Here is a 56,362-nt window from a genome sequence, read left to right as displayed (position 1 = left end):
GAAGCTTTAAATTGAGCTGCGTTTCCAAACTTCACTTATACAGCAGCTCTAAAACTCCAGAGTAATGTAGATGTCAGGCGTTTCCATAGCAGTGGGTTTTCAAACAGCAGTTCTACGGATCATACTAGCCTGTCAGTGGTCCATTCCGCTACATTATGCAGAGTGAGACATGTGTATAGAGTATTTGCTGCCAATGAATTTTCTGGTCTTTGTCCAAGTGCCATCTCAGGTCTGTGGAGCGTGGTGGCAATGAGACTGGTCAGTGACACCGAGGTCCCAGGGATCTGAACTAGCATCTGTTGAGAGGACGGGAGCAGCACAGCGGCCCGCCCTGTCCCTCGCTGTTGGCCCGACAGCCTCCTGCACTATCCACTGTCTGTCACACCCGGCACCCTGCAAAGTTAATTGTGAACTGGAGTGGCGCGTTGGGGCCCTCTCACTAAGCACCCCCTAATGACAGGCAGAGAGACAGCTACACATGTTCACCGGCTCTCCCTCTGGAGGAGGCTACAGATAGCGCTCCGGCACAGACACTGACCTGTCACAAAGCTGTCAGCAGCCAGCCTGTCAGCCGTGCAGCCCAGCACGCAGCCCAGCTATCCCAGGTGCTCGGCTGACAATCTGCGCACCCTGTTCTGTCGGCTGCTCTGCCAAGCCTGCTGCTGCTAAGATTCATTAAGGCTTTATTTAAAGCGGCCTCGGCCACTTCATTAACAGCACACCTAAGAGTGTGTGCGGGACACAAATAAACAACGCTTTCCATGCTTTGAATTGCTGTCTAGAGTCCTCCAGGATCGAGGTTGTTCAGTCGTTGTGTACTCAGATGTTAAATTTCCAAGAAATCTCTCGCCTACCCTGTTCCACTCGGTCTCTCTTGTTAAGATGACTCGTGAAGTGTGCGTTTTGAGTTTGTGAAGAATTCTCCTGCAGTGTAATGGAGCTCAGCACAGACGTATGGAACACATGTGCTAATATCTCCTCATAGGAGCCCAAATGAGCCATTACAGGAGCTAATCTGACAGGCACACTGCATTCAGTTCCCCATCTGCCAGCCGTGGTGCTGGGAGCCACAGTGTGTTGCCTCCCGAGTGCAGAGCTGGGACGGATGGACCAGATGGAAAACACCCTGCGTTAGAAGCGAGCCACTGACCCCTGGATGCAGAGAGACGTGGGGAGCAGGAGGATGACTGAGGGTATGCTCATATCACGGATGAATCACCTGGTTCGGGCATGAAGTTTGGGAGAATCAACGTCCGATTCATTGCTTTAGTTATTATGAGAAACCCTTGATCAGAAGGCCATGGTGCCATATCCACTTGGTCGCAATAGCCCCCCACCTCTCCTCCTCTTTCTCTCCAAGGCAGCCTCACCTTTTCTTCCACACTCTTAACCCACAGAGAGCAGGAGCAGAAAACGTAGGGGGAACAAAGGGGTAATATAGGCTGCCGTCTACCTCTTGGGGAAGAAGACATATAACATTAATGGTATCCGTTAACATCTCCTTAACCCCAATCCCCCTTGGTTGCCGAGCACCTCCCATCCCTTCTTTCCCCCCCCCCTGCAGCCAACCACAACCCCACCACGGTCCCTGCTACCTCCACCCCCCTTAGGCTCCGCTCCCTGGGGGCCTGTTTGTTTCCCTGCCAGGGGCACAGGCGGCGGAACACTGATGAGGTGCTCAGGCCACCGTGAAATGCGCCATAACCTGCCAGCGTGAGGGGCCTGGTGAGATTGCCGTATTTACTTTTTAATCTGGCCGCCTTAATACATGCGATAAAAACTTTGTCACATTAGATGGTGACAGATGGGCCCGGAGATGTTATTACTGGTCGGGGGGGAGGCAAGGGGCAGGGGGGGCTGCAGGGAGAGGGTGTCTGAGAGGAGCGGGTGTGGGCTGGGAGAGCACAGGGCGAAGAGGGGCGGGGGTTACGTGGGGGGGAGGAGAGAGAGAGAGAGAGAGAGAGAGAGAGAGAGAGAGGCAATGCCCCAATCACGATAATTTTTCATCACCCCAATTACATTGTTGAGTGCGTCTCGGTGTGGGCATGTGCACACCCAGTCCTGCTGCTGGAAAGAGAGCGAGCAGAGAGACATAAATAAAGATAAAATGAGGTGCCCTAGGTCTTCTATCCTGCCGACTATTCCTCTGCCATCTCTCCAAACTGATGGAGGCCCCTTTTAAATGAAGGCTAAATCTTATTTAGATAAGAGAACTGAACTGCTGCCTGGGACGAGAGCATCATTGTTTGTTACTGATGGCTGGAGAGGTGGAGGGGGGGAGGAGGATGAGGAGGAGGAGGAAGAGGAGGGTGTGCTCGGGGGGGGGGGGGGGGCGGAGTGGCTGGTCTTTCCATGTTCTTACGCTATAAGAGAGATTGAATGTTGTTTGTGGGAGTGCGGGGGGGACAGACCCCATGCAGAGAATATCTGTCAGTGCACAGCTGGACAGGTATGGTTTTTTTTTTCTAAGTGTGCATTTGTGAACTGGATCCCCCCCCCCCCCGGTATTAAAATGTCATTGTTGTATATCCATCCTAATGTCATTTCCTATCTGGGAGCTCTTTGGCTGTATATACTGGATAGAATACACTATCAAAATATAGCTGTTGTTTATGGCTTCTCTTTATAGTGGAACATCAAAATGTGTGTTGCCGAGTGTGTGCGCTCGCTGCACAAACATTTTGTTTCAGCCGCTGCACGCTGAGCACTGCAGCCGCCTCGAGCAGCACAAGTTTACCAACTGTTTTCCTTTTTAATTGTTGGGAAATTAAATAAGAGTGTTTGTGACATGAGTGTTGTAGTAATGAGAGCCCGAGAGCAGCTGGGAGGCTACGGGGCTGCGTGCGCCTCATTAGGAGCTCGGAGGCTCCCGGGCTCCACGCTAGCGTAAGCCGCTAATGAAAAGAATGTAGTCACAGATCTCATTTTTCAGGCAACTCTTGTGTAAACTGGAGATTTTCCAGTGTATGCACAGTGGAACGGGGGCCCGCCATAAATCACGCAGGCCGGCTGCCTCCAGTGGAGGAAGAGAGGGGCTGTCTCGAGCACATGCTAACTCCACAGACATATGCTGCAGGAAGACTGGAAATCTGCAGCCGCGCTGAGAGAGCCACTCACAGCACCTACACCTGTCCACCCCCCCCCCCCACCCCATCACCACCCCCCCACCCGCACCCACGTCTTCCCCCTCTCCTCTAGCTCTCTATCCATCTCCACCGTGCTGTCCGACGGCCCAACCCCCATCCTCCCCCCGCACACACCCCTTCCCCAACATCCCCTCCTCACCGCAGGGGAAGTAAGCGGCAACGCCTGCGTGCGAGCCACTGAAATGGGTCATTTTTTAATTAAATACAATATTAATTACTGCGAGCATCATTACCGATATGTGAGATTTGACTAATTAGTGTAATAGTTTTGGTGTCACGCTCATTAAATATGAAAATTACAGCAGTAGAAAGGATTGGTTCCGTGATCAATCTTGTATGGACAGAGAGGAAATGATTTAGAGAATAGCTTTTATTGTACAATTAACTCCATTACAACCTGCCAGACAAGAATAAAGAGAGCAGGGAATTTGGTCGGTGTCGCGAGTTTCGCACAAGTGCCGCCTTCGGCTGCCGCCGCGCTCCCTCACTTTCAAATGCAATCTTTCGCCTGTAACTAGACGAGACACTTGCCAAAGCATACTACACCCTCCAGAGGAGCCTCAGCCTCATCACCCACTCAATTTGGACAGCTGCTAAACGGAAGACTTGTTGATCTCTTCTATTTGACACCCTCCGAGTTCATTGTACTTTAAGTTAAGTAGCTTTGCACTCAAACAGAAATTAACGGGTTATTGTCAGTTGACGGTGGAGACTGCTCTTGTAAACTGTGGTTCTGATTTTGAGGTAAACCCGTCTTATTGTTGCAAAAAAACAAAACAAAAAAGAAAAGCAGAAAATGAAAATGTGCAAACAGAAGTTATTGTACACAATGAACAATCCTCGTGCTAGAAATAGAGTATGGATGGTCTCCAAGGCGGCTGGTGGGCACTGAGCTGCACTGTTGTTTGTGTGCATCCGGGCTCTCTCTCCACTGCTCTGGTAAACACATTACATAGGACCACAGCCAGTGCATAAGAGCTGAACAGAGCTCCTCTATGTCCTCACCATGTGTACCGCTAAGCACCGAGCAGCAGACATTGGCCCTTGTTGCCCGAGTGGGGGCTTTTTGTGTGTTTAGCATATCAAAGCTGTGAAAATAACCATGTTTGCGTTGCCTCTGCTCTTTCCAGGTGGTCTGTCATATCTGGGCCCTCAGACCGGATGGCACGAGCTGTGTGTGTTGATCTCTATAGCATCTGGGTGAAGGGGAACACCCCTGGCTGGCACTGCGGGTGTGTTCGTTTCAATACAAGTGAACACTAGCCATGGCAAAACAAACAAGACACGTCCGTCATTCAAATTAGGCTTCAAACGTGAAAACGTCCATACACAAATGTCATCAGGGGAAGTTAAGGCGAGTCCTTGTAATTATTAATTTATAAACTATTAATTTTGTAATGGACTCAATAATTAATATTTAAATATAGCCTCTGTACTCTATTGATCATGTTTCATCGGTTACATATCGATTGCAAGTATGGATTATCATTTATAATCACTCTTTAGAGGGATTTGATTATGATCACTGTTAATTGTTATTAATTTTTCACTTCAGTTTGAATTAAATTATTAAATTCTTCCTGTATAGAAAATCCATTGCTTTTGACCTTGTACCGTGGATGTCTTTGTGAACCTCTAGTTGTATATGTATGCACTATAAACATTTCCCCTCTTTGAATATATGCAATAATCCTATCTCCAGCCACATGAATACTGGAACCTCCATATTATTGTAATGCTAACCTCCAGACTGCATGCCTGATAGCCAATACTTTATCACAGCCTTACCTTTTTTATGGGTCTGGTGTCTCTTTAAAATGATTGCCCCTGTTTCGATCTGATTAATTTTGTGTGAGCACAAACAATTACTTTTCATCTTTATCTGCTCAAGGAATCACCCCCTTTTATGGGTATCATTTATTACAGGTGGACAGCTACTTGTTTATTAGAATTTCAAGCAGCCGATCGCAGCCGAGATCTCCCGCGGTCTATATTTACATTTCAACTTCAGCTAAACAGGCATGACAAACGCACATCGCACAGCCGCGGCCGCACTTCATTTTCATACACTGCCTCCTCACAGGCCAGACGGACTGGACTTAATGCAAAAGTTCCTGACATGGTGGCAGAAGGTGCTGAGCAGGGGAGAGAGGAGAGGGAGAGAAACTGAATGAGCTGGAAACCGAGGTAGAGAGAGAGAGAGAGACGAGGGGAGGGAGGGGTGTTGGGCTGGCGAGAGCAGGTTGACTGAGTATGTATTTGAGCTTTCAGGTGAGTGTCCATCATTCAGGGAAAGAGGATGGGTTCATGGCCTCTGAAATCCATCCATGGCAAGGGGGGTCTTCACAGTGAATATAAATATATGTGTGTGCCACGGCCAGGGCCACTCCTGACAAGCCAACAGCTGTTAATTATGAATTGGCCTGCAGAGAGGGAGACAGGCTGGTGAATATGCAGAGCTGGAGGAGCGCAGCGAGCCCATGCAACACAAGTGTCAGACCCCCACTGCACCCGGAGTGGCAGGGTTTGACCTGCGTGTCAATCACTGGCAACAGAAAGGGGATTGTTTGGACTGGACCCAAAACACTGCGGTTTGACTCATATGGAAATGAACTTTTTTTAAATTCAAGAAAAGTTTCAGTATCATCGAAGAAAGTTAAGTATCATCTCTTTTTAACAGACATTGACAAATAAAGGGTTTGATGGAATCATTCAACGTGTCCTTAATACTTCAGCAATAGTATTTGAATACATGACCAGTTGATGTTAACTTGCTATGATGTTAGGGCGACCTCGGTCTGAGGCCCTAACACAACTCATAACCACAGTTTGCATCAGGAATGAATTTGATTTGGAAGCAAAGAGTAAGAATAAAGTTCATAAAAATTACACCAGAGCAGATTTTTAGTGATTCTCAATAAGACATGAGCAAAAGACAAATCCACCACACGCACAATTTGTAATTACAAAACTGTGCTTTTAACGTTGTTGTTCAGACTAAATGATAAAGTCAGAATGCTCACAGGGGCAATACTAACATGCACTGTCATGTTCACTTGATTATTGTTATGATTTCTGGTCATAAGTGAATGGACAAGTTAGAGACAAATTAAAAGTTTACCTGATGATGGTGCTAGAGGAAAAGTTAAAGAAAAAAAACAGTCTCTTTAGGAATCAGACTTTGAGGAATACACATTTCATGGGGAATCAATCTAGTGATTTTATAAGTATTCAGTGTAAAGTAGTGCACTTGCAAGGTTATTTAAGTTTCTGAGGTAGAGGTATCACAGGTCGTTCCCTCCTGTAGCAGTAAGACCAGCTCTGCTCCCAGTGGAACTACACGCATCCATTATGGACTTCACTTTAACTCTTGTTTAACTCTCTTAACTGTGCTATATTCATTCTGCCTGTCCAAGTGTTCATGTGCAATCCATTAACATGTACACATTCTCACACTATAGATACTTGGTTCCATTACATTTTTAAAAAGATTTTCATTCACAACGTTTTTCATAATTTTGCAAGTAATCAATAATGACGGAGGAACTGGTCCACTGATCCAATCAGAGTGGGCAGGTAACGTTAGACCCCGCCTCATGCACCAATCAGCATCACTGGTGAAGAAGAAACACATGAAATAGATTCAGAAGAGGCTGAGACTCAGCCATTAATAAATATGACAATATAAGTGTTTTCAGTAGCATCATCTACACTCAGTATCCTTTAATAATATGACTGTCTTTGTCTTGTGTTAAACAGAATATGTAGTAGGCTCAGTTAATGAAGTAGTGGACCGATGCATCACAAGTATTTTTTATTTTTAAATGCCTAAATTATATTTAAAAGCCAGTACTCTAAAAAAGTTATTGTGGTACTTAGTACATTTTGATCTATTTATTTGCACTTCAAGTTGAGTAAAGTGTAGTAAAGAGTACTTCCTACAAGAATGGAAACAGCCATCACTGATCAGAAAACATTATAACATGTAGGAAATTGTAATGACTCAAAATCAGCCAGGCACCTGACCAGTCTAAGTTTTTTGATTTATCACAAAAATCTTGAACTGCAATCGGGATTTGATATGAATCTAGTGTAAAGACAAGACGTAAGAAGCCCCTTCTCCAACATTTCTAATGATCCCAGTTAAAGGAGCATTGTAAAGCTTTGAAAAAAACCACATAGTTCCCTGCAGTCAGCCTGGAGAGCCCCTGTGTACACACCAGCCTGTCACAGTAGGACCACTGTTAACAGGGCCTGTGCCTTTTAATGACAGGAATATCTCCAGGAATTTTAATTAATTTTCCACTCTTAGCAGCTGAATCTGCGTTAATTCCCTCCTCAAGGACTTTTATAAATTTCATCATTAATAAAATCAGACATTCAATTAGTCCCAAAATCCAGATTGCCAACTGTTTCATAACAGTCCTGGTCGGATTTTTCCTTCTTTATTAGGTTGGGGGGGAAAAAGTTAAAACTAATTTCATTAATCTAATTGTCATAACTTTCAACCATCTCTTAATTAGTTCAAATTAATATGATTAATCACAATAATGACAAAAACTCATTCAATTACAGGTTTTCAATGGCAAGTGGATGTGTTGGGGGTGATAGGGGCATAAAGGATGAGGGTGGGAAGCAGAGCTGGCTGCGAGAGACGGGATTGGTCGTGATTATTCCGATGACTGACAGGTTATCAATCATGCCGCGCGTTTAATAAAGGCTGCAGGAACTTCAGTGGAGGGCCCGGCTCAGTTGTCTTCTTTCTTGTTTTATTTCTTCAAAATCCTTTGGAACTCTCCTCATTCCTCCATGAAATATGATCCGTCTTTGAATGGCTGGAGCTGCACATTTTAATGAAGAGAGCGCTGTGCATAAAAACAAAAATGGACTCATCCATATGTAAATAAAATGACGGCGGTGCATATGCTCAACTCCGCTCCCCCATTATTGCCGAAGATTGCATACGTTTATGCACTGGAATGATATCACTTTATTTTCATTTGTCTGAGTGTTCGGTAGAGCTGCAGATGAGTCTGTCCGCTCTCTCGTTCCTTCTCTCTCTGTCTCTCTGCAGACATATGGATCTGAGAGATGCCTGCTGCTGCTTTGCTTTCAATCAGGGCCACCAATCTAACAAAGCAGGGGAGCAGAAGCATGTCACCATTTGTCACATGCCACTGGGGCACAAGCTGAGCAGCAGGTACACCCTCGGGTATGTTAGGCCAAGAGGGAGTGCTGCAGCTGCCAGTCTCAGGCAGGTTCTCTCTTGTCCCATGCTGTCCCCCTGGGACCAGCCACCCAAATGTCCCCAGTCAGTTGTCTGGGACGATTCGGCCTGTGATCCACCCATCTGGAGGGAAGGCAGCACTGACACGGCTGCTTAGCTTCCATCACCCTGAGGAAGCAGTCTGACGATCAGGAGGCCCATCTGGGGATAGAGATCCCCCCTGAAGAGTCCAAACCCTGGAGTCCTGAAGACACCCCTTCACTTCCCCTCTCTCTGTGACTCCTTCTCTGCTCCACTCCTGCTTTGAACCTCTCACTCCTGAGCTCTGGCACCGAGCAGAGGAATCCACCTGCCACCCCAGGTAAAGTCAACCGAAGCCTGCTGGAGCGTTAAGCAAAGCATAGCATAGATACATATGTCTCTGTGACAGTGCTTATCATGCAGCTCAAGGGGCTCCCATTCTTTACCCAATGGTTATATCTCACAGCACTGGATCCATGTCCGATGCATATCTCGGCTGACAGCGTAGTTGAAAGCCGGGAGCATGACAGACATGTAAAAGTATACATTGTATACCCAAGTGTGCTGAGCGTCGCATACTGGGGCTTTTAAGTTCCTTGGCTCTGCTGTGGCGTGTGTTTACCGGCGGCGTTGTTTGTCGACCCCGATGATTAGAGGCTACTGGGAGCGATGCAGAACCAGACAGCGAGCGGGTCCGCAGTTTGAGGACGCTGTGACCACATGGGGCAGCATATGGAGCCATTTCCTCTCCAGGACTTTTCAGACATGTCAGTTGGGCCCTAATCATGCATTTTTCTGCTTGAGTAGAGAACTGGAGTGTCTGTGGCTCGGGCTTCAGTGCCCTGTGGTTCTCCACCGGCACGGTCAATCGATAGCACGCGGCATCACTGTGTACATGACACACATGCACGCAAACACACACACGCACAAGTAGCGAAGCACACAAGGGCAGATACCCACGGATTTTTACCCTCTATGTAGAAACCTGTGCTTTTTTTTGTCCATTATTCAGGCCAACGTGCTTTCGACCATTTCCTTATTGTCATCATGCGTTTTAATTAGAGGAGAGTGGGAATCTGGTAGATGGGGGACCATACCTCAATAGTTCAGCCTTCCAGAGACTCAGGGACAAAAGGGGCATTTGTCAAGGTCTAAACCCACCCTCCCCTCACATACACAGCCATCTCTAAGTCCCCAGCCACCCTTGAGAGGAAAGCTCAGCCTTCCATGTGCATAAAGTTGAAATAAACTGCAGTCTGTATTTTCATTGGGGAAAGTGAACCCAATTTACACGCTGCTCCATTGGAGATGAGCACTCTAGCGTACCCTAGCTGGTAATCTTGCCCAGATTTCCCCCTTTGTGTCCTGCATTATTGTTGAAATAAATAACCTTTCACTGCAATCATTGCGGGGATCTTCACTTAAATTATCGCCCCACAGATAGCTCACTCATGATCTGCTTCTATATCCATTAACTATCAGGGAAAGTGATTTATCGGTGAAGGGTAAGAAAAAAGAAGGAATGAGGAGGGAAGCGGAGGGGTCGGTTTGGTTAGACAATAGTGCCCTCTACTGTTGGCAGAGGGGTTTGCTTTGAGAGTGGGGGCCACTGCAAACTGGCACTGATGATGACATTGACAAGATTAATGTGCTGATGAAGGACTCTGTATCTCTTGTAGCCTATAACCAGTTTATCTGGGTCTTTTAATATGGACGTCTTTAATTACAGTCTTGCATGTGAAGGAAATGAATGAGGAGCCAATTCAAACAATTCAGAACAATAACAACATCAGAGAAGCCTACGTGACCGTTTCTCTTCTTCTGCACAAGCTTAACAAAAACACAGAGCTGACATGGAGGATATATGGGCATGGACATGATGCCCTCTCTCAGCAGCAAGCCAAGCCAGGGCTCCAGCACCTAACCCCCTCCACTCCATCTCTCCATCCCCTCCTCTGCATTCCCTCCTTCCCCACACTCCTGTGATGTGTCGTTACACGCTCGGCTGGCTCCTCTTCCATGACAGACTGTTACTTCCTGGAGCGGAAACGCATTTGATTGTTAACATCTGGGCCATTACAATTGCAAACTAGGGCTCTGTACATCAATCAGGAAGTGATTTCAAAACAAAGAGACCGTCCTCCAATCAATCTATTGGGAAGCGGGGGCATTACATGCTCCTGTAATCCCGGCTAATTAGCGGGATAATGGGAATGAGATTTATGAATCTGCTGAGGAGAGTGGAGGTGCGAGGGCACACTCAAATTAGCAGGGATGCACGCCAGCCACGGCTGCAATAAGGAGGATGTGCTGTTAGTTTTTATCAACTTCTTGCTGCCTGGCCACCTTTGGCTCAGTGTCACAGGCTCATGTAAATGCACCATGTAACCGATACAGGGAAGCACATCTCTGAACTTTGTGTCCACCAGAAGAGCATCTTTAGTTTTCAAGTGATTCTGTAAATATCTAAGGATATATATTCACCATAATGATTAAAAATATGCAGCATAGGAAACCAATGGAGTCATATCGGCCTATGCATGCATCATGAAATGAAGGGAAGTCAGCAGGTTTTTATTGTGCATATTTAAATATTGAACTTATAAAAGGGTAAATTAAAGCAGTGGTGGATCTAGGATTTTCTAAATCAGGGGCCATAAGGGGGCCATGATTTACACAGAGGGGCCAATTATATGTCTAGCATCGATGCACTGTTCCTCATTCAGTAAGGTAAACATTCAAGTCATTCCTTGTTTACTCATAGTTCTATAACTTTCAGCAAAACCACACATCATTAAATATATTGTGAAAATTGTTTCATGTTCAAGCACAAAGTTTGGGAAGTACAAATCTGTATTGTTGTTAGTAAGGGACAAGTTAAAAAAAAGATGACTGACCGGACAGGAGCCCTTCAGGACTTTCAGCTGGGGTCAATGCCCAAACCTGGCCCCGCCCCCGTATTAAAATGAAGATACACAAGAGAAAGTAACCTCTGAAGGCCCTGTTGACTCATCCTCTCCAAGAGCAGCAGAGCCTACTTTGGAATTTACAGTTGTAGAAGTCAATCAGTAAAGAAGTGAAGATAATAAAAACTCAAACTAGGCGACTTCCTGTTGATATCCTGCTGCGCAATCTGATTGCATTAAACACTCTAGGAGTTTGACCCGAGGATTTACAACATCTTCCCCTCTTCCGTCCAATGTAGATGTGGAATGACTAAACAGCTATGCCTTAGAGCTCTTTTGGATCTGGCCTATATTTTGAGGACCAAGAAAAGAAGGTTGTTTAAACCTGTTTAACCAAATCATATCAATTTCAAAGATCAAATCCTTGTTAACATTGGAGTTCTTACACAGGGTTGTCCATGTCTTTAACTTTCCCCAGCTAGACATGCGTAGTGCCCTCTGTTTATTACTCAGACTCTATGCATTGGCATCCCGTTTGTTGTCACATTGATTTTAAGATTTTACTGAAGAATCTTAAAGCTCTACACAATATATATCAAGGATTTACTGACTCCCTGAGCCTGCAGGTCAGCAAAAAACTTGTATCTGTTAATTTTATCTCAATTTGTTCTTGTTTATCCTCTGTTAAGAAAGGGAAAAAAAATAAGATTCTTCTTCTTCTAATTGTTCTCCTTCTTCTAATAATAACAACAACAACAGTGGTGCTCAACTACCTCACTAACCCATTTTACCATCAAATCTTTGTGTTTTAATTTTTTAGTCCAATACACATCTTGACTGGAGTACAATATAATCTAACAAACAACCACAGCTCTCCATGTATCCCCCTTCATCAAAGGCCTGTATAACATTGAATGAGAGGGACTGTGTGGAACTGACTGTGTGGTGGTGTATGTGTGTGTCTGTGTGTGTGAGGCAGCATATCCCTGGAGGTGGCTGCTTCGGTGCCACCCTGAAGCCTCTTCCTCCCCGGCGGCCCCAGGCCTGACCTTGCCCGCTGGCGGGGGACATCTCCCATTAAAGCAGCGCATTGTGATAAGGCCATTTCTTTTCCTTCAGCATCCCTTTAATGTCATCCCTGAAATATGAAGTCATTAAGCGATATTAAAACAGTGCTGACAAACTAATTAACAGAAGACATTATACGGGATGGGCTCGATTAATCCGCTTTAATTGCTCTTTTAAATGGGGGCTCCAATTAAAATTAATAAAGATTTACTGGTGATCACACCAAACTACACTAAGAAGTGGTTGTCTGAAGGGCAGCCTAAAGTCAGCGGCCTCCATTCTCAAGTTGCACTCCCACTTGCTCCCAGCGCCCTCACAGAATAAGCCTGGAGAAGTGTCTGTATCTACGAGCATGAGATTAAACGGAGGCTGTCCCAGTGCCCCCAGTCCCACAGCTCCCTCTCCAGCTCAGGGGTTTCTGATCCTGCCTTTGTCTCTCCAGGACCCTGCTAAGGAGACAGCCCTTTTCAATTTTTTCATTAACCATATACCACACACACACACACACACACACACACACACACACACACACTGTTCTCTCCTTCCTCTCAAATGTAGAAAACACGATGAGGATGAGATTTCACAGCGTCCTCCTCCCTTGAGTCTTTGCTGTTAAGCAGTTTTGAATTACCCCCCCCCCCCCACAACAGTTCAGTACAGTGACAAGTGCACCCCTGTGTGGAGAGTTTTGATTTGATCACAGCAAATTCTAATGCTACATTATTATTGGCTTCAAATATTGATTTATAGTATAGATTTAATTCTAAATAAGAAATGTAAATCAATTAACACACCATAGACACCAAATCATCTCACATAGGTGCTGTTAAAGAGGAAACCGTTGCTCTGGGGGAAACTGAACTGTGTGCATTTCATCAGTGATTCACTAGATGATGCTGTTACTCTTCTTCTGAGATCAGCTTCATCCATCTCTTGAATGGACTTTGTTTGGTGCAAATTCTCTTTATTTATCTCTTTAGCTGCGAAACTGATAAAACAACAGCCTCGCAAACATCAGTATTTGTATAAAAGTATATTTTTAAGTGGTAGAGAATCTTATCAAACAGTGTGTTTGTATTTTATTTTATCACGTCCAGTTGCCTTTTTACTTTCTATTTCATATTAATTACAAAACATGCTTTGTTTTATCGGAGACTCTCTAATGCAGAACATAATTTCACGTGGCGCTGTTGAAGTTGAAGCCGTGTCAGCCAGAGGCGGTGAAACAACTGGAGGTATATTTTCTTTGTTTTCTTTCATTTTATCAGAGGTGACCAAGTCTTGTTCAGAAAATGTCACAACAAATTAATTTGAACGAAGCACTTTGGCTCAACCAGAGGCATTATTAATTTGAGCCGAGAATGTAAATCAATTTACTGAAGGAGACTGATCTAATTGGAAAGAAATGTCTATTAAAAGATTAGTGAGGTTTATTGTCTCCAGTCTTTGTCATCATCCAATCCAACTAATGTTTTAATTTCCTTAATGTTATCATTTCTGATGTAATTGGTGCTTGGGTGCCTAACAGGTTTTCCAATTAAATGTTTGGTTTTGGGCACTGACAATGTCATCTCGCACAGTGACAGGGAACAGAACGTTTATTATAAGTGGTACATGCTGTTGTGCACAGTACATTTATGGTATGAGTCTTTATTTTAAAGGAACATTGCAAGAATTGTTTTAAAGTTTCAGGAGTAAAATGATATGTAAACATAAAATAATAGTCCTGAAAATGTGATTATAGGCCGATGATTTACTGTTTTACCATTATGTTTATTCTAGGTGAAATACACAACTGACAGTTTGATTTGATTCATCAAATTCAATCCACTGCTTATATTGTCTGGTTTAAGGCATTAGAAGCTTCTCATCTGTGACTTTTCTGACATCACCAAACTTGCGAGTTCATTTGTGCGTGTGTGTGAGATAGCGATAGGCTTGCTCTGAGCGGGTGCCTGGAAGAAAGAGCCAGTGGGTTTGTGGAATTTTGCTTCGGTGGCACAACTGCGATATGAGGTCACCTCGGGCATTAGTCATTAGGAGGGAATGCATTGTGGCTGTTTTTAAGACATGGCAGTTGTCCGCATCCGCAACAGCCACACAATGAATGCAGGCCTTAGAAAGTTGACTTGAATTGGCTTCGGTGAACAATGAGGACGGCATAGTTTACCAGCTGGCTGCTGGACGTGGATTAGAGGCACCTTAGGGGCTCAGCACTGGGACGCACTGTTTCCACAGGAGAGTAAAACATTTACAACCAGAGATAAAGCATTTACCTGCGGTATATTGTTTCTTATGAACGTTTTAAAAATATCATCATGTAGTTGTTTTTGCCAAAGAATAACCATAACACACCAAATACATGTATTTTATATTATAATTTAGTGCATCTTTAATTTCAATAATCATCCAGTACAATGTTTATGACTGAAATATCTGAAAATGATTGTTGTTTACACAACTTTTTATACATGATGGTAAAACTCATGACAGTCACTTGCATTATTTTCACATGCACATTCCGTCAAGCTCATAGTTTACAACAAATTCATAGAATATTATGCAACATACAACAGCAGCGCTTGTACATTTACACAACACACAAACACCTAAGAAAGAAGGAAAACAAAGGATAACTTCCACAAAAAAAAAAAACTCTCTTCCAGCTCAATTAAATAAGGCCACACTACAAATGATTACACTTTTGTAAACAATTTTACACACCCACAAAATCAATAACTCTCTAAATGTGTTGAGGCAGATTATAAGAGGAAATACTAAACAATAGTGTAAACCACAGGATCATTAATTTTTATCAATACCTGTGTATTGATAAAAGTAAAACGACAACATTTCAGACTATTCATAATTTTTTTCTTTTTTTACAGATTAACAAAATAATCATTTCTTTAACATCTACATTTCACTTCACTAAAATGCACTACAACAAATAATACTGTCAAGGGACTAACTTCAAAACTCGCCGAATTCCTTCACCTGTACATTTCTGCTCTTTAAGCCTATAAATAGGAAGATGTCTTGAACTCATCGGGGACGTCACTGTCCAGTTTGCAGATCACCTTGTAAATAGCCTTCTTCCACGAGGGGTCCGAATCTTTGGCGGCGGAGATGGCGCTGTAAAACTCGTGCAGGGTGATCTCAGAAACCTCCAGGAATCTGTCTGGAACCTGGAGAACAGATTTTTTTTTTTTTTAATGGAAGTCAATCAAGCCAGAACATTATTCTATCAGAAAAAAAGATGACTTGTTACACACAGAGTGAAGCCATCTATCTTCGGCTTTCTCAAAGACAATAATATATGAAATGAAGACCTGTAGCGCAATTCTTCAAACACTCAAAGTGATGAAAGGGAGCTGATCTCTTTGTTCTCTGCACACATACAATAAATGCAATGCAGCAGTCATTAACTTTCAATTATAGGCCTCTTTGATTAGCCAGTCTTGTTTTCCTGAAGTCGGAGTAACTGCTGGTGAGCTCTTTCTTCCCTGGGGTTCACTGTGAGGGAAAAGTCAACAAAGCATGATCATGGATCCATTGGGAAAAATGGGAAGAAGCTGAGGATTGTGATTATGGTTAAAAACGTAAAGATAATTGTGGTTGAAAAGGTTTAAGGTAGGGGTTAGGGTTAAATTAAATTAAATTAAATTAAAAGATCTCCTTAAAGTCATGTTTACAACTTTAAGGTAAAGTATTATTATGATTTTTCTATGATGTCAAATAAGGTTTTGAATTAATGTGGTTGGTTAGAATTAGAATCTGGGTTTGGGTTAGGTGTGGTTTAAGTCAGGGTAAGAATCTGGGAGCTGTCCATATCAGAAAACAGGATTCATAATAACACACCAGCGAGTGAATAGATGCAAGGGATGCTGGGAGAAAAAAATGCCCTGCAGCCCTGGTTTCCCATCCACTGGCTGGTCCGTACTACAGTTGTTGGCATAAGTTATTTTTCTTTCCCCTCATCTCCTGACACAAAAGCATCCCTGGGAAAGGAATGTCTTGGTCCCAAGGTAAAGACAACGGTCTCGTCCCTTTCCCACCGATCGGCCTTCTCCCTCGGAATCCGCAGCGTCTTTCTCAGCATTCCGCATCAGTAGCAATCTCAGCCTCGCTCAGGCGTGCTGGTCCTCTAATCCTGAGTTGTTTTAGTGGGATTTTGCGGCTTCCTCTTCCCACAGTTTGATAAAGCATCACTCTGGAGTTTAGATAAAGGCTGTAAAGGCTGGCCAGCCCCAGGTGCAGCACTGACACACAGGTCAGCACACAGACATACGTGACCGCAGCACATGCTGACAAGAACTCTGACATACTTTAACAGCTTAGTAACGGATGGGACGAATGCGTCAACACTATTGCTTTAAAATGAATAGTTTGGCCTTTCGGGAAATGTGCTTGTTGGCTTTCTGGCGGAGGATAAATATGAGGCTACAATCAGCAGCCAATTAGCTGAGCTTAGCATAATGACTGGATAGAGGGGGAAACATCTAGCAAGACCATAGACAGGTGAGGTGTTGGACTATGTCTTAGACCCTGCTGGTTGTCCAGCAATTGGTCAGAGCCAAGAGGTAGTCTAGTGCATAAGACTGAAAATGTACTTTAAAGTTTATATGTGGACAAGATATAATTTCAATTAGAGATCTTAGCAGTATGTGTTTTGTTGCTAGACTTTTTTTCCAGACTTTGTGCTAAGCTAAGCTAAGCTTATTGGCTGCAGACTATTGGCTGACTCTTGTCATCATAGCCATATTTGACAAAATGTTGAATATTTCCTTTAAGATTTTAGTTCTGGTCTTAAGTAATAGAGAACTGAAGATATAATCTTCTACTTTGAGAAAACCTTGTTTATCTGTTAAGAGCAAAAACCTCTTCAACAAAATCTAATGCTCAACTTTGTATTGATCAAACACTACAAAGTGGACCATGAGAGACAAATGACTGATGAGACACTTACATGGAAGTCATTGGCTTTGTTGTAGTGCATGTTCAGTGCCCGGAACAGCTCCGAGTCCCTGCTAACTGTGATGTCTTTGACCTCGCTGATGCCGTCGACGATGCACTGGCGGGCGAACTTCTCCATCTGGATGTAGTAGAACTCCCGGAAGTTGCTGAACCACTTGATCAGCTGAGAGGTGATGCAGCGGTTGAACTAGAAATGGAGAGAAAATAATACTAGTTGTCACACCGCGGACACAACTGCAGCCGTGCCCCGACAACATCTGTGCAGCCAGCGTCTCCTTCGGCGTGGCTCGACCTTCGACCTCCCTGCAAAGAAGTCCCTAAAATTGAAGAACTCATTTCGAAATATGCAATGCCAGAATTCTTTAATTATAATTAAAATATTATTCTCCATCCTATTCATTTAAAGTGAAATTACCTTCTGATGCGCTGGCTTGAGAAACCTTTTCCATAATTGACTGTAAACCTGTACCTTCAAGGCAAAATGCCACCTAATGGTCTGTCACTCCACGCAACATTAATTGCTCTGATCCTTTCCCACCAATGTGCAGGATGAAAAAACATCTGTCGGGGCTGTGTGTTTCTAAACTCAGTCTTGACATTAGTCTTGTTATTCTATCTCATCATCCAGAAAGAAGGAAAAAAATGCCTTAGGGCTGGGCAAGCATCAAAGACGCTTCTTCTCTCTGGTGTGGTGGGTGAGAGAGCGGCGGCATAAGGACAGAAGGAAGCTTCCCTCTCATTGACTCGGGCTGATAGGATGGAATCAGACACTGGGATTAGGTGCTCTTTTGTCCAGTGCTACTTCCCACCACAGGATTTTAAGCAAGGTGGAGACGTTCGCAGGGCTGCAGCATCCTCCCCCCCCTGACCCCGGGGGTCAAAGCAGATTGCGGGGCAGGGGGCCCCATGAACTGGCTTGGAGATCCAGGAGACAAGAGAGGAGAGGAGAGGTAGAGAGAAAGTGGAAAGGTATTTGGAGAATATTGAGAGAAACATGGCAGGAGAGGTGAGAGGGAGCTTGTGCTACAAATAGGGAAAAAGGAAAAGCAATGAGGGATGAATAGGATGAATGAGAAGAGATAACAACAGGATGCAGATAAGGAGACAAGAGAGAAGGCAAAAAAAAAAGAGGAGACAGAAGAGGAGGCATGACACGAGACCAAGGCCAAAACACACAGGATGTTGTGTTTAGGGCCAACTCCCCGCCGCCTGGTTGCAGCCGCACAAGTCTCTAATACCAACTCTCTGTTGACACTCAATAGCAATGCCTTTCCTACAGAGTCCTTTGTCACTCCATTTGCTGACTGGAGTGGCTTTTTTTAAAGAGAGAATGCCCCTGTATCTCCCTCTGCCCCCAGGACATACTAGCAGCTCAGTGGCTTTGTTATTTAAACCCTCTGCGTTTTTGTTTCTCTCCTCCGACACACTGCTGATTTTTCTGTCCCAAACACACACTGACAAGTAGACACCGGGGAGTGAAACGCAGGACAAACACAAGGGCTGCTTTGTTTTACATGTTAAATAAAAAGTTCATTTTTTGTAATTTATTTTTATTAAATGTAGAAAAATGTAATTACCTTGACATCAGGGAAGAAAGTTTTCAGCACGTTGGAGCTGGGGTAGCGGGTGTAGAAGAACATGAGCTTTGCCTTCTTCAGATGGCTCGGGGTGAGACCCTCCTGGATGTTCACATTTACGTTAAGGCCAAAAAAAAACACCCCAGACAATTAAATATAACACACAGCATACAGTTCTGTGCAAAGTGATAGCAGAGCAGAGTATTGTGTTGCCTCAATCTTCAGCTAAATTGAATTTCGCTAAAGAACAGCTCGGCATTAACCAGGGAGTCAATAATGACCCTAACATGTGCTTATTGGCAAAACAGAATTACGAATTAGATTAGGGATTTTTAATTAGAGCGGGGCACTTCATGCCTGCCGGTTAAGACAGCTTGTTTGAAATGTTTTGAAAAAGGGAGCTGATTTGTTGATATAATAAAGTAGATTTTCAAGACAATAAATGATGCTACATATTTTTTTTCCTACAGAAATACGCAGCAAATCATTCTGTTAAAAGTTACTTTTATATAAAAATCCAATAGGTTATGTGGTATATTTTAAATAATTTTAAATGCCATAAAAAAACATCACATTTACTATTCGATCAACACCATATATTTCCTTTATTGTAAATATTAATACATGTGATTCTTTCTCAAGTTCTCCCCCCCGTGGCAATGAAGATGCTCAGGAGCATTTCCTCTGTAGTCCATCACAACGCCTTAGGTCATAATATTTCCTTATCGGGTCACCACGCCATACATTTATTAAGGAACGCTAGCTTTGAAATAAAGAAGTTGGAATGAAAGATTGATGTGGTATTGTTCAAAGAGAGGCAGAGCTCTTTGCACAGTAAAGACAAAGCAAATCCTGAGAGGTGCCACGTTGTATTCCTCTCTAATGCCTTTACGACGAGAGGATACACAAAACTGAAATCTGTTTTTAGGTTTTACGGTAAATAAAGAAATTATTCATTTCGATCACTTTGAACAGTAAAAAGTAGAAATTATTCTGATCATATTGATTGTGGACTCCAGCGGGATTTTTTTTTACTAATTTAACTTTCTAAACAATGATCAAATTTCTTCCCCACTCTGATCAACTTTGCCATGTGAGTGATTTTCTTTATGCTCCTGCGAGGTAAATACACCGTCATCTTGCACTCTATTTTAATCATGTACATTCTGACAAAGGTATCCAACAACAAATGCTCAAGACAAGAGCTCAAGTGTTGTGGTGGGGAAGCACTTGTGTTTTCCACCGGCACTCAGATGTGACCTTTTAGATGCACCCCTATCACTCTGATGATGGAGAAATAGATCCTGCACCTTTTCAAGTCAGAAAAAAAGGACGCTTCCTGAAACAGAAACCAATGCTTTCTCTGCCTTTGAAAAATTGGCTTTTGTTCCTGGCAATTCTTATCAAAGCCTTGTATTCCTTTTTATTTGTCTTTTTCTAGACTTAAAGTCATTACTCTGCTCAGATTAAAGAAGATGCTGTAATTTTCTGTGGGGTTACCGAGATCAAAGATAAAATTCTCCTTGAAGTTTGTTACTGGAACTGGCCATGTTGCAATGAACCTCAACCAGCCATTGTTCAAATAGCAAAGCTGAAATATAGGGAGGAAATACAAGGTAAATACAGCATAGATATTATAGATATTATAAAACCTACCACTCTTTATTTTGTGATGTTTTGAATTCAGTTTTTATGCCAATTTATTGATCAATTTAAGCCAATGAGTGAAATAAAATAAAAAATAAATGTCTGATTTCAGTTTTAGCTGTTTTATAAGTAAATGCTAAATTTGAGGATTTGTGTTCTTTCAGTGTACATATCTGGGAATCTGATTAAAACCCCTCACAGAGGAGTTTTTGTTTTTTTTAATCTTAAAAACTTTTTTCTCTTTCTTCCACGGTGTGATAGAGGACTTTTTTTTAACATTTCACTGTTTTTTACCTAGGGAGTAATAATGGAACTTGTTGAAAAATATCTGGCATATTAAAGGAGCTAATGACTGTGTACAATTCGGTGGAGCTTGATTGAATTTAAGGGGACTGTTGGCCCTAGAGGTTTGTGCTCTTGTGCCTTCTAATTATAGTAAGTTTTTAACAACAATAATAAACAACCATGTTTTTTTCTTTTTTTTGCAAAGGTAAGGACACTTGCAAAACAAATGTTTTCATTCATTCAACTGAAAGGATATGTTGAGAGACATGTAGGGGTTTCGTTCAGCCATGCTCTGCAGATCACTGCACTCGATCTTGACGTGAGGGAGACACAGACTGTCGACCGTCACTGCCCCCAGGGCGGAGGGGCGAGGGTGGTGGCCCAGGTGGCTGGAGGTCACCTTGGACCTCATGGTGAGGGTTTCCCAGGGCAGGTCCACTGAGTCTGGAGAGTTCCTGTCCATTGACGGGGGCATGCAGGGCAGAGCCCCAAAGCTGGAATGGGGCCCGTACTTGAGGAGGTGCTCGAGGATCTGGCTGTCGTGCAGCGGGGTGCTGTAATTGAACTGAAATGGTGTCTGGTGCACAGGGTAGGGCCTCTTCACTGTTTGGGTTACCGAGCTCATGGGGGTCACTGGCGGCTTGCGGACCACCAGTGACAGAGCCTCTGTCTGGTCCTGTGGGCTTTGAGCTGCAGAGCTTTTGTAGTACTCCAAGGAACGGGGTTTGACGGCTGCCTCCTCAGACTGGGGCTGATCATGGGTGGAGCTGGCCTGCTGGCTCTTCCTGTCTGGGCCCACACTCATCTGCATCTCCGGAGACGAGCACATGCACGGCTGAGGGGAGAAGTCCAGCCCTGTGGAGGACGTCTTCTTGAACACCCTGTCCACACACTCGTTTACAGCCCGGGAGAGCTCCTGCTTCAGGGCGTCCTGTAGGTTCTGATTTTCTCTCTGTTGTGCCACATGACCGGTCGCTTTCATTCGGTCCTTACACTCTGCTGTCATCCTGCTGTTCTTCATCTCAAAATCATCTTCAGCTCAGCGTTTCTGTAGCGTGACTCTGCGCTCTCTGCCAGAGTGTCCTGCTCAACGGCGATTTCTGCTTCTTCTCTGACGTCATGTTCAGGATCGTCCCGGTTGTAAACTTGAAGGAACTTCTCCTGGAGTTGACGCAGGAGCCTCTGCATGCTGTGGAGCTGCTCCTTCAGCTTGTGACACTCCTCGTCCTTGGTGTTACAGTTGTCACCACTGCTGCTCCCAGGTCGTCTGTTCGCCGGTCCTCCGACACTGTGCTCCTGGTGCTGAGGCAACCTCTGTTTGCGTTTGTTCTCCCTGTAGACGTCCCTGGCCTCCCTGGTGTCTCTGACCTCTGCATCTGACCTCTCGCTGTCTCCGTGCTGCTTGCTGTTGGGAGAGCCAGCCATGACCCTGATGATGTTCTCCACTCTGGCTCTCTTGGCCTGCAGGTGGTCGGCCATGGGATGCTCACCGTCCACACTGGTTCCTGTGGAGATGTGACCAGTGGGGGAGGTGGCTTCCACCGTGCTGTCCTTAGAGGAGACGCTGCTCTGGTCTTCCTGGCCAGAGTCAGCAGCGGTGGAGCCCGAAAGGTAGAAATGGCTTTCATCCAGTGCCCTCTTGCTGTGGATTGTCTTGCGAAGGAGCTGAGAGATGATGGAGCCGTTGGAGTATGAGGCCAAAGGCTCGTCATACATGTTTCTGCGGAAGCAAGGCAACATGACGTCAGGTTTGTCGTCCTCCATGCAGCCTTCACTGGAGCTGTGCATGCTCTGGTCCGGGAGACTGAGGTTCATGCTCACTGGGGCGTCAGCAACGCACGGTGATGAGTGTGAGTTCAGGAAAAAGGAAGGAATCTGAAAACACAGACACGTTTACCACATTAAATGTTGACTAATAATAAAGAACAACACATTTTACAAAATTAGATTAAAAAAACGTAAGGCCACAAATTGTTGTTAATCATTTATGTGTCATTATCCTATACTGCTTTTTTATAAAAAAAAATACATCTTAAGTATTTTTCTGTCTATGCCTGTTGAACAATAATATTATAGTAAACAGCTGTGAGAAAAGCCTGTCGTCTCTCTTTATACTTTGGATGGAGAGAAAAGATAAAGCATATACATTTTTTAAATAATCAAATTCATCTATTAAATAGAACTTACAGGTGTAGTTATGTCATGTTATTCATAACCCATGAAATTAGTCTTTAACTTAAACTTAAATTGAATTGACCACAACAATTTACTGGTTTTACCGTTATATATGAGTGTATTTCACTTTGCAAACTCCGCAGTTCTGTTAAGAAATTAAATAAACACCCATCATTGATCTTAAACACCAAGAGAGTGCATTCATTTGCATTATGTCATGGGTTAATTCTAAGAATAAAAAAAGAACAACTGTGATGAAGAACCTGGTAAATTTCAGCAAAGCCAACGCTCTCGCACGAGAAACGGCTCTGTGTGTTCATGCTTTCATCTTCAGGAAAAACCAAGAGTAAAAGATGAATCGACTTAGTCTGCTAACTAATTCCTTCTCGATATGTTTGTTTAATAAAAAATGTTTATCCAAAAACACAAATTTAATTATTTCAATTATATATGTGCATTGTACATGTGAGACAGATGGACTTTCTAGGAGCACAACTTATCTTATATTTCTACATTTGAAGATAGTAATTTATAAAACCTATATAAGTCCAACTTAGGTTTCTAAAATAAGTGAGCATTCTATCAGCAAGACCAAGAAAAGTTTAAGATCATTTGAATCTCCTGAATTTTTGGACACGGCAGTTATTTTGGTTACCTTTACTCTTTACAGAACATACAATTCACAGATAAAATATAAGTCTAACATTTGAAACTAAGTAAAGGCACAGAGCACTTTTCTATTACAAAGAAACTCTTAAGTAATTATTTTAAAGAAATCAAATGTATTTTTGACTGATACATGAAACATTCACTAAATAGTCCTTAAAAGAAGTCATTCACCAAAAACTCACCAAGCTGTCAGTTGCGCTAGAAGCACGCGTAAAAGGTTCAAATCACCAAGTAGACATGAGGACTCACTAAAGTGAAGTGATGAGCTGGGTCTGCAGACACACACGTTGTCACACTCCCACAGGGCTGCAGTCTGACCACTCCTCACACACACACTGACACACACACACACACAGAGTGGCGGTGCTGGGATCTTACCTGTTGCGCTGGGTCGCCGTGCGGAGCTGAGAATGGCCTGTGCGCACTGAGGGGTGGACGGTCGGAGCGCATCAGAGACACACGATGAATCAAAGTGAGCCGGGGCGTGGCCATGTTTCAACACTGTGGTCATATGGACTCAGCAGGAGCCAAGTATCTGACAGAGGAAAGTATCTGTAGGATCATTCTGTCACTGTGCTTCCACAGCGCATTGGATTGGAAGAACACTGAAATAATTGTTGCAATTTTGTGATTCTATACCTTCAAATTTATTTGGTCTGGGGAAAAAATAACAACTATATAATCCAACACTAATTTGCTCCCAAATGACAACTGACTGATCAATAGGTCATAGACACACACAAGCATAAATCTCAATAGTAAACCTGACAAGAGCTTGAATTTTGAATGCAACTAAAGAAAAACTTCTAATGTCTTATTCTCTATTCACCTATTACAGCATTACCAAGGCTAATGTGTCACTCAAAGGTTTGTTTGGTCAGATGCAAAAGTTGTTCTAATATCATAATTTTGTATTTGTACTTAACAGTCAATATCTATTTTATTCCATTCCATTATCTACCAATGTATGTTTAGTAGCAACACGCATATGCTATCTAATCGAAATATATGACTATTCTATTCTATTCCATTCTTTTATTTTCTATTCTACTAGAATTAATTCTATTGTAGTTTAATTTATTCTATTCTTTTTCTATTATATTCTACTAAAATGTATTCTATTCTATGTTTTTCATCTAGCTACTTGTAGGCATTAGGCACATGTGAAATTATCCATATCTCCTCTCCTCTCCTCTCTCCAATGTTTGTATATGGAATGTAAACCGTAGGTTTCCTGTATTTTCCCTTTATTTGCAGAGCACCCAACAGATTGTAGTGAGGAGGAGCAGAGGACCAGAAGATCAGCGTGGATCAGGGGCCGACCACCCTAATTCCTCCCCCTCTGCTCCCCCCTCCGCTTGGAGCATTTGGTTTCTCCCACTCCACTTCCTCGTGTTTCTCCTGTCCATACAACCCGCAGCTTCCTCTCCGCGGACAGGCTGCTGTCACACAGCCACCATGTTGTCCCAGTCCCGGTGTCTCACCAGGAATTTCGGCCGCTCCCTCTCTGCCCTCCGCCAGGTAGGCACCGAGCAGACCGACGCGGGTTAAAGGCTGCGGGATAAACTCCTGTCCCTCTGCCGCTGTCAGAGCTAGCGTTAGCATTAGCCAGCTGGCTGCTGTAGGCCGCGGTCAGGCCGTAACATTGTGAGCCAAGGGCAGTCTGACACTTCCTCACACAAGTCCCTGCTGTGGCCCGTGTTCACGGCTACAGCAGGGCCTTTGTGTTCCACGTGTCTCACATTGTGACACTAATATTAAAGGTTCAACCAAAGCAGAGAGACCCCCCGGGAGATGTTCGTTTTACTTGACGCAAACTTATCTAGTGACATTTAGCCACCTAGCAAGAACATGCTAGCCACGCCAAGCTAAATGTATGGGAAGCTAAACTAGCTGCAGTTAGCTGTCATGCTGAGGTCATATTATGGTTTATGGGAGAAGTGACACCCAGTTTAGCTCATTTGTGTAACTTGAGTGTTAAGTTTGTCTTTCAGACTTTCTGTAGTCGTTTAGAATCGAATTCTGTAAAGTCAAAAGTCTGTAGAGCTCATTTTTTTAATTGTCAACAACCTGTAATGCAGTTTTTAAATAAGCTGCACAGACTCACATTCACAACATACACATGCATACAGATAATATATTAATGTGCATTTGCTGGTTTAGTTGCCATGTGAACCCACAAGCTACCTGTTCGATAGTTTTATTGATAATGTCAAAGGTCATCGTCTAATACTGAGAACTGACACTTCTACCTACAACACTGATTTCTTTACCTATTGATTACTCTCCTGTCACTAATGAATAATCTCCACTGTCAAATATTGTCTGTATGAGCCTTGTTATTATCTTCATGTCTTCCTTAACCAACTTATAAACATATTCTTGCAGACATAACTGATAAATCATTTCAAAGGTTAATATTTGACTGTCTCTTCACAGGGGAATAATGCGTTGGCTCGTCGAGCTTCATCAGGTATTTGTGCTGACTGTTCAAGCATGAAGTCTTTAATCCAAATCTTAGCTTTTTTAAAGTCCTGCTGCAAGAAGTTATTTATAAGCTTCTCTTGTCCTTCCCCCAACAGCTCTGTCAGCAAGCCATTCTGTCACCTTCAACAACACTGTGTAAGTACATCCAAGCATCTGGCTTTTCTCTTGAGAAAAGGACATTTACTTCCAAATTTCAAGCACATAATCACACCACGAGTATATGTTGATGAAGATGTAGTTGTTTTATTGACGGTGGTCACCACAGATAGTGTCATAACTCTGCCACCCATATACTGTCATAAATGTGTTTTCCAATTGTCATCAGTTCCTAACCAATACATTAGCTGGCTGAAAGTTTATGGGTAAACTGTAAGCTATCAACCTCAATAAAATGTATTTTTCTTAAGGGTTTGATAAAAACATCTTATCCCAAATTTTATTCTATATATTTTGTTATAGAGTATGTTTTACTCCCTATTATTGGTATCAGCCTCTAATTATCAGTATCTGTCTGTCAGCCAAAAGTTAATTAAATGATGAATCAGAAATGGTTCGTTACCTACATGCAATCCAAATGAAAAGCCAGCCTGATTTAAATGTTTTATTTCAGAAAATCGGATCCCCGATCCAGCATCTTCCAAATCCAGTACTTCAGGACATCTGTAGCCTACAGTATGTTTTACCCTGTATGACTCTTTTTTTACACCTGTGCGGATATGAGGCACAGAACCTGATGAGTGGAGGACTTAATTTCCTTTGACTTGTCTTTGCTCTCCAGGGGATGACGTTGTCACAGTCAAGACCCCTGCCTTTGCAGAATCTGTCACAGAAGGGGACGTAAGGTGGGAAAAAGGTAACTCCATAAAAAAAAAAGATACATTAGTCTTATCTGATAAAACACTGATCATAGTACAACCAGAGTCAACCGACGGTTGTAATGAGATGCAAAAACCACTTTTTTGTCCCCTGCAGCTGTTGGAGACTCAGTCTCAGAGGATGAGGTGGTGTGTGAAATTGAGACAGATAAGGTACATTTTATTAAATCTTATTCAAAGGGTTGCCATCGGTCCTTCAAAAATATTTAAAAGTTTGTGGATCTCAATCAAGGCATTGAAAGTTTTTGAAAACAGACATCTAGTCCTCTCCAGAAATTAGTTTTTCTCATACACTGAAGACGCTTAGGTTTAAAACCAAAGATGAATGAGATAAGAGTTAAAAATGTCAACTTTTATTTTCTGGTATTAATATTGTGTTTGTTGCAGTTGTTTGTCTTTAAAGATGCCTTATTCGTATTGAGAATAGCAACCTTCAAGTGTTTAACCAGGTTTTATTATCGGAATTATATTGTACATAACTTGTTTATCCTAGTTTGGCTTTGATAATGGTAATGAAATTATGGTATCATATGTGAGTATAAGTGGCATCATGAATAAGTTCCAAGGTTGTATTTATCAAGTTATCTCTTATTCCTATTTTCACAACCCAAATCATTTATGATCACATGGTAGGAACGATGTCTTTATATCAATATGAAGTTAGACAATGATGTCATTGTTTTGCATTTACTTTTGAAACCAATAATATAAGATGCTAAAGCTACATCTTATTTACAATAAACAATCATTATTTAATTACAGCTTGATGATTATTTTTACATTGTTGGAAATTGTGCACAAATTGTGCATTATTATCATTGGCATTATTTCAAGATAAACAATATAGCATCAGTTACACATTGTTATTGATTGCTTTTTGTAGGGCCATTGACTTTGTGGTAATTGTGCCTGGAAAGTCTTTGAAAAGTTCTTGGGTTTAATGCTTAAGAAGCTGTGGGAAATCTGTGTACAGATTCCATGTTATTATGGAGTATGTTGCACAACAAGAATGAGATAACAAGGGCTTGTTGCCTTTTCCCTGATATTGAATTTTCAACTTAAACATAAAATCCTGGTAATATGGTTTTAGATTTTTTTTAAATTTGAATTCATACCTTAATTTGTTACAAACATGAGAAATTTACATATGACCTGTACATTTTCACTTCTCTTATTTAAACTGGTTGTTTTGCCTGTCATCAGACCTCAGTGCAGGTTCCCGCTCCTGTTGCTGGAGTGATTGAGGAGCTTCTGATTCCTGATGGAGAGAAAGTCGAGGCGGGAACTCCTCTTTTCAAGCTTAGAAAAGGAGGTCTGTATAATCCAGGAGTTGTACTGAAATGTTTGATATTAACATGGTATAGTCTAGTTAATGAGATAATTAATTAATTTATTGACATTTTAATGTTGTAACCATTCACCGCTCTGTCCTAAGCTGTTGCTCCTAAGGCTGCAGAAGCTCCGAAAGCAGAGGCTCCGGCCGCTGTGGCCCCTCCACCACCTTCTGCTGCTGCGCCTCCTCCTCCTCCCTCGTCTGTGGGCCCCATTCCCACAACTATGCCCCCTGTGCCACCTGTGCCAGCACATGCTATGGACATCAAACCAGGTTAGTTTTCATCAGACAGACTGTCTGTGTCATGTGAGAAGTGTTTTGCTTGACATCTGTGCTCCCGACCTCAAGCTTAAATGGTTAATCATTGTTGGGCTTTTCTGTAAACACTGGCCTTAACCAGTTTCACTAAACTGACAACTAGAGGTACTGACTGCTTCTTCATTTATTTTTTGGAAGTTTCAGCCATCAAGCCCACAGCTGCTCATGCAGCACCAGTGGCCCAAGCAGAGGGCGGAGCTAAAGGAGCCAGGACAGAGAGCAGGGTAAAGTGCAAAAATCACTATTGTGGCGGGGTCCTGATTGCTTTTATATTTATTTATTGGTCCATTAAAGTAAGAGTAACTGTTTACTGAGACTGGTATTTGTATTAATTCAATTTTTTTTATGATTAAGGTCAAGATGAACCGCATGAGACTAAGAATTGCCCAGAGACTGAAGGAAGCCCAAAACACCTGTGCTATGTTGACAACGTTTAATGAGGTCGACATGCGGTAGGAAACTCTAAATTGGTCAACCTACATTATTGAGCCCTCAGACACACATCTAATCTGCTCTATTACCCAAAGACATGTTTGATAGTTTGTGTTCCCATGCAGTAACAGCATAGTATACATACAGTACACATAGTGTTGATATATCTCTGTCAAGCTCAAGGCTCAAACAACACTTGCACAAATTGTTATAGATTGGAATCTGTCCAATCGGAAAAGCTTTTTGAAACCCGATACCCTTTTAAACACTGGAATGTAAATATTTGGTCGTAATGCCATCTAAAACGAAGATAAGAATTGTTAAAACAGGTTTTATTAATTTACAAGGAAATGTTATTGTCTGCACTTGCCCCCTGTGCTGAAGAGGACACTTTGAGGATTTCTTTTCCCCGCAAATGTGTGGTGTCCGCTTTCAGCTATTCAGGGTTTTCTATGTATCCTAATTGGATTGACATTGACGCTCTGGAGGAAGACTTCCCAGGCTAGGGCTCATCTGGAGCCGAAGGAGCTAGTCAGAGCAGGAGGCCGGAGCATCTGCGGGGGCCCACAGAGACCTGCGCTCTGAGTGGAAGAGCTGCCTCAACCGATATGGGCTTTTATGACAGCCCAATAAGATTTACAGGCCCTAGAAAGTGAAGATTTTTATCGCTTCTTCTCTCCTTTCTCGGAGAGTCTGTGTCTTGGGAGTGGCTAATTATGTTAGTGGAGAAATCCTAGAGCTTCAACAGGGTTAGAGACAGGAAAACAAACAATTAAAAAGAGAGATACAAGAGAAAAATGGGCAACGGTGAAACGATTAGCTGTCCAATTTCAGTAGCTTTAATTCACCGTGATCTATCAAAAAGCAAACATACATGGTAGCTTACAGGATTTTGTCAGATTTGTGATGTCTATCTTTCATAACGTGGTTACAATTTTACAGTTTTGGTATCTAATTGTTTTTGTTTTAAAATTTGTGTTCACTTTATTAGTGAGGGTCATGGGTTGTGCATTTAAAAACAACAAACTAGTAAACAACTTTATAATGGTCACTATATTAAAAAGCATTGATGTTACTCCTGAACAAGTTCTCTTCACTTCCATGTAGCGCACACTATCGGCTTGTAGGATGATAGTGAATCAGAGCCACAGCTATGAAAGACAACTCAACTTAAGCAAATAATAAAATAAATTAGCTATTGTTGAATTTAAAACTAGAATGGCACTCTGTAGAGTACATTCCTCCAACAGTCCCCTTATCAAACTACATTTTAATTCACTAGATATGGATTTTTATTCGGATAAATTTTTATTTTAGTCTCCTAAACATCCCTGATTTAATTAGGATCCATATATTCTAATATAGTAAACAGTTTAAAAAAAGTGGCTAACTCAAAAGAAGGACAAATTCTGAATCTGCCCTCTGAGATTGGGTTATTTCCTGATCCATACACCAATTTTAGTGGTAATCTGTCCAAACGACTCAACCTAGAACATACATAAAATACCCCATGATTTAGAACCACCATATGTTTTCTCTTAATTTCTTGGGAATGCACCAAATCCACTATCTTATAGGCTTCAACCTTTGCCTGTTGCTTTTTCTACTAAGTTGCAAATTGATCTGAATATTTTTCTGTTTCCTTGCAGCAACATCTCAGAGATGAGGACCTCTTACAAAGATGCCTTCCTGAAAAAGCACAACATCAAGTTGGGCTTCATGTCGGCATTTGTGAAGGCTGCTGCCTACGCTCTGGCAGATCAGCCTGCTGTCAATGCTGGTATGGCTTTCTTTGTGGTATCTGTTCGGCTGTCGTCTTTGCATGTTGGTCACTGCAAGTGTGTGTGGTGAATAGTTTTAAGTTTCGGTATCGTTCACTGCCAAACCTCAAAACTCATCACTAACTTATTTACTGCTCTTATACCAGCCTGACCTATTTAGTGGGACCACAATGAAGCAGGAGGGGTCTCTCTAAATAGGTCAGGCTGGTGTAAGGTCAGTAAATAGGTTAGTTAGTTATTCTCTGGCGTTTGAAAATCTAAAATCTGTTTTAGATTTGGTTTCATGTTCCTTGTTCCTGGCACATAAGAGAAATTATATTTGAGAAAAGGTAATTAATCTTTGTGATAAATGAAGTGATAACGAACTATTTTAATCTGTATTCTTCCAGTTTACAATATTTCTGATCTTTGTGTGTGTGCAGTAATTGATGACACAACCAAAGAGATTGTGTACAGGGACTACGTCGACATCAGTGTGGCTGTGTCCACGCCAAAGGTAAGTCGGGTGGATAATGTTGTAACACTGAGTGGAAGTACTTGACAACCCACTCGGCTCTAATGTAAAGGAGGAAAAACTTAATCATGTGACTTCTCTCTCAGGGTCTGGTGGTCCCTGTGATCCGGAACGTGGGGGGAATGAATTTTGCAGACATTGAGAAAACCATAAATTTGTTGGGAGAAAAGGTAATATATCCTATTATTTAATATTCTGTAAATTCTCTTTTACATTTTCCTCAACATGTGACTAGCGCTAATTGTGATCGTGTGATTGTTTCTTGTAGGCTCGTAAGAATGAGCTGGCTGTTGAGGACATGGATGGAGGAACCTTCACCATCAGTAACGGTGGCGTGTTTGGGTCCATGTTCGGGACGCCCATTATCAACCCACCACAGTCCGCTATTTTAGGCATGCATGGCATCTTTGACAGGCCTGTGGCAGTCAATGGCAAGGTATGTTTCCTCAATGCTAAACATTTAAATACACAATGGTGTTCAAAAAAGGCCACAATGTTCTTAGAAGTAGAATAGTCGCACACAGATTCAGGTGAAAACTGATGGAAATGAAGTAGCAGTGATTCAGTAGATACATTTTATCTGAATATGACATAAGAAGTGTTTGGAGCCAATGGACCAAAATTTAGTTCCAGCCAAAGAGGCGGTCTGGATCAAACTGAGGTTGAGGGATAATTGAGTCTTTTGGACCAACTGCAGAAATATTAGACTTCTTTAAACAACAGGACGGGAAACAGAAGCAGAAGTCTCACTGGTCTTCTGAAACTGAGATTTCCTGGGTCAGAGGAGGCTCCTGAAGGTGTTGGTGCTAGCAGTAACACCATCATGACATCACAGTGGTGACGAAATGAACCAGCTCATTGATTTTCTCCATTCAAATGGAAAAACTGCTGCTACGTTAGAAGTGAGAATCAGGTTTTTCTTTTGTTTTTTTCAAGGAAAGTGTTCCTGCTTGTGGTGGCTGCAAATCAGGGATGTAATTAAGCAGCAAGCTGGACATATTGAAGAGGGGTCTTATCTTTATTTTCATGAAAATTTGCATTGAGAGAATGAACAATAGATTAGACCTGCAGCTTTATTTTCATTATCGATTAATCATCAATTTACAAATAGTTGCCCATTATTTTCTTATTTTGAATAATTCACTTATCATTCAGCTGTACAATAGATGTATATCAAATCAAGCCTGTTGTTTATCGTCTTTGTGAAGCTAATAGAGATGTCCAGCTGTAGTATAAGGAATTTGTCTCTGTGATGTGTCCCTTGTGCAGGTGGAGATCCGTCCCATGATGTACGTCGCCCTGACGTACGATCATCGTCTGATTGACGGAAGAGAGGCCGTCACTTTCCTGCGCAAGATCAAGTCGGTGGTGGAGGACCCCAGGGTGCTGCTCCTTGACATGTGAACCCCTGTGACCTCCAGGCCCAACCAAACAAACCACCCTACAACAGTGGCTGTTCTCACCTGATGAACATTACCATAAACTGCAGATGATGTATTGTTGTGTTGGTTAAATATAGAAGAGAGAAACAGTTGGGTTGTGCAATGGACATTTTGTAAGACTGGCAGTGATTATAATGTTGGTGCTGCTGAGGATAATGTCAGGGTCGGGTTTCTGTGGTGCTGGTGTCTAGATCAAAAAGAAAAGGATGTTCGATTACACATGTGAGCTATATGTCATTTTCTACATTCAACTAAATGAAATGTCACCTTATTGTGAGATGAATGGCAAATATAGTTCAAACTGCATAGTGTCATTTCATAATTTTGGTTGAGAGAACAATGAGCACATATTTGGGCTTTAAACAAAGAAACACTTGCTGAAAATGTCAGAAGTGACAAAATCCTCCTGAGAATTGACGCCATCTGTTTTGCAAACACGAGGAAAGATGTTTTAATGCTGTGTAAGAAAGACTATTTAAGAAAAAATTAAGTTTTAAACAATAAAAACTGCATTACTCACCTGTAGGTATTGTCTTGGACTTCTTCTGTGCTCTCATTGAGTTTGGGTAAATACATTTATAAGAATATACCCAGGGCATAAATTGTTAGTTTATCCATTTTAAATGTACAAAAAAATTGTTGGAAACAGCCTAACTGCACCAACTTTTCCTAATGCAAAATTCATTATTAAGAGATAATTACCAGTTCTTCCAGCTGATTCATTTTATAATATTTCTTTTGAGGTTTATCTCTTAACTCTTCATCTGTTCAGGATCATACATGACTTGTTTTTAACCAATGACTTGAGTTTTTAACAACAAACATAGATATACAATGTATTTTACCATATCCTTGTTTTTCTACAATATTTTGATGGCTGACAGTCCAATAATCCTCAGATTTAAGTTTTCATGCCAATGAATCTGAAATACACATGAAATCTCATATTAACTCAAGATCAAAGTTTAGTGTAATACATTTATTTGTGTCATGTTCTGTCAGGGACATAAGTGACCAGTTTGAATAATGTTTCTGTTTTTATTATGGTTTCTCTTCGGGAGGCTCACGACACAAAGAGAACCAGGGTCTGGTGCTGCATCCGTGGCCTCTCGAGGATACTTGGACTCAGGGGAGTGTTCATCGCAGAGTTCAGACAAAAGGGATCACAGTTGCAGTGGCTGCACCTGCTAGCAGCTCAGAGCTTTCCATGAGACACCACTGAAGAAGGGATGGCACTTAATGTCACTCACACCTCCACCTCCAGAACCCAGACGATAGCCGGCATCGAACTGAAGCAGCTGTAGGAGAGAGCAGACGAGATATTGTTGGAGTGCGTTTTGTTTTAAATTCATTTAATTGAACATGAAAGCCTCGTGGGCGAGTGAGGCCTCGGATCTGACCTCGGTGAGCAGAGATGCAGCTGCAGCGCTCAGGTGGTCGGGGATCAGCAGCTGGGTGTGAGAATGGATTCCTGCCGGGTGGAGCTGCCACAGTGGCTGCAGGCACAGTGAACAGAGGAGCCATGATTGTAGAAATAATGTACAAGACAGAACATACTCGTAGTGTTTATAGTTATTCTAATGCCATATATTTTGGTAAATTTACATCATTTCAACTCAGGCACTTTTTTCCATGATTGCCGCATTTTTGTGTGTGTTTTCTTTTAACTTTTCATATGTGCACATGGGTCCTGAGGGATGCGCTTTCCTTCCACGGTCTTTTTTACAGTTATGGCTGAAATTAGATACATATACTTTACACTTGCTCTCTGCTCACCATTCCTGTCAGAAGTTCAAACAACAAGGCCCCAAGACTCCACCAGTCACAAGCCTCCGTTACCCTGGACACTCCACCGATCTCTGCCGACAAACAAAAACACTTGTCAGGATGTACTCACGCACCTTTCTTTAAATCAATTTTATGTTTTTCTACTGTGGCTCTTTATTTCCATGCAATGTGCAGCACTTGTGCTCATAAACAAAGTGCACAAACTATATCTTGCCAGTAGGGGGCACATTACACCAGGGAAGAACTGCGCTGTAGTTTTACCTGGAGCACAGTACATCTGTTCCATGGCTGTGGAGCTAATCTCGGTCTGAACCTCACTCCACTGGCCGAAAAACGTCAAACACACCTTTCCTGGGAAAAATATTGCAAAAATATAAAGAGTGATTTATTTGTTTTTTTCCCCCTTCATAAAGTCTTGCGTTACAGGTACTTGACAAACTCACCGTTGCTGGTGAGCAGAACATTTCTAGGGTTGAGGTCCCGACACAGGACGCCCTGCTGATGCAGACTCTCCAGGGCCAACAGGATCTGTGCCCCCCACACCCGCACCTCCGTCTCGGGAAGCCCCCAGCAGGTCTGCATCTGGCCTGTGCGCCGCGAGGACTTGACAGGGAAGCGAGGCAGGTGGCACCAGCCGTCCACCTCGATGATCTGGTCCTCCCCCGGCTCCTCCGATTCCCCTGATTTGAAGAAGGCATCCTTATAGTCCTCCTCCCTCTGGGCTCCAGAGGAGAACCAGCCCATAAATGATCCATCCTTTGCAGGTGCCACCTTCTCTCTGGGACTCAATTCGTATGCTTCCTCTACTCCCTCTCTTACCTCACTGGGACATGCTTCCCCTCTGTGTTTCCCCCCTGAGAGGGTCCAAGGGGCCCTTGACTGCGTCCCCTGTTTCCCTGACGTGCATTGGTAGAGCGAGGCAGAACCAGGCCGGGAGTTTTCTGAGGTAATGTTTGTGTCTGTGTGGTCAGAAAACACTGCTCTGTCCGTGCTCCTGATGACCACCATACCGTTTCTCTCATCTGTGGTGGGGCTGCTGCTGTCCTGATTCGAGTCTGTTACTATGTCTGCGGAGCTAGCACTTACAACTGAACCCTGGTTGGAGCCATTGGTATCCCATGATGCCCTGCCTCGAACCTGGGTTTGGCAATGGAGAGGGAGATGCAAAATGGCAGGAGAAGAACTCAATCCGTTGTATTCGCGATTTCCTGCTTTTATAAATGAGGTCTTGTTTGTCTGAGGTGCGGTTTGTCCCGGTGTGCTCCGTACGACACCGTCGCTCACTGCATAGGGGTTGACTTTCTCACATATGTGTGCGGGGTCCGCCGCTTTCCAAGCCACCTCGAACTCCGAACTGCACTCTGTCAGGCCCATCGCGGCCTTCTGTTGGTGGAGCTCTGACATGACATCCAGAGCTTGGCTGACGCGGGAGCAAGAGAGAGGAAGAGCGGGCGTTTCCTGAGTTTCGCCACAGTGCAAACACAAACTAGGGGCAGGTGGATGGATGGAAGTGTTGACCTGCGTCCTCGGAGAGCCGGGCTGCAGAGTCAATCGATCCAGCTTGCTGTAAAACGATGCTGCCGAGCGCGTGTTCTGCAGACAACCCGTCTCCTCGATGTAGGAGTGAGTACCGCAGCTCTCCACCCGCTGCTGGGTCTCGTCCCACGACGTGGGGAAGTCTGTGTCTGGGCTCTCATCAGTTAATTTCTCCAGAATCCCCCCCGTGCCACCTTTGGTGTTGTGCTGGTAGTCTGTGCTGATGGTGGGAGAGGTGTAGCTGGTCTTCAGCTTGATGCTGGGCTGGCCAGATGTGAAGCAGTGTGGGTGTTCCTTGGCTTTCTCATTCCTCAGTTTGTGCAGTTTGGAGAAGATCCTCCCACCTAGGACGATGGAGGGCAGTTAAACAAAACAGCAATGCATTTCAGTTGTACCTCTGCAAAGGAGGTTATCTTCTACTTTGTTATTTAGGAGGATTACACGAAAAACTACAAAAACGTTTTCCATTGACATTCAATTTTGTAAAGGGGTGAGGTAAGACCAGAGGATAAGCCTATTCAATTTTGGTGAAGTTCCAAATCAGAGTGGGCAGATCCAACCATAACATTTCTTTGTTTAACGTTGTAAGATAATGCGTTTGTTGACATTTTAACAGATTTCCAAGGGAAAAATTTATGAATTAGGATAAAAAAAATATTCAGGCCTACTTAGGAAACGGATATGTATAAGTGTGTGCAATTTGGTGCTGACTGAATTTAAGCGAACTATTGGACTTTGGTGGAGATATGCACTGAGTGCAATTGCAATTGCTAATACTACTCCGTGATTAAATGCCTTATGAAATAAAAGACCTCATAGGCCTCCCAATACTGACTCACCTTTGACATGCTCCAGATGCAGGTACACAGCGTCCTCACTGACGTAATACCTCAGCAACTTAACCATGTATGGCACCCCCTGAGGAATGATGGTGGACTGATCCCTGCTCTCCCAGCTCGACTTGACCAGACTCTGCAAGAACACACGCATGTAATGACTCAAAAATTATGTATATTGCTTTATACTAAATGTTGGGGGGGGGGGGGGGGGGTACATGACAGCTTGGATTGCCTCCTTTAGAGATTAGGATCTTTCTGTTGCAGTGTCTCCCTGGAGACTGAAATTTGAGCTGCAGCTGCTCTGGCTAAAAGCATGAGAGCTCTCAGGCAGATCAATGCTGGGTAATACTCAGGGAGACAGGATGGAGGAAGCTCCCATCAGCTGGCCTGCCACAAAATTAGGAAAAAGACTGATTTGAGGCCAGATGGCGAACCCCCACTGTGAGAGGATAGATGTAGAAGGACTTGTGTTTGATTTACATGTGAAGTAATTCAGTGAAATCCCCACTCATTTAGGCTGGACTTCATTGTTTTCTCTTGTTTAGTGTCCATGGAGGAAAACTCACCTTTACAACAAATGTCTCCTTGTTGACCATACTTTGGACGATCAGGACCTACAGGACAAAAAAATTATCTTTTTGTTACAATTGGAAAGCAGCTGAATCTCTACTGTACATTTGAAAAAGTGTCACATAATAAGGTAATACAACTGTCTCACCTTATCGCTCACTCCGACCACCTTACACATCTCCAGATCCTCCACGGGCGAACTCAAGTGTCTGATTGGACGGAATCTTAGACTGCTGTAACCCTGGTGATGATAGTCATATAGAGTACTAGTGGTAGTGCACATTGCAACCAATAATTGTGTTGTGTTTCACAATATTTGAGAAATATCAGCATGAACTAGAACGCAACGCAGTACCTCCACCAAGGCCCACGAGTCCGCTTATGAAAGCAGATTTAACTGTTGAAATGTTTTTCTTTGGATCTGCACCAAATTTGCACACACTAAAGATCCTTGAATAATTTCTGAAAAAATTGTTGTTGAAAAACGCACCATCTAGCAACAAAGTAGAAAAAACTTCCTCGATCTGCCCCCTGATCCAGAGCCAAAATGTAGCGGGTTCTACCCTGACCTGAAACACATCCTTCCAACAAGTTTCATGATCGAAGTTTTTCTATGACCGTGCTAACTATCAGACAGACAGAAAGACAATGAAAACTTGAAGCTCACAGTGATTCTCTTACCCCTAAATGAGAGCTTCCCTTCCCAAGGTTGTCCTGCAGATGTGTAATGAAGATTTCCTCAGCTCGCTTCAGATACTGGGTTGTCTTCCTCTTCACAGCTTCCCGCCGCTCTTTGTTCGGGTCCACTGTTCGACAGTTAAACTCAATCAGACACCAGCAGAATGCAGTAGCTCTCGGAAAAGAATAGTTTGATGAGACAAGACTCTGTCCTGAATCCTTTGGTCCAGGATAAGAGGCAGTAACACGCAGCTACTATTGACACTGAGGGGAAGAGAGTGTTTAACCTTTGGTTTGTCACTTCCTGTTTTTATTCTTGCCCATGATTCCATCATGTGCCCTGTGCAGACACGCCTCTTTTAAATTCCTCATTCCCTGCCACACTCTGGCATATAAAAAAAAATATATATCCACTTACACTGAACTCCATTCAGCAGTAAGTCCACCCCGTTCTTGTAGTAACTGAACGCTGCCTCGTAGTCCTCATTAACCTCGCTGTCCAACGCCATGCGGATCTGTTTGGCCGCCTCCAGCAGGTAGTCTCTCTTTGCCATGGCTGCCTTGTTTTTGGACCCGTCAAGGTCCAGCTGGGCCTGGATGAATACATTTGTTGGGCTTAATTCAGACTTTGTTGACAGTTGAGTTATAATCATGCTGTTTGTTATTAAAATAGAAATAAAAGGTGAATGTTGCTGCTACTGCTTGAAGCTCGTAGATGCATATTTTGATTCTCACCTGTGCTCCCTGGCCTTATCAACACGAGCACACATCTCTACAGACTCTGGTCCCTGGGCTCAGCGCGGCCCCAGCGACTCCACGGCTCAGGTCCTTGCAGCAGATCATGATCGTCTGAGGCAGTGGAAACAAAGAGTTAACCTCCAGACCAGCACAGGAAGTGAATGCAAGCGTGTGCCTACTATTTCTGATGAATGGAAAGGAGCAGGGGTGCAAAAGTCCAAGATGACAGAGGGATGACTCAGAACACTGTCACCCTTGTTTTCTTTCTCTGCATGTCTGAGGTTAATGACATATTAATGTGTTCCCCTCAGGACGATTAAAACCTAAAGATCACACCTTACTACTATTAAACCATACATTTGTGTATATAGACCGTAGATACATACATACACATGTGGTTGTCCACCCACACACTTTGACAAATCACACTAAATGGACTATTTCCGAAAGGCAAATATATTCTTTACTAACAAGCATGTTTAGAATAATTATTTGTCACATGAAACAAATACAATACAGGTCAGACTGTGTATGTAAAATACAATGTTCCTTTCCCCAAATATCGCACACAAACACATACACACCCAATTCTGGTCACAGTCATGGAGGCAACATCCTCTAAGGAGTGTTATGAAACACAGAAAGCCATCTTCAGCCTTCTCCATTATCTTCTCATCATGCATTTTCAAAACCTCTGGATGAGCAACCCCCCCCCCTGTTGATTAAAATGCACAAATAGCACACAAAAACAGGCGTACACACACAGAAACACACACACACACACACACAGTGTACCTGATGTGAGGCATGCATGCCCTGGATCCTCCGCCCCGGCAGCAGCAGCAGCAGCATCAGCTACCGAAGCCCATGTCTCCATCAGCATCAACACACTCATCCCCCGAACAGGAGAGGAGGAGAGAGAACCAGGCGAGGCCGCCGATTGGCTCAGCATGATGTCACTTCAGGGTACCATTTCGCACAAGGCGCTCACGACCCCTCCTCTTAACGTGAGAGATGCTGTCTGATTTAAAGAGACAGTGCTTTTTTTGTATGAAGGCCATTTTCATCCCTGGCTTTTACTTCTAAAATGGACTGTTTGGCTTGCGGTGTTGACTGGTGGACGATCCCACAGAGAAATTTGTAAAAGAATCATGCATCACTGCTTTTTACTTTGTTGTCAGCCGTCCACTGTAACTGGCGGGATCACCCTGCCCATGAATCTATAATCTGCCGGGTCTTGGTGCTCAGTACCAGATGGAGCGAGGCTCTAACCACAGCACAAAGGAGAGTCATCTCCACCACAGGGGAGGGCCAGAGGGGGGAGGGAGCTCCAGTATGGAGCAGGAGGGAAGGAGAGGGAGGGGTGTTCCTCAGATGTTGAAACTGCACCCGAATCCCCCCCCCCCAAAAAAAATAGAGAGGTGTCTGATTTCCACTGTTTTACTCAAGTCCCATTGATCATATTCACACAGCGGGCGTTCATTTCTGTTGCTGTTATGAACATATTCATGTTGCACTGCTACGATCCAGGTTTAACTGTTATTTCACTGGTCCCTGACTGATCAGCAGCTGAGAGACAATGGATAGTTCAAATCTGCAGGGATATGGGACCTGGTTTCATGTTACACACCATATTTGATCACTCATTAGCTGTCATTAGCTAACGTTAGCATTCAACTTTTCTTAGCCATGAAATAACAATGCACATCTTGGACATATTGACATAAGATTGTGAGTAAAACGTAGTGGATGTGATTGAGCCAGCAGCGTGATGTTAACGGTCTTCTGATCTCAGAAATATTCTGTTGAAAGTCATCTGTAAATACATTATATGACTGTTCTTAAAATCAAAGACATTACAGTCAATGTCATATTTATCATCAAATTTATATATAAAAAATATTTCTAAATTACAGCATTTTAGCTTCCCACCCTAAGCGTGATATCAGAGGAAAATGCCAACCATGTGAGTATGTTCAATTCTAAAATGTTAGAAATGAAAAGAAAAAGCTAGACACCAGTTTGAATGCTCACTTTAATTTTTATTCCAGAAACAAAGGTGTTGTGGAGAGACAAAGAAATGTCAAAGAAAGTCAGCAAAGATCGTCTGCACCAATCACAATACAGCAGATCAAGAACAAGATGATTCATTCTTTGTTAAACCTCACGTTATAGGACACGTAGTAGCCATTGTTGTACATGTAGAGCCTCTGATCAGTGGGGTTGTAGTGCAGGTTGACAATCTTCTCCTGGAATTTCTGGAGGGGGATGCTCATGTATTTCTCCTCCTTAGTCTTGGTATCGTAGGCGTAGTAGATCTCCTCTGTGTTCAGATCTTTGGGCCGGGTCGCATACATGACCCCACAAACCATGAAAGCATTCCCTACTCGAGGTTTGTACGAATTAGTGTTCCACTCGTCCTCAATGCCAAACGATTTCTCATCTATCTTAGCGATCACCATTTTACCCTTGCCCTCCTCTGTGGCATAAATTACCCACAATCCTTTCTCGTCAGCTGAAAAGTCAAGGTACTGGCTTGGCGAATAGGTGTAGGTGAATCTCTCACTCGCTTTTGACATTTGGCTGTGACTGTAAACGGACGAGGTCAGATTCAACTTGGACATTCTGAATGGATTAGCAGCCTGGTAATAAATGGTGTTGCCATGAACGACATAATTATTCCCGGTGCCTTCGTAGCCCTGTGGCAGGCCGTGGTGTGTGAAGGACGACCTCTGGATGAGTTTGTCATAGCTAGAGTAAAGGTAGAACTCGTACACGTTGGGCCTGCTGTACGCACCGTACCAGTACATCGACTCGAAGCCTCGGACAGGCTTGGAGTCTTTTCCCCAGCCGCCATATTGGTAACCTGGGTTCAAATGAGCGTTCACTTGGATGACTGTCGGCTTGCTGAAGCTCATGATTCCTGTGTGGTTGCAGTTACCTGGAAAGAAAAGGTGTCATTACCTCTATGACTCACATGAATCTTGTTACTACTTCAGAAAACTGACACACTCACCAACATCTGGCTTGAAGATCTCCTCCTCCTTCTGGCACTCCTCCAGTTTCCTCTGCAGCTTGGTGAACTCGATGCGGATCACGTCCAGGTTGTTCTTGTCGTAATTCTCCAGTTGGTTTACGATGAGCGTCATGTTACGAATCTGGATATAGACCCATTAAAAGAGACATGCTCATATTCACGTTCATGACGTTTTTACGAAGCTTAATCTATGTCTCATTCATTTACGATTCTCTTTCATTCTCCCTGCCCCTTGACTGTTGACTGTATGTATACCGTAATCCACTCAGATTGTGCCATGATCTTAATCAGCCAATCATGTTGCTGCTGTCAAACTTTCAATGTCTTCTCCTCACTGTTGCTGTTAGCTGTCATTTCAGTGATGTGCGACCCTCCTCCTCCCCAGTTTACTCACCTCATTCAGATCATCAACATTCTTTAGATCCCATCAACCACCATCAGTGTCCAGACCCAAAGGGGGTTTCCTATACCATACAGCCTCACTCAATTTAACCTTGATGACATCACAAGGGGTCTGAGTGTCAAATAGACAAATGTCCCAGAACGTTCTACTCCTGTGCATGGCATTAACTCTGGTTAATTTTTCTGTTAGAATCTTTCCTAATTTAAAGGTTTTTCTATCAAAAGTCCCTGGTTGGTTTGGAAAAGTGGTGATATCGTAAATCTGGCACAGAGGAGCAAACCCAACATATACCACATAACCAATCAAATCTCAGTAGAGGTTGTAGCGAGGTAGTGAGTTTATAATTCTATTTGTCTTTCTCACCTCAGTGTACAGGCTGTCGAACAGGGGCGAGGAGGAGTTGAGGGAGTCTCTGAGCTGGGACACCAGAGCCTCGAACTCTCGGAGCTCGATCCTGAGCATCTCAAAGTCCAGTTTGATGTAGTTGTCGGCGCTGCTCTGCAGCATGGCCACTCGGACTGTCAGCTCCGTCAGTTCTGCCAGGAACACATCCAGTTTGCCTCCATAGTGGACAAGCTGAAACACACACAGTTTGTTTACCACATTTTGTCAAATGTTATTATTATTTTTATTATTGTTGATACTGTGCTGTACACCTAAGCTTTAAAAAACAGAGCATGACATTGCAAATGAAGCTGGAACTGTGTCATTTCAGGTACTTTGTGTACAAATGTGGTGCATTATGAATATATGTGATGGATAGAGTAGTTTCATTGCACAGTAAAACTTTGCTTAAATTTTGAACGCATTACATTCAGATCCATAAAAATGGTCACTGTAACAATTTTTCTCATAAGATATTATAAATGACAAAGGGTGCATATTATTGCATGATTTTAGATAAATTAGGACTAAGGTCATTATGATTTTCTTATCCCTAATAAATCTGGTCACTGGGTTTTCACTTTATTTTAACCTGATTGTTGTACATCAGGTTTCACACAACTTAATCCAAAATTAGTAAAAAAGGAAATAGAACAACATAGAGGCTGCTCCGTGTCCTACTGACCTTATTCATCTGGATTTCCACCTCCAGCCTCAGATCTGTGGTTACTTGCTGCATGTGTTGCACTCGGTCGGCAGGGAAGATGCTGTCGGGCAGGAACACGCTGCAGACACACTCCAGAGCTCCACCTGATGTGGTTACATTCCCTGACTCCCAGTCCTCCACCGGCTGCAAGAGGATGGATTGTTTCACCAAAATAATCCATAGACTACAATGAATTGAATGACGAATAAAAATGTGTGGGACTTACGAGCCAACCCAGTGCAAGACCCATCATGGGAAAGAGGAGCAGCACATTCAGAGTCGTCATGTCTCTGCTGGTAGTTGGTCTGATCATTGTCTGACCTGATGTCCACTATTATCAGAGGGTGTTCCACTTCTTATCAACCCACCTGAAGCATGTGTCTTGATTCCACTGTCATAACAATTTTATTAGCATCCTTGAGATCAGTGCAGATGTGCATATTTACACATTATATGGAGGGATTGGAACAGTTTTATGATTTCAGATTGGGTTATTTCCTTCTTCACACTTAAGTTTATTTAGACACTGCAAAAATTATAGCATGAGAAGAGGAAGTGTTCAGGATGTGGCTCATCTGGTTGACTGGGTGACTCACATACTGAGGCAGACTGGGGTCTGACTCGTGGCACTATGCTGTGTGTCTCCCCCCCCTCTCTCTGTCTCTCTCTCTCTCTCTCTCTCTCTCTCTCTCTCTCTCTCTCTCTCTCTCTCTCTCTCTCTTTATTTCCATTCACGCTTAATTTGACCCTGTCAATAAAGGTATAAAATGCCCAATGAATATATTTTTTTAATCTATTTACAATATAACTGAGAGTATTGTGATTTTAATATTCAAATGTTGTGCTTCAGAGTCAGAGACTATGACAAGAGGACAACTTTAGCACAGACTATAAGTATTATTTTAAAATGATCTATAAGGGGAGCTTTCATCCTGAAGGTTATTCAGACTGTATGGTTGACCTCATCTCGAGCAGAATGTTTTTTTTATTTCAACTCAGAAACACCGAAGTAACAAGCTATTCTCACCAGACTGATGATATTTCATTTCCCTCTCCAGTTTATATTTTGATTAGCTGGGACTGCAGGTTAATTGAAAAACTGGAAATTGAGTATGAATGTAACGAAGCAGCTTCTTCTTGAATCATGCTGCTACTGCTAATATATTGAAAAGGCAGGAAAATCTTCATCATTGTCTTCTTTGAAGGGCTGAAGGAGGCCTGCGGCTGACGTGCATTAATTTCTTTCTGCTCCTGTGTATCAACCTATTAAAATATCTAAGTTAATTACAGAGTGACGGCAACTTCTTCATTTTTTTTTGGCTTTTTCTGTGTCTGTTGGGTCGCCACCCATTACACTCTTGACACATTAGAGTTGACCAAGCCAGTATTTTTAAGTTAGACTCATTTTCTGTAAGTTCACTCACAAGCTGCAGAACCTGGACATTTAGTTCACTTTGATCTTGACACTGAAAGATACAGTGAATTTGATTATTGCAGTTTGCTAAAGTACCTTTTATACTCTATGTTATATGTATTTGGCATGATATGTGTTCTTTTAAATCTGTTATTTACTTACTCATTAAGATTTTCGATCTGTTTTTCTAGAGACCTGCAGGAGATGTATCGGTTATGGTAAGAGTAGCTGTAGTTCCTGCTCACTTCTCTCCAGATTACCAACCCTAGTTTTAAAAGGTTCTGCCAAAATGTGTAAGGTTGTAGGGGAAATGTAAGATGATGTATCGCAACTGGAACATGAGCTGTTATAACAGGGTGTAGACCTAACCGATACCTAAACTGGACTTTGTTAATGTTAATCTGAAAAAAGTGCTACTAGTGAATTTACTATTCATTTAGTAATGTTTTTTTCAATCCTTGCAATATTGGATGAAACCCTCTGGATTGTACTTACACTAGTTTACATCTCAATGAATTTTGTCATTTGAATATCTGGAATCTGAAAATATTTTTTCACTACTTTTCCCCTCATCGAATGCCTCATAAATTTTGTAACTGCTCTATTAATATATATATATATATATATATATATATATATATACATAAAAGAAACATAACTTCATTTGAATGCTTCAGCTTAATTTTATTCAGAAGTAGAGAGTACATTGCTTCATAGAGCGTCACAGGGCATCAGGGACAAAGAGAGCGAATACAGATCAGTCGTACCAATCACAATACGTTAGATCACAAAGCTGAGGAATCATTCTCTGTTAAACTTCACATTGTAGGACACGTAGTAGCCGTTGTTGTACATGTAGAGCTTCTGCTCAGTAGGGTTGTAGTCCAGGTTGGTGTATTTCTCCTGAAACTTCTGGAAGCGAATGTTGAGCTGCTTCTCCTCCCTGGTCTTGGTGTCGAACGCATAGAAGATCTCCTCTGTGTTCAGATCTACCGACCTGGTGGCGTACATGACTCCACACGCCATGAAAGCGTTGCCAGCCAGCTGCTTGAACGCACCGGTGTTCCACTCGTCTGCAATGCCGAACGATTTCTCATCTAGCTTGGCGAGGACAATCTTACCCATGCTCTCCTCTGAGGCATACATTACCCACAAGCCATTTTCATCCGCTGCAAAGTCTAGGTTCTGGTTATCTGCATATCTGTACGAGAACCTCTGACTGGCAGCTGGGATCACTCGGGAATCGTATTTGGAGCTGGTCAGATTCAGCTTGGTCATACCGAAAGGCGTGTTGTGCTGGTAGTATATGGTGTTCCCGTGAACAATGTAATTGTTACCGGTACCTTCCCAGCCGTCTGGTAGGTGATGGCGTTTGAATTCAGACCTCAGAATCAGCTTCTCGTAGTCGGAGTACAAATAGAAGTCGTACACATGGGGGGTGCTGTATGCACCGTAGAAGTACATCGACTCGTAGCCTCGGACAGGTTTGGAGTCTTTACCCCAGCCTCCGTATTGGTAGCCTCCGTTCAAATGAGCGTTCACTTGGACCACCATGGGTTTGCTGATGCTCATGATTCCTGTGTGGTTGCAGTTGCCTGAAAAAAAAGGAGGTAAAAGTTCAAAAGGACTGAGGATCTACATGTTTTGTCGACTGTCTTCTGACAAAGCTGCCTCACCAATATCTGGCTTGAAGGAGTCCTGCTCTTTCTGGCACTCCTCCAGCTTCTTCTGCAGCTTGGCAAACTCGAAGCGGATCACGTTCAGGTTGCTCTTGTCATAGCTCTCCAGTTGGTTTACAATGAGCGTCATGTTATGAATCTGGAAATAATCACATTCATTAAACAGAAATCTGTGAAGATTTGGCTAAACTGAATTTTAACTCCATGAAAAGTCCGTGGTGATTCCCAGGGCCAACACCACATTCTCGCCACAGATTCAAATGTGACTTTCCCACCTCAGTGTACAGGCTGTCGAACAGAGGCGAGGAGGAGTTGAGGGAGTCTCTGAGCTGCGACACCAGAGCGTCAAACTCTCGGAGCTCGATCCTGAGCAGCTCAAAGTCCAGTTTGATGTAGTTGTCGCCGCTGCTCTGTAGCATGGCCACTCGGACTGTCAGCTCCGTCAGTTCTTTCAGGTAGATCTCCAGTTTTCCTTGATAGCTCACCATCTAAGTGAAAACACTAGTCAACATCATGACATTTATACCACAGCACATGTTTTTATACCATCAGGCCGTCAGTCAGCCCCCGAGCACCTTGTCCATTTGGAGTTCCACTTCCAGGATCAGATCTTTGCTGACTTGTTGCATGTGTTGCACCCGGTCGGCAGGGAAGGTGGTGTCGGGCACATACACAAGACAAACGCACTGACCTGAGTCACCCACTGATGTGGTCACATTGCCAGACTCCCAGTCCTCCACTGGCTGTGAAATTATCAAAAAGGAAAATGTAAGTTTAGATGGGATTTTATTGAATTTGCATGATCGGGTCGAAGAAAAGTTATTCCCTTACAATCCAGGCTAAAGCAGGACTGAGGACTGGAAGGACTAGCAGCAGAATTGGCAGCATCATGTCTCCGTCTAACTCAAGTGTCTCCTCAGATGCTTGATCAGAGGGTTTTTAAAGGCAGCTCTTATCAGGTCATCACAGACACCTTCTCTCTTCCCATAGTTATTGTCTGAGCTCGACACAGGCACACATGTTCATTCACACCGTTCGGCCGTCACAGGCATTAACTTTGTTTGGTCACGATAATCTCTTGATAAGATCTGATCAGGACACGGGGTGTGGATGAGAAAAATGCCATGTGTTGTAAACTCCAGCAAGTTTATGGCCTTTTAGCTGACTGTGATGACCTACCTCATGGATGTTTTCACACCTGTCCGTTGGTTGGTTGGTTTAGTTGTTGGATTGTTCAAATAATTACACAGAAACTGCTGGACAGATTACCACAAATCTTGCTGGAAGCGTGTGGCATGTGTCACGAATAACCCATAACATGTTGGTGCGGGTGCCAGATCGATGGCGAATCCAGAAATATTTTATTTATTTCTTTAACTTTGCGTGATAGGGCAATATCTTTTTACATTTTCACCATTTACCCTGGATTAAATAAGGGATCTTGATGAATAAATCCAGGCCCAGTTAGTGTGGCCTGAGGCTAAGAGCCATTATATCATAGTTTAATTAAATTTCTTCAAAACAAAGTGGTTTATTCATATTTAATCTTACTAACTGTATAAGTATTAACTCAGGACTCACTTTTTTGAATAGAGGAATCCAATTGCTTTTGTCATATCCTCATCCATAAGGTTAATGCAAAATCTTAAACATGTGACTTGGGTGGTTTCCTTAAAAATGTGACAGTTATAAACACGTTAATCATGTAATACTGCAAAACTTTTTGATGTTAACATTATGTATTCTATCAATGTAAAAAGCCAAATCTGTACTCAAAATGTGGAAGGTTTTTAAGATTTTATATTATTATTAGAATAGAACAGATATACTGATAGAAGTAATGCAGCAAACGCACAGAAAAACCCTGACACTAAGGCTGCTACGTCTTACAGTGTCAGAAACATCTGTATGTTTGCACAGGATGCACCACGTTGTTCACTTGAGCATCAAAAGACAGCTCAGAATTAAAAATAACTCCCAGGCAGCTTTAAAGACAAGAGAGACAGAAGAGATTGTCAATACTGTTTGTACTGGGGCCAGTGTTTTTGGAATTATAACCATCTCTGATTTTGAGTCATCTGCCCTTTCATTTCATCCTGGCAGGACGTAATATGGGAAATACTGGTGGAACAAGGCTTCAGGGTGAGATACAACTGTGTATCATCTGCATAACAATGACAATGAATATTAGTTATCATGTTTAACAACAGTGAGCTAATCATAAATAGCCCTGTAATGCAGATTCTGTAATTTTATGTCAAACTTTTTGAATTTTTATTGCAGCAAAACATAGTGTTTGACTTCATCAACTGAACAGTCGGAGCAAATATTTATAAGCCCATCTTTTTTGAATATATGTAAGGGTTAAGTTCATCAGTCAACGATATAGAAAATCAATAGAACTCCACATGTCTACTGTCTTTTAACTAAGTTAATATTTTCTACATCTAAATTTTTTTTAAATATTTTATATACAAACACTATTTCTGTAGTGAAAGTGTTTATTATGAACATATTCTGTATTTTTTTTAATTTGTTATTCCTATTGACTTTTATATTTCTATTCTCTTGTCTACCTCTTTCTGACTTTACTGCCACTGTAACTAGTGAATGTCCCCAGTTTGGGGTCAATTAACTTTAATGTTATTGTATCTTATTTTCTTGATAGAAGTATTGATACTGTCATTTTCAGTCATTATCAAGTAATACATTCTATTCATGAGCATTTGCACAAAACACACCTGACACGTATATGATGCTTCAGATGATTTATTCACTTATTGTCATTTAAGAAGAAGGATAAAGGAGAAAACAAGAGAAAGAGAAACACAGAGATAGAATCATTGTTTCATTCATAGGTTCAGTAAATCACTGATAATGCTCAGGAGACGAGGACGAATGGAGGCTGAGCAGTGGCTGTAGTTGTGTGGTTAAACCACAGATGATAGCTGACGTAGTAGCCGTTGTTGTACATGTAGAGCCTCTGGTCTGCGGGGTTGAAGTCCAGGTTAGAGAACTTATCCTGGAACTTCTCAAACAGGACACTAATGTGACTCTCCTGTTTGGTGCGGGTGTCGTACTTATAAAATATTTCTTCTGTCTTGATATCTACAGTCCTGACCGCATACAGAACCCCACACACCATAAAGGCGTTGCTAACCCCTGGTTTGTAGACGCTGGTCTGCCATTCCTCCTCAACCCCAAAAGAGGGCTCGTTTATCTTAGCGATGACCATGCGCCCGCTGGCCTCCTCCGTGGCGTAGGTCACCCACAGGCCGGTCTCGTCAGCAGCAAAGTCAAAGTTTTGATTGGGCATGTCGGTGTAGGAGAATCTGGTGCTGGCTTTAGCAATCACCCTTGACTCATATTTCATGGTGGTGAAATTCAGTTTGGCCAGCCCGAATGGACTGTTAATCTGATAATACAAGGTGTTGTCACGGATGATGTAATTGTTCCCTGTGCCCGTCCAGCCGCTCTGTAAATTTTGATGCTGGAAGTTGTTTCTTAAAATTAGATTCTTGTAGTTGGTGTAAAACCTGATGTCAACGATGGAGCCACTAGTGTAGCCAGAGTACCAGTACATAGACTCTCTGTCGGGAACAGGCTTGGAATCCTTCCCCCAGCCTCCGAATTTGTAGCCAGAGTTTAGATGGGCGTTCAGCTGGCTCACAATGGGCTTGCTGACCCTGATAATGCCGTTGTGGGCACAGGAACCTAGAAAGAGAACAGGAAATTAATTAAATGAGTCTTCGGAGGGCCCTCAAGACATTTCTGTTAGTGTGAATGAACTCACCAATGTTGGGGTTGAAGAGCTCCTGGTGGCGTCTCTCGCACTCCTCCAGTTCCAGCTGCACCTTGATGTATTCCCGGCGGGTCACCAGAACCGAGTTCTTGTCGTAGGTCGTCTCCATCCTGTCCAGGGTCTCCACCATGGCTGTGATCTAAAAAATACAACATGGCATCGGTTTGTCAGCACCATGTCTGTTGACAGCTGTGGCGACCATCCGCCGTACTTACCTGCACGTGCAGAGACTTAAAGATGACGGTGGAGCTCGCGATGGAAAGCTGCAGCTCTTTAACTAAAGCCTCCACTTGTTTGATCTCCACCTTCACCTCGTCCATGGCTGCGTCATTGTAGTCGTCTGGGTTCTTCTCCATCTTCTCAACCTCCACTGTCAGCTGGATTATTCTTACTGCATATGCAGTTAGTTTGGTCTCATAGTCTTCCAGCTGAAATCAGGAAAAATATAACTTTAGACACTATATGTTTTGGTCTGTCACTAATTCGTTTTACTGTACATGCTTCCAGTATATACGAGAGTACCTTGCCCATCTCCAGTTCCACTTTGTGGGAGATCTCCACAGCTGTCTGCTCTACCACCACCAGGTCTCTGATGGGGAAGGTTGAACTGGGCAGGAAGGCATCACAGGTACATCTGTCCCCGCTTCCACCTCCTGTGTCATTTCTCACTAGCCCTTCCCTCCATCGCCCAACAGGCTGAGAAGAAAGGTCACAGGAACAACAAATCAGCTTAACGCTATTTAGACTATAGATATAGATACATATAAAGAACAAAGATGCATCAGTCAATCTAAGTCGTGCCATACATACCCCCCAGGCCGCTGTGGAGCTCAGAAGCGAAAAGATACAAAGAGTGCTGATCATTCTGGTGCAGGGCTCTTGATGGAGGCAGCTGAATCTTCTGGGTTTATATAGACAGTGTCGATGCCTGGCCGGGCGCAGCAGCTGTCCTCGTTCACAGCATTATTAGCCACAAGACACAGGTCGAGATATGTGACGCTTGATGTTATCTACAGCAAACAGAAATTAAATACTCAGGTTCCCAAGTGTTATAAAATGTGATGAATCCTCAGATAGCCCAACTTATTCAGCAGGAAACAGAATGAAATGTTGACTGAGAAATAACCTGCAGTATGAATGGACGGATGCTGTATTTGTCAATCTGTCTTTTTCTTATGTTTTAATCTGCATTTGGCCTTTTGTTGATTTGTTATTTAGCAGCATTACACTAAACCCAATGGACATATTACAACGGAAGGAATCCAATATATTTTAGTGAGGATCAGGGGGCGGTTCAAATCATTTTTGGTTCACTTTCTTCAACACTGTGAGATAGAACTTTGATACTTTTTTGTCACATTATTTCAAATTAAAGTTCATCATAGAGTCATCTTCATAACTGTTACATCTTTATTGGTCTATTAGCAGGATAACACAAAAATACAGAACCAATTCTATTGGAATATGGTAGAAGGATGCGGGACATTTTTAATCAACTTTCTTTATTATTGCAATGTTGATTTCTTTTTTTTTACATTTCCACTTGTTTCCCAGAGACATCATCGTGGAGCTTGATGGACAAATCAGGGGACTAATATTTATGAGTGTGTGTAATGTGGGACAGGTCCAGATAAAATCCAGATGTAGTGAATTTAAATGTGGTTTCTTAAGGGGACTGCTGGGCCTTTGCGGAAGTATGTGCTCTACTGAGAGCCATTCAAGTTAAAGACACGATAAATATAAAAAAATCTGTCTTTAATGTGAGGAACACAAGCCAGTGGTGACACATGGAAACAATCCGAACCTTTCATTAACAGTCACTTGACAGATTGATTAGGATTCTTTGAGCCCTTCTCCTCTTGCTTCTTCATTTTCTTCTTCCTCACTTTCTTGGTTTTAGCTTTACCCTCTGGCTTCTTGGCGTTGAGAGCCGGCCTGGATCTGGTCAGGGGGTTGGCGGTGGGGCTCAGCTTGCTGCGGCTCATCTCTGGATCAGAGCGTATCCCCTGAGCTGAGATGGACTTGCCTGGGGTGAAGCGCGGGGAGTCATCCAGCAGGTTGGGCTGGGAGTAGGAGCGCATCGCCAGAGAAGTGGTCGGACGGAAAGACGGACTGCCCCCTAGCCTGGGCAGGTGGACATGCTCGTTGCTCAGGTTGGTGACAGAGTAGCGACTGCTGTTGGACATGACAATGTGGTGCCAGGAGCTGAGGGGGGTGGCAGAGAAGTGCTGCGGGCCCCCTGAGTCCTCCTTGGCAGCACCTGGAGACATGACTATGGAGCCATGGGGCGTCACCGCCTCCACGGCCTTCTGGAAGGTCTTGAGGATGCGGTCGCTTTTCTGCTTTTCTTTCTTCTGCCGGGACTCAACCTTCCTCAGCTGGCGGCGGTGATCCCTCATCATCTGTTTCCTGGTATCTGCCAATCCCCTGCACAGACACATCAGATCATCTTTACAGCACTGAAACCCATTTACTACAGCCCCTCTGTGCCATAAACAAACACCACTCCTTTTGACAACACCATGTTTTTGATCTGGATGATTTCCAGCATAATCAAACAGTAGCACACTGTATGTGCTCACCTGTAGTCCACCATCCCTGTCCTGTCACGATCAAGTCTCTGAATCAGCTCCTCAATCTGGAATCGATCCAGAGGTATGCTCGATTGCTGTCACAAAATAAAAGTGAAGGAGTTTCTACTTTTTCATGCACAGCATCAGTGAATTACTTGTAACTAACTATAGGATTTTATTGATTTGTTCTGTGCTCTGTGCCAGTCATGATCAGCATCAGGGCACAGATGCGAAAAGGATTAGATGACACCTCATGGAGGATTTCAGAGGATACTATCATGGTATTCTGTCACTGAAATCCACCAGTGCCCTTCTTAATGTAAATTTCAGTGACTCGTATCGCTGCTCAGTAAATCAACAATTATTGGGTCACACCTGCACGGCCTTCCTGAAGTCGGTGACAGGCACACGCATGGTGCCGTCTTTGTCTATTTTCCTGAAGAAATCCCACAGACGCAGTTTGCGTTGGTCCAGATAATCCTTTTGAAAAACAGAGCCAATTATCAAACAGAGAAATTATCATTTCAAAAAAATGAATGTGTGCGTAGAACACAGATGGGAGATTACAATTCCAAACATAGAACATAACCATTTCAAATGTTCACTCTGTGACTACACAGACCTGGATGATCTTCATTGGATCGACCCGTTTCGGGGGCTTCTTGGCGATGAACCCCCCCACCCCTCCATACTGTACATCCAGACCCGGATGCTCCTGACACGTCACCTCCAACAGATGCACAAAGCTCTCATTTACCAGCACGTTCTGCTCGGTAAAAAAAGCAAAAAGGGGAAAAAATGCAATATTTGATTAATATTGATACAAAACTCACAGCTAGTTTGATGTGTTTGTGATCAAATGAAAAACAGCCACTCACACTCAGGTTTATCTCCTCCAGGGCAGTTCTAGGTGTGTTCTTCACCACATTAACCAAGGCCAGTGCTCCCTCTACCGTTATAGAGTTGTACGCCAGCTGCAGGAGTTTAAGTATCAAAGCATAAATTTACAATGTGCCTGCAGCCATACTGAGGATGTGTGTTGGCTTTATGAAACTTTGTCCACCCACCAGCAGGACTCGGAGTGTGTCATTGAACTCCAGGCCTCTGCACAGCATGCCGACGCCCTCGTTGGTGAGCCGGTTGTTGCCAAGGTTGAGGTGAACCAGGGTGCTGTTGAATTTTAGGGCCTCTCCCATGGCCAGGGCGCCTTCATTTCCAAAACCATTCCATGATAAGTCAAGGTGTTTTAACATCATATTTACCTGCATATGGATCATGTACAGTAAATGTGATCAAATGTTGCACATGAAGTAAGTGATGACATAAAATTCTTATAGAGCCGTACTTTGAGTCCTGCAGATAAAGCTACAGCTCCTTTCATTCTCAGATGATTCCAGCTGAGGTCCAGCATCTCCAGACCTTCATTGTTTGCTGTATAAATTAACGTTAAAATCAGAGGACAAACATATAGATATATTTACATATTCACTGTATTGGAATGCAATGGATCTCATCTATAAAGACATTAGGATTAGTGAATTCTACTGTACCTAACATCTGTCCTAGATGTTCACCTCCTTTTCCACAAAATGCATTATGGCTCAGGTCAAGTTCCTTTATTCTGGAATTAATCTAAATGTTTCAAAAATATATTTTCAACATGGTTATTTTACAAAATAATCAAATAAACCAACAGAGGCTTTTTAGAAGTGCTTTAATAACTTACCGAGAAAGAATCTGCAAAGTATTTAGCATCATCATCAGTAAATGTATTACCTGTTGGGGAAATTGTATTTGTTTAATTATTTAGAAAAATATGCATAAACATAAAACAATAATAATTATTAGTATTGTTGTTCTTGTTATTATCTTATAATTGTTATGGACACTTCATGGACACACTCATTACCTCATTACCTGAAAGCTTCATAGATTTTAGTGAAATATTGTCCAGCAACATTTTAGCCACATGCTCGGCTCCTGCAGACTTCAGAGAGTTGTTGGACAAATCCTGAACGATAAACAGAGGCTGGTGAGGATACAGTTGAAGTCAAAGTAACCTGAAAAGCTCTTGTGCCCTCTAGTTGTGGCTCTGCAGTACTGCATAGATACCAGATGCTGGATGGTGAAATTGGCCCTCAGCATTTCCACAATGTATTTGGCTCCTTCAGCTTGGATGTGGTTGTTTGCCAGTTCCAGAGTGTTGATGTGCATGTCGGTCTAAATAAGAAGAGCTGCTTATCAGAAAAAATCGAGTCTAACTTATTAAAAATAATTGACATTTTAAACTCACCACCAAAGCAATAGCAAGTGCCTTGCTTCCCAGAGGTCCCAGCCCATGGTAGGTGAGGGTCATGGTGGAAGAGTCAAGGTTTCGTAAGAAGTAGGAGACTGGCACCACACCCACGAGCTTGCAGGCCTGCAGGTACACTTCAGCTACAGATGTCTCCTTGTTGCTCTCCTCGATTTCTGGAAATAAGTTACCACAAAAAAAATGATGTCTCTCTATGGGCTGTTGCCTTAGTAGCAGTGACAATATATAATACAGCAACAATTCATGCTACTGTGCAATATTACGTTTTTCCTTGACCATTAGGAATTTACAGTATTTTAAATGTATATGGCTTTAAAGCATTACAATAAGAGCAGTATCTAAAGACACACAAAATGTATCCTAGAATTGGATTTGTATGTAGCTACTTACCATCAGACTCCAAGTCAGAGTCAGACTCGTCCTCCGCTCCTCTGGGTTGATCTGGAGATGGACAATCATCGTCTCTTAAGCAGAGGGACTCGAAAGATAATGTCGACATCGCATTCAGCCGTCACAGCTCCAAAGTATACTGTGAGAAACCATTTCCCTGACTCAAGAGGAACACAGCAGGGCTATTTCCCTGTTCGTTCCGTATGGGCTTGTGCTGTGAAATGAAATAAGCGTGTTGTGTCCAGCAGGTAATTCGACCCCCAAGGTAATGTGGCATAGCGACATTATTAATGAATGACTCAGTGAAGCATGGGCATTCTGATTAGTGGACGATCCACTCTACCTCCTGGGCCGCAGCCGCTCACGAATTGATGGGGTTTGGAGTATAAAACCAACACAGCCACATGGGCCTGGACCTTATGTCCAAAATCTACATCAACTCTCATCTGACTGATTGTATTAACTGATGAAAATGCAGCTTAGAGATTGTGGATGTGATACATAGAAATTGACGCCAATTTGAATACAATCGTCATTTGGCACTGCAGGTGAATAGGATAAAAAAAATTAAAAAATCACATAGTCTGTGGTCCTGTGCTCCAGAGAACTTCCACAGCTGATGACATGCATA

The 56,362-nt window shown here is 42.8% G+C and overlaps 7 protein-coding genes across 7 annotated transcripts; 1 reads left to right on the top strand and 6 right to left on the bottom strand.

Moving 5' to 3' along the window:
* Nucleotides 1-14,733: 14,733 nt before the first annotated feature.
* prox2 (prospero homeobox 2) lies at nt 14,734-24,145 on the bottom strand. The gene is given in 6 exon segments (XM_053434725.1): nt 14,734-15,556; nt 17,338-17,532; nt 18,923-19,030; nt 21,111-21,931; nt 21,934-22,729; nt 24,077-24,145. Coding segments are annotated over 5 exon segments (2,028 nt in total). The 5' UTR covers nt 22,670-22,729; nt 24,077-24,145; the 3' UTR covers nt 14,734-15,388.
* A 915-nt stretch (nt 24,146-25,060) lies between these two features.
* Nucleotides 25,061-33,405, top strand: dlst (dihydrolipoamide S-succinyltransferase). The gene is made up of 15 exons (XM_053434612.1): nt 25,061-25,219; nt 26,138-26,171; nt 26,281-26,320; nt 26,796-26,857; nt 26,964-27,038; nt 27,158-27,213; nt 28,264-28,372; nt 28,496-28,666; nt 28,850-28,935; nt 29,066-29,163; nt 30,793-30,923; nt 31,347-31,420; nt 31,525-31,608; nt 31,707-31,874; nt 32,708-33,405. Exons 1-15 carry the CDS (start codon nt 25,157-25,159, stop codon nt 32,840-32,842), a joined length of 1,386 nt encoding a protein of 461 aa, XP_053290587.1. The 5' UTR covers nt 25,061-25,156; the 3' UTR covers nt 32,843-33,405.
* Nucleotides 33,406-33,856: 451 nt separating this feature from the next.
* Nucleotides 33,857-39,881, bottom strand: rps6kl1 (ribosomal protein S6 kinase-like 1). The gene is made up of 12 exons (XM_053434896.1): nt 39,825-39,881; nt 39,072-39,140; nt 38,738-38,884; nt 38,295-38,543; nt 37,762-37,854; nt 37,610-37,657; nt 37,044-37,176; nt 35,112-36,548; nt 34,930-35,019; nt 34,657-34,739; nt 34,281-34,376; nt 33,857-34,178 (listed from the first exon to the last, which is right to left on the bottom strand). The coding sequence occupies exons 1-12, from the start codon at nt 39,879-39,881 to the stop codon at nt 34,068-34,070; spliced, it is 2,613 nt and encodes an 870-aa protein (XP_053290871.1). The 3' UTR covers nt 33,857-34,067.
* A 1,295-nt stretch (nt 39,882-41,176) lies between these two features.
* On the bottom strand, nt 41,177-43,845 carry LOC128451121 (olfactomedin-4-like). Its single transcript, XM_053434894.1, has 5 exons — nt 43,786-43,845; nt 43,539-43,703; nt 42,833-43,045; nt 42,046-42,187; nt 41,177-41,970 (listed from the first exon to the last, which is right to left on the bottom strand). The coding sequence occupies exons 1-5, from the start codon at nt 43,843-43,845 to the stop codon at nt 41,177-41,179; spliced, it is 1,374 nt and encodes a 457-aa protein (XP_053290869.1).
* A 1,929-nt stretch (nt 43,846-45,774) lies between these two features.
* On the bottom strand, nt 45,775-47,543 carry LOC128451517 (olfactomedin-4-like). The gene is made up of 5 exons (XM_053435381.1): nt 47,484-47,543; nt 47,228-47,395; nt 46,928-47,140; nt 46,650-46,791; nt 45,775-46,568 (listed from the first exon to the last, which is right to left on the bottom strand). The coding sequence occupies exons 1-5, from the start codon at nt 47,541-47,543 to the stop codon at nt 45,775-45,777; spliced, it is 1,377 nt and encodes a 458-aa protein (XP_053291356.1).
* Nucleotides 47,544-49,533: 1,990 nt separating this feature from the next.
* Nucleotides 49,534-51,318, bottom strand: olfm4.1 (olfactomedin 4, tandem duplicate 1). The gene is made up of 5 exons (XM_053435369.1): nt 51,265-51,318; nt 50,977-51,150; nt 50,670-50,882; nt 50,446-50,593; nt 49,534-50,366 (listed from the first exon to the last, which is right to left on the bottom strand). Exons 1-5 carry the CDS (start codon nt 51,316-51,318, stop codon nt 49,534-49,536), a joined length of 1,422 nt encoding a protein of 473 aa, XP_053291344.1.
* A 953-nt stretch (nt 51,319-52,271) lies between these two features.
* Nucleotides 52,272-55,840, bottom strand: LOC128451365 (leucine-rich repeat-containing protein 74A). The gene is made up of 13 exons (XM_053435163.1): nt 55,732-55,840; nt 55,321-55,496; nt 55,140-55,247; nt 54,945-55,038; nt 54,754-54,803; nt 54,578-54,659; nt 54,373-54,458; nt 54,095-54,289; nt 53,906-54,001; nt 53,650-53,793; nt 53,403-53,507; nt 53,037-53,122; nt 52,272-52,881 (listed from the first exon to the last, which is right to left on the bottom strand). Exons 1-13 carry the CDS (start codon nt 55,838-55,840, stop codon nt 52,272-52,274), a joined length of 1,941 nt encoding a protein of 646 aa, XP_053291138.1.
* Nucleotides 55,841-56,362: the final 522 nt, after the last annotated feature.

The sequence above is a fragment of the Pleuronectes platessa genome, chromosome 11 (assembly GCF_947347685.1).
Source record: "Pleuronectes platessa chromosome 11, fPlePla1.1, whole genome shotgun sequence".
NCBI lineage: Eukaryota > Metazoa > Chordata > Actinopteri > Pleuronectiformes > Pleuronectidae > Pleuronectes > Pleuronectes platessa.
The sequence above is the reverse complement of the archived record's forward strand: the minus strand, read 5'-3'. Positions and strand labels throughout refer to the sequence as shown.

What these genes read in the sequence shown, in the direction of transcription:
- LOC128451121 (XM_053434894.1), bottom strand. Translation starts at nt 43,845, where the DNA reads ATGACGACTCTGAATGTGCTGCTCCTCTTTCCCATGATGGGTCTTGCA. An exon ending in TGGAAATCCAGATGAATAAG is followed by an intron (nt 43,046 to 43,538) that starts GTCAGTAGGACA and finishes TGTGTGTTTCAG; the next exon opens with CTTGTCCACTATGGAGGCAA. An exon ending in GATCTTCAAGCCAGATGTTG is followed by an intron (nt 41,971 to 42,045) that starts GTGAGTGTGTCA and finishes TTTTCTTTCCAG; the next exon opens with GTAACTGCAACCACACAGGA.
- olfm4.1 (XM_053435369.1), bottom strand. Translation starts at nt 51,318, where the DNA reads ATGATCAGCACTCTTTGTATCTTTTCGCTTCTGAGCTCCACAGCGGCC. An exon ending in TGGAACTGGAGATGGGCAAG is followed by an intron (nt 50,883 to 50,976) that starts GTACTCTCGTAT and finishes TCCTGATTTCAG; the next exon opens with CTGGAAGACTATGAGACCAA. An exon ending in GCTCTTCAACCCCAACATTG is followed by an intron (nt 50,367 to 50,445) that starts GTGAGTTCATTC and finishes TTCTCTTTCTAG; the next exon opens with GTTCCTGTGCCCACAACGGC.
- dlst (XM_053434612.1), top strand. Translation starts at nt 25,157, where the DNA reads ATGTTGTCCCAGTCCCGGTGTCTCACCAGGAATTTCGGCCGCTCCCTC. An exon ending in GGCTCGTCGAGCTTCATCAG is followed by an intron (nt 26,172 to 26,280) that starts GTATTTGTGCTG and finishes TTCCCCCAACAG; the next exon opens with CTCTGTCAGCAAGCCATTCT. An exon ending in TTTCAAGCTTAGAAAAGGAG is followed by an intron (nt 28,373 to 28,495) that starts GTCTGTATAATC and finishes CTCTGTCCTAAG; the next exon opens with CTGTTGCTCCTAAGGCTGCA.
- rps6kl1 (XM_053434896.1), bottom strand. Translation starts at nt 39,881, where the DNA reads ATGCTGCTGCTGCTGCTGCCGGGGCGGAGGATCCAGGGCATGCATGCC. An exon ending in AGGGAAGCTCTCATTTAGGG is followed by an intron (nt 37,855 to 38,294) that starts GTAAGAGAATCA and finishes TATCATCACCAG; the next exon opens with GGTTACAGCAGTCTAAGATT. An exon ending in TGGTCGGAGTGAGCGATAAG is followed by an intron (nt 37,658 to 37,761) that starts GTGAGACAGTTG and finishes TTTGTCCTGTAG; the next exon opens with GTCCTGATCGTCCAAAGTAT.
- LOC128451365 (XM_053435163.1), bottom strand. Translation starts at nt 55,840, where the DNA reads ATGTCGACATTATCTTTCGAGTCCCTCTGCTTAAGAGACGATGATTGT. An exon ending in ACACACTCCGAGTCCTGCTG is followed by an intron (nt 54,002 to 54,094) that starts GTGGGTGGACAA and finishes AAACTCCTGCAG; the next exon opens with CTGGCGTACAACTCTATAAC. An exon ending in ATCCAATGAAGATCATCCAG is followed by an intron (nt 53,508 to 53,649) that starts GTCTGTGTAGTC and finishes GTTTTTCAAAAG; the next exon opens with GATTATCTGGACCAACGCAA.
- LOC128451517 (XM_053435381.1), bottom strand. Translation starts at nt 47,543, where the DNA reads ATGATGCTGCCAATTCTGCTGCTAGTCCTTCCAGTCCTCAGTCCTGCT. An exon ending in TGGAACTCCAAATGGACAAG is followed by an intron (nt 47,141 to 47,227) that starts GTGCTCGGGGGC and finishes GTTTTCACTTAG; the next exon opens with ATGGTGAGCTATCAAGGAAA. An exon ending in CTCCTTCAAGCCAGATATTG is followed by an intron (nt 46,569 to 46,649) that starts GTGAGGCAGCTT and finishes CTTTTTTTTCAG; the next exon opens with GCAACTGCAACCACACAGGA.